The sequence below is a fragment of the Urocitellus parryii genome, chromosome 11, assembly GCF_045843805.1.
Source record: "Urocitellus parryii isolate mUroPar1 chromosome 11, mUroPar1.hap1, whole genome shotgun sequence".
Lineage (NCBI taxonomy): Eukaryota > Metazoa > Chordata > Mammalia > Rodentia > Sciuridae > Urocitellus > Urocitellus parryii.
The window spans coordinates 99,795,521-99,867,609 of NC_135541.1; the positions used below are offsets into that span (position 1 = coordinate 99,795,521).

A 72,089-nucleotide genomic window follows, 5' to 3' on the forward strand; every position below is an offset into this window, starting at 1 on the left:
GTCACTACTAACTGCTACCTAATACTCCCTGCCAAGGTTCAAGACCCTAAATCATATCTGGGACAAGGGTGACTAATACCTACTTTCTGCTGATAAGGGTAGGTATCTCCCATACTTGCTGACAGTGAAATGCTCTTGATTATGAGTTAAGCTCTATCCAGGGGGCCTCAATATCTGAAATAGAGGAAATCATTTAGAGGCAAATGCCCTATGAGAAAAACAACAAGATACAACTATCACCATAAAATTGATATACCAAGAGACAGAGAAATATTAGATACATTGAGCTGTTCCAAAAACCAGAAATTTCCTCCACCAAAAAGTGCTAGAAAACCCCTAACTAAAAATTTCTCTCCATGGCAAGGGTGTTGAGGACAGAGCATCTTTTGGGGAATGCAAATCTGGTTTTTAATGGTAGGGGTTACCAGAGACTGAAGTCAGGGGAAACTCACCACTAAGCAACATCCCCAACCATTTTTATATTTTATTCAAAGACAGGGTCTTCCTGAATTGCTTGGGGCCTTGCTACTTTGCTGAGGCTGGCTTTGTACTTACAATCTTCCTGCCTGAGCTTCCACAGCCACTGGGGTTCAGGCATGTGCTTCACTTTCCAGTGGCTTCTTCTGCCACATACAGGGCAAGAAGTCTTTGGAAGCCTGCCCTTAATTGGGCAGATTTTCTTCTAGTTCCCTCACTTTCTGTAATGATGACAGACACCTACAGAGACTCAAGGCTTCTGTGGGGAAGAAAAGAGGGTGGGCATGAAGAGCTGCAGTCAATAATTGTATTGGTCTCTTGGCCCTCTTTTCTCCTTTCTTAGGACCCTTCATGTTTCCTCCTGGTTTGATCATAAAAGACCTGCATGGCTAACTTTAAGGGAAGTCCCAGGGTCTGCTACCAATTTTGTAATTTCTAAAATCTGGGGCAAATTGAAGAATAAATTTATCTTTTAAAATAAGTTGCCTTTCAAGAGATGCAGGATCTAAGAATGTATATTTTACTAAGCCTTCCTTCAATATTTCTACAAAAGTTCTGGGATTTCACCCCAACCCCTGATCAATTGATACCAATGTCATAGAATAGGTTTCATCCTATTATTTTTAAGTGCTGCCTTGAGACAAGTGATCAGGTGATCTCTGTATCACCTTCAGAGTGATTCATCATAACTCCAATTAGGATGCTCAGTTTGAACAGCAGAAGGGAACACAAGGTATAAAGTGTTAGGAAAATATAAATCATCCTCCAAACCTTAGCAAACTGAGGTCTCAGTTAGAGTTTGACTCAAAATTATTGTTATATCTCTCCAGATTACCTCAAGGCCTGAGTTTGAATCCCTCTATATATTTATCAGGGTCATCAGCAAATCTTCCTAAATCCTGTTGGGCCTGTTTTAGATCTTGCATAGATAAAGGTACCTGCATTCTTACCAGTCAGTATTCTCCATTTTCCTCTTGTAATGTGTATAAACTGGTAGTAGGATAAGTAGGGACAGACTCATGATGAGGGAAACCAGGTTGTGGGAATGGGGGTGGGTACAGAAAAGAGTGGGAAAATTTGATATTGACAGATGAATGTTAGGTACATTGTTGAGAGGAAGGAAGGTGTGGTTTGGGGGTCCCTAGGCCAGTAATGTTTTGACTCATTGCTAGAAAGGCCTCATCAGAATAGGATGGGCATGATATTGAAAAGTGGGTGAGGGGAGCAAGAGTTTTTGTGTCACTCTATTGGAAACATATATAGTCCAAAAATAACATCAGGATTACTGACATAGAAAAGAGCAAGAATCATTATATTCCTTGGCTTTCCTTTGAAATAATAAATGTGAGGGGACATGGGGTCCATGCAAAGGCACTATAGAATAAGGACCATAACTATCACTTTGGTGAAGAAAAGATACCAACTGAGAATATATTTCTTAGCTATGAGGGATCTTCAACTAGTGCCCCATGAGAAGATTTGTAAGTAGATAAAGGTGGTTAACTCATTGCCCTCAAGATTCTGGAAGTAACCTATAAAAATTGTGGTGTGATGCCCATTACTGAAGAGAGACAGGGGGACACCATAAGGCAACAGCCATAACAGTGGAGCCTCATTGCCGCTCTGATGGCCTTGCTCAAAAGAATGCCACAAAAAGCAAGAGAAAGTGTACATCTATATGTCATCAGGAAAAAAAAGTCACTGTTATAAAGAAGGAAAAAAAGATGAATAGTGACAACATAAATGACATTAGACAAAGCATGGGTGTGACATATGGAAGAGGTTTCAGCAGAGGAAAGTGTAGACAGAGAAACTAAAGCAAACTGTAAGATATCAGAGGCTAAGATAGACATAATCTCAACAAAAGCTGGGAGAGGAATAAGGTGAAGTTTAAATTCCTTCCTGTAGATGGCTGTCAATCTGATTCAAGGCACTTGATTAGATATCGCGGGAGAGTGGGGAGTTGAAACTCCAAACCTCAGGTCTTGTGTACCAAAGAAAGAAAATTTGAAGGCAGAAACCAAAGATAATGCAAGATAACTTTTTCTTAAAGTAAAAATAAAGTAAGGCTCAAACAAAGAGCATTCTCCAAACAATGGTTCACTCCCAGCAGAGAACAATGAAGGAAAGAGTGCTGTCTCCAAATTCATTGGTATTTTATGGTTTCCCTGAGAACTGGGTCCACATTCACCACTTTTTGACAATCAGGTGTTCAACTTCTTCATGTCAAGGGGTAGAGTTTTTACTTAGTTGTTCTCCAGAACTGTCATATTGGTCATCATATTAAGTGGGGGGCTTCATTTACAAGTAAATACTATGTTACTGTGAGTATTGGGGTCAATGACCAGAAAGAACTTAACTTTTTTCTCCTGTAATGCTAAGAAAATGTCTCTTCTGAAATTTATTGAGACACTTGTGAGCATAAATTCTAGCTTCACAATGACCCCAAATGATCCTGACAAGAGTTAGTAATAGCCCCATTAATCTTTCTTGGTGTATGTCTTAATTGACTCTCTTTGTTCTGATTATTTGTGTACCTGTTGTTTTTCTGCATTATCTGTCTACCCACTTGCCTTAAAAGTAATTTAAAGAAAGCCTTAAGAGCAACATAAAGAAAACCCATGACATTGGCTGTTATTTGTCTTGGAGCTGGCAGGCCACATGGCAGATGAACAAAACCCCCCTGCCTTCCACAAAGAAAATGAAGGAAAGCAGGTAGAGGGTGGGGGTCAGTCACAGAGCTACCTTTGTTAGGATGTTCCTCCTAACACTGTGCAGCAACCAGGCTTCCTAAAACTTGGTGAAGTTCTTCACTGATCTTCAACAGCCCCATGGGCAGATTGGACACAGGTCCTCACAGAGAAGAAATTAAAGCAGAGTACAGCTGTCCAAGTGGCCCAAACATAAGCACAAAAAGGGTTGGAATTCAGGTCCCACCACCCTTGTTCAGGGCTCATATCTATTGGGTGGCAAAGAGCCAGGCACACATGGGCACTGGCCTGGGCAGGCACCAAGATGTGGTTTCACCAGACTGAGGTTCTCATGGACTTGGTGTTTGGTGCAAAACTTTAATTCAACTGCTAGCTCTATAAACAGGAAAGCATATTTCTAATCAATAAAATTTTCCCTTTTTGACAATATTATGGTACAAAATTCTGATATCTTTTTCAGATTTAAAAATGTAATAATAAAATATAATATATAACAGCATAATATTTAAAACAACACAAAATGCAAGCATGGCTTTAGATTTCTCACAAAACATATTTTCCCCCAGAGTAAATTTTTATTCAAATATATCATTTATATATCTTTATGGGGTATATAATGGCAACTCAATAGACGTATACAAGTTTTATCATGCAACTTTGATATTACATCCAGGAAGTCCCTATAATGAAACCTGAAATTAGTTTCATTGTGATGAATTACTTTTCCTAGAATTCATACTGTGACAGAGTCTGAAAGACTGTCTCTTCAGGCCCTTCAAGAATTAGGACATTCTAGCATTTCAAGCAGGCATTGATGCAGGAAAGATGAGTCTGGACACCTGAGGAATTTGGAGGAAGCAGATTTATTCAAGCTGCAGCAACCCAGAGGGACTAACACCAAACAAGCTCTGGACCCCAGGTCTGGAAATTCTCTAACATTGCAGTGGGTGGTTACACAGAATAATGTTTAATATAACTTAACTTTGTTTCACATTCATAGGTTGGACAGAGGTTTCACAATTTTTTACACAGAAAACAGAAATTTTCGCACATCAAAAAACTTGATTGGAGACTATTATTTTTTAGGATGTAGATGAGCACAATACCTTTATTTTTATGTGGTGCTGAGAATTGAACAAGGGGCCTCACATGTGCGAGGCAAGTGCTCTATCACTGAGCCACAACCCCAGCCCTGCAGGCCTAACTCTTACAAGAAAGAGAAACCTGGCCTTTACAACAAAAAGGAGCTCAAAGCACAATGAGTGCTCTGGAAATTTTGTTGACTTCTTAAAATAATCTCTTCTTGATTAGGAGAGAGACTTGTGTGTTACAATTAAGGTGGGAGTCTTTTGGAAACTACAGCATTACCCCCTTTGATGCTCATTATTTAATACTCTAAGTCAAAGGGCATTATTATCTTCTTGGCTTAAAGCTTTATATAATGTAATATCATAGTTGTTGTTTCTCTTTTTTTAAAAAGAAAACCTGCTTCTATTGTAGAACCACTAGTTTTAATGAAAAGAGGAAACAAACATGGAAGCAATACACAAGTTCATAGCACAATCCATGCTATGTCAATTAAGCTTTGAATCCACCAAGAAAAGGAAACCATCCTCCAAATAGTGAGCTTGGATCTCAACTGCAATGCCCTTTCAGGATTGAACTGGTACATGTGTGTGTTTTCTGATATTATTAACTATGTGTTTGATTGTTATCAGTCCTAGAGTCAAGACAAAACAAAGGACTCTGTATATGACAGAAGTAAGGGGTGGCAATGACAGTATAAAAGCTGTCTTAAAGAGTGAAACAGTCCATTTTCCTTTGGGTTAGTATATCTTTCACCTTGTACATCCAACCCAGAGTGGCTGAAGCAGGGATGATGTTTCCTCAAGCTTTGGGCACATTCAGGCTAGTCAGCTTCCAGAGTGACTTGAGCAGGGCTGGTGTCCTTCGGATCTTTGAGTTTCTCTGGTGTTTCCTTCTTCCTGATGCTCAGCTTAAGGGGTACAAATTAAGGAGGGAAAGCTGCAAAAGAATGTACTTAAGAATAAGAGATTTTATTTTCAGGAGGTTCCAAAGCAGGCTAAAAGGGACAAAGTATTACATAATGTATATCTCTGCATATGTACATACACACATTGACATATTTGGTGACACTCTAAAAATTAGAGTAAGGGATTGTAGATAGTGCTCTATGTGGGGGTGTGACAAGAGGTGGGGGATATCCCAGGAGGCTTGAACTATGTAGATTTAACTCAATGTAACTTTAAACAAATTTGAAAACAGCCTATAATTTCACAAGCCTGACCCAACATTGGCTTATGATCTTCCATATATTATTATTTCATCTAAAAAATGAAGTAAATTCAACCGCCTGCTCACAGGTCAGTTGCCTTCCAAAGGTGCACCTCTAAGTGGGTTGACTTTAATCTCAGAATATATTTATGCATGGAAATCATGTCAAATGCCTTCCTGGCTCCCAAAGTTTAGGTACTGCTCAACAGCTTAATTTGACCCCTGGCTTATCCTCCTCACCAACTTTACTTTACCAGATACAAACCCAAGGTTGTACCTAGTTCTGCACCCTGGCCAAGGTCACCCAGTTAAGAGGGATTTAAATCCAGCTCTACCCAATCTGAAGTCTTTACTTCTCCTCACACTACCACTTAGCCAGACAAACTTGCTTACTTATATTTTTCCTTTCTTGATAATCTCTTGGAAGAAGCCAGTGTTAGGCTAAATTTGGTAGATCTAGGAGGGTATTTTCCCAATAGGCTATTTTTCCTACAAGTCCAGGTATGGCCAATCTGGCTGTCCCCAGCCTGCTGCAATGTACTGGGGCCTCACACCACTGCCCAGAGACCCTGTGCCCAGATGACCCTATGTCCAGGACACAGAGTCTCCTCAGGGAAGAGTGGAGGAGTAGGAGAAGGAGACACCATGGAAAGTTCAGGAGAAAGGACCAGAAGGTTCTTCCAGGGCTAGACTCCCAGAGCAGCCAAAGATCCCTCTCTATCTTGCCCTACAGGATCAGGTCTAGACCTGGCCAGCAGCTCCCAGGCTCTAACCCCACCCTCTCACCAGTGAGCTGGACCCACCTAGTCCCACCCACTGCCTCCTGTGAGGACTGCAGCCTTTATTTAGAGTGCTCACTTGTTTATTTAGATGAGTTCCCTGAGTTAGAGCCACAACTCCTCAAGGGTCCTGAGGACTGGTGTCTGGTCCTGGGGTGACAAAAGGCAGGCAGCATGCAGTGGAACTTGGTGAGGTGACTGTAATGGAGAATGATCAGTTTCCCAGCTCTTATACATCTTGAGCAGAGAAGCATCCTTGGGGTCAATTCACTGCAATGGCACCATCATGAAATGGTGGCATATGGTGGCAAGAGCAGCATCCATCTGTTTTGGGCACAGGGCATCAGGCGTCAAAAGTCAGGAGTTGAGTATTGGTGTGAGGTGAGGGCGACTGTGGCGTTGTCAGCATGCAGCTGTGATTTGGGAGTTCCTTGCTTCCTACTCATGGTGGCCGTGACAGTGGAAGAATCCAGAAACAGTGGTTGTAACAACAGATGCATCCAGCCATGAGTGTTTTCATCTGCCATAGTGACAAGGGTCTGGCTGCAGTTGCAATGAAGTTGGCCCCAGTACTGAGTGTCACTGTCTAGTATCCATGTTAAAGTCTGGTGGCAGCAGGGTGGAGCTCCAGAGTCTGGCAGGGGCGGGAGCAACATACAGCAGCATCAGGGGTCCAGCCTCAGTATAGAGGTCGGGCACCAGGTGTGGGGTAAAGTACAATTACATTGGGGCCTTGGTGGGCAGTGTTGGAGTCCATCTGGAGTTTGGAAGTTTCAGTGCTGCATAATGGTAGTGGCACCATAAGAGTTCAGAAGCAGGGGCAGCAACAACAGGCAGTGTCCAGCAGTGAGAAGCTTCATCGTGCAGAAGTAACTGGGTGAAGTGAAGGTGGCATCCATTGGCCATGTGGGGAGTCTAGTTGGCTGCAGCGAAGAGCTCCAGACTGGCATGGCAGCAAGGGCATGGGATAGTGGGTGTCAGAGTGATAAGGTAACCAGTAGCTGGGATGTCCTCTGTGGTGGAGGCTCCAGGCCCTGGTCTTGCGCCTGGTCGACTGGCCTGCTCAGGAAGAAGATTGCAGGAGGCAGTGGTACCCAGGCAGCTGCCCAGGACCTTATGCTTCCCACAGCTGCCATGTCTTGCTCTAGCCATGAGCCCACTGTGTGTCTGCTCACCCCATCGCCTGATATAGCCTCTCTACTGATTAACTAGACTGTCTGCTAGGTTGTGGCAGTCTTGGGAGAAAACCTCACCATCCCCAGCCACTTCCTGCGTGGACTGTGGGTGCAGAAAGCAGAGGTCCTAGGACATCTTCACCCCCAAAGTGCATTTCTTTCGCTGGGAGTGGCAGAAGACCAAGGCAGAGAACTCGTTGCGCTTAGACTCCCACTTCCACCTATGTGCTCCACCCTTGTCCCACCCCAGGGATGCATTTGGAGGGTGAGGATTTTCTAGGCCCCCCCACTCCCACCTCTGCACTCTGCTACCACAGCCCAGGGGAGATATAGCTGGGGAGGGTGGGTGCCTTCTCCCAAGGCTGCCCCAGCTGGCAGCAGGCCTACTCATCCCTCAGAGGCTGCAACTCAGGGTGGGGCAGGGTGAACTCAAGGATTAGGTGAGCAGCCTGGTAAACTCAAGGCCAATGCCAGGCATTGCTGAAATGGGCAGCATGAGGTCCTCAGCAGGTGTCTGGGAACCACCGGCTCCTGCGCCCTGCTTTGTGGGCAGGCAGGCCCTACCAGGAGCAATACCAGTTGCCTGGAGGAGCCACTGCAGAGGCCATCACAGCCTCCAGTCACCCTCTGACTCTGAGGCCTGCTGTCCCAAGCTGTCACCATCACCGCTAACAGAGCTCCACAGTGAAGCCATTGGAGTCCCCACAGGGCCACCAGTGATGCCTCAGCCACCATCACTGCACTGGGACCAGACTCCTGCCACTGCCAGAGGATGACAATGCAACTCTCTGGATGCCTGGCTTGACGTTGCCACCTACAGACTCCTCAGTTGCCTTTGCCACCACTGCCATAGCTGAACTTCAGACACCAATACCTCCACAGATTCCAAACGCCAAGGCTTCACTGCCCAGGCTCCTGCCCATGGCTGTCCTCCAAGCCTGAGGCCAATTCTCCATCCTGCTACTGATACATCTGGGCTCCTCAAACTGCCTTAAGACACCTAGGCTTGCTATTTGACATTCTCCCCACAGATGGATGCCCCTGCTACAGGATTCTGACACTGCTCCTGGTCACTGGCAACGTCCGACGGAAATCCTGCTGTGGAACGCGGAGTTTGGCTTCTATATGCTTCAGTCCTAGAAACCAGACTTCTTTCACTAGATTCCTTTCTAGGTGCCACCTATACCTCCAGGCTTGGGAAGGGTCCAGCACATGCCCTTCCATGCCTGCTTCCTGTTCATATCTGTCAGGGGAATTAACCATTGATTGGGTTAAAGCTCTCAGAACTGAATCATTTCACTGATAATTCTTGTATTGGCTCACCCAGGAGCTTCTGGGGACACATACTACCTAAAGCACAACACATCTTCATCGAATAGCTTAGCAAGACCTTGTAGATGACTTGCAAGAGCTTCTACATCGGCACTTGTTTCTTTGCCTTGCACTTTTATTTTATGGAGAGGGGCTTCTTGGCAAAAACATAATGGACCAAACTCTGGCACCTTCAGAATTCTTGTGCAGCTTTCTCACTTCTCTTGTCAGTATAACAATCTAAAGTGATGGCCTTATCTGGATTTGGCTTCATCTTCATAGAACGTGGGGTGTTCTTCTTTTATTCAGAATATAAAAAGTTTTTCCAGATCAGGAATAAGGCATTTTTTGCCTCTAGTCATTTACATATGCCTTGGAGCTGCACTTTAAATTCCTTCTTGAACATTTCCTTTGCATTCTCAGTGTGACAAAGTAGTGTAAGATGTACAGCTTTTTATTTGAAGTGAAAAACGTAAGACTCTTCTTTTTATTTAAACAGTACAGACCATTAATGAGTCATTAACGGTTCTAACTTCAATATTGTGTCTTGAAGAATAAGAGGATGGTGAGCCATGATCTGTGGAGCAATAAGAATGTACATATTAAGGTTTTTATCTTATATGAGTGGGATTTGTAGTGCCACATGACAGTTAAAATAGTTCATAGTATGAGTTATCATGGCCTAAAATTTTCAACACTCATTAGTCAGTCACTTCTGCTCCATAACTGGGGCATCTATCTCACCTCCTTCTGGATGGCCTGTTTGTATCCTCTCTCACAGCACCTATGAGTTCTATATGGGCTCCATCAACAGCTACGCAGTACTGGTGGTGGCACAGCCTGGTGAATGGATTAAGCACTTTTAGGTCAACATAAAAGAATGCCACTAAAAATACTTACAATGCCATAAGAATTAGCATCACAAAAAATAAAATAGAAAAGGCGAAAGATTTATGCGATCTGAAGAGAAATAAAATAGATGGTGCGGCCAATTTGGAAAGCACTATGGAGATTCCTTGGAATGCTGGGAATGGAACCACCATTTGACCCAGCTATTCCCCTTCTCAGTCTATTCCCTAAAGACCTAAAAAGAGCATACTACAGGGACACTGCTACATCGATGTTCATAGCAGCACAATTCACAATAGCAAGACTGTGGAACCAACCCAGATGCCCTTCAATAGATGAATGGATTAAAAAAATGTGGCATTTATACACAATGGAATATTACTCTGCATTAAAAAATGACAAAAATCATAGAATTTGCAGGGAAATGGATGGCATTAGAGCAGATTATGCTAAGTGAAGCAAACCAATCCCTGAAAAACAAATGCCAAATGTCTTCTTTGATATAAGGAGAGTAACCAAGAACAGAGTAGGGACGAAGAGCATGAGAAGAAGATTAACACTGAACAGGGATGAGAGGTGGGAGGGAAAGGGAGAGAGAAGGGAAATTGCATGGAAATGGAAGGAGACCCTCACGGTTATACAAAATTACATACAAGAGGAAGTGAGGGGAAAGGGAAAAAATACAAAGAGGGGAAATGAATTACAATAGGGGGGTAGAGAGAGAGGAGGGGAGGCGAGAGGAGGGGAGGGAGGATAGTAGAGGATAGGAAAGGCAGCAGAATACAACAGACACTAGTATGGCAATATGTAAATCAATGGATGTGTAACCAATGTGATTCTGCAATCTGTATACGGGGTAAGAATGGGAGTTCATAACCCACTTGAATCAAAGTGTGAAGTATGATATATCAAGAACTATGTAATGTTTTGAACAACCAGCAATAAAAATTTAAAAAATAAAATAAAATAGATAATCTCAGGGGGGAGGGAAAGGATAGCTGTGCTGGGGGTTCTGGCACTGGGTAATGCTCAGGGGCTCACATGTTGGAGATGCCTTTGAAAAGTTTAGAACTAGGGAAGTGAGGATACATTCTAGGAGATGTGGAGGGCTATGGCCTAATAGTTTCTTGACCTCCTGCCTCTATTGTTTTGGACCCTGAATTTATATTGCTGCCAGGAAAGGTGGTTCTCTTTCAGAGGATGGGATGGCAGCTTGGAGCACCATATGTACCATACATATATACCAAGTGGAAGATAATGTTCAATATCCACTGACTTGCTTATTGGCAGCTAAGCTTCCTCCTCTTCTTGAAGGTTCAGTGGCCACTGGTGGCTCCATATCTTCCTGTGTGGTTAATGCTGGTGTAGGACCAACCTCTGATTTTGAGGGCTATTTCTCCTCCTTCACAGGGAATGTGATGATATGCTCCCCCAAATGTAAGCAAGTAAGTTGGGCCACAGCTGCTGGAGGCTATTGTATCACTTGATATGGTGCTAGAGCTGCAGGAGAAAACACCCAACATGACTGACTTTCCTTGGGCCTTTCCCAATTCACACTAGAACACTGCCTCTGAGAATAGTCCTGGCCCTCCTCCACAATTCGCCATCTTTCCAGACTAGGTTCCACCAGCTGAAGGATGTCAGAGTTGTGTGTCTTGGGAACATATGACAGATCCCAGGGGCACCAGCTGAGATTCCTCTGCACACACCTTCAGTCATCCACCCCAGACCCCATCATCAGAGAGCTCAGACTTACAGGATCTGTGTTCTTCAGCTGGGGAAGCACATGGAAGTTCCCCTCTGATTCAGGCATAATGATCAACAGGAAGGTCCTGAGAAGCTTCAGGTTGTCCAAGTCTTGGGACCTCAAAAATATTCTGGATAGAGGTACAGCTGCATTTTGATGATGGAGCAGAGGGTGCTGTGGAATGTGGAGTGAAACAGGGAGTCATGATGGACAGGGCCTCTCTTTTAACTGGAACCACCCAAGGTCCCTGCATCATGGGTTCCCAAAGAGTAGCCGGGCAAGTCCATGCACCAGATCAAAAGGGCAACCTGTGAGGCACATGTGTGGGTAAGGGGCTCCCCACACTTGCTGTCCGGTCTCTGTACAGAAAAGTAGTGGCAACCTGGGTTTGGATTGGCTGTGTTGGAAAGGGATCCACACAGGGCTTGGCTCTGAGGCCCCAACCACTACTCTGTTCCTTTGGTGCCCAGAATCCAATGCAGAACAATATGTTCTTTCTACAGGGTAAACCCCAGTGTTGAGTCCTCTGTGGGAAATCACACAGGGTGGAAATTGGGATTTGCCCAGCCATCATTTATAAGAGCTTCCCATGAAACAGGAGCCCTCCTGACTGGCCCAAAGAACACTCCCTTCTTTCCTTGAAGCTACTCCTCACAAACATCTGGCTGCAGGTTTCTATACCTAGAGATGGTGAGGAGGCTGACACCTCTAACATCCTGTGCCCCTCATCTGCCAAGATGGCTGGTGGGCTTGACTAACTTCCTGACAATCCTGGAACTCCAGGAGGACTAGAAGTTTTGTCTGCATTGATTCCTAAATAATAGGCCAAATGATGGCCCATGGTGGTGCTACACATACATTTGAGTGATGACTGAGCCAAACCACCTACTGCCTAGCTATTCAGGGCCAGAACCCTATTCGTTTCTCCCCAGGTGTCCCTATTCTGGCTACATGCAGGTTGGAATGCTCCCAGATGCAATCCACAGACTTCTTCCTAAATGTGGAAATTGTTTTTCCTGAAGCCTCAGAGTAGCGAGGCCTGAGGCAGAGAACTTTCTCACAGGGAGGGGATATGCCCACAGGGTAAGGCCAGAGCTATAGGCTGCCTAGAGTTACACAGAACCAGACCTGAGGCAGACACTCTTGGGGCTCATCCTACTCGGTTTTCTAAACATCCAGGCAGGATGCTCCTCTGAAAACACTACTTTCCCCAGAGCTGACTGAGTTCCCAGAATTCCCAGCACCAAGCAGGAGATGGCCATGTGCCAGGGCTTGGAAGCAATACACATCTTTTACACAGCAGCTCCAGCACCTTCTGAGGAATGTCCAAATTTTGGGAGGAATGCAGTACCTTTCAAGAATTGAAGACAGTAGCTGCTGCATAGTAAGTGTGCATACATTTGTTTTAGTAGCACCACCTACCACTGTGTTTCTGGCCCATGCTCATGGATATTGTTTCTTCAACTCTTCATGGTAACTCAATGTGATGGGTATATCCCCCCTCTAGAGGTGAGAAAACTGAGTCATGGTCAGATGAAATGACTTGCCACAGAATACTAGCTACAAGTGCCAGGGGGGGGATACAAATCCAGGCTGTCCCACACCAAGTCTGGAAGAGAGTACCGTTATTCACTCATTCAACAAACCCCTATGGGTGCCTCCTGGAAGTGAGTGCTTCCTGTGTAAGCCCAAAGATTCATAGCACCCATGCAATGTAGGTGTCACTTTTACCATTCCCAAGTTTCCAATAAGGCTGCTGACCTAGAAAGGCAAGGCCCATCAGGCCTGTGAAGAGACTGCTGCACTTTGCATCAGTGAAGCTCCACATGGATTCAGGTTGCTCTGTCCTGATGGCTAACGTACCTGCTTCCTCAGATCACAGCCAGTAAACATCATGGTCATGGCCAAAGATGGGTTCATGTCATTCTACAACTGTCCATTCCCACAGAATGTGCATCATCAAGAGGAAAGATTAAGGTTAGCTCCAGACTGTAGGTGACAATGATGTGGGTTTCTGAACTGGAACAAATGTGCCTCTCTGGTGGGTAGTGATGGTGACAGAGGCAGAGGCTGAGGCTGGGCAGGGATGGGAGCATTTGGGAAATCTCTGTTCTTCCCTTCAATTTTGAGCTTAAAAATTCTCTAAAAAGTTATCAAGTAAAAAACAAGAGGAGGAAGAAGTGTGCTTTGTCACTCTGCACTGGGAGAGGCTGAGGGCAGGCAACCAGAGCTTGGGGCAAACAGACCCAGCACCTCCTTCCCAACCTGCCTCTCTCCAAGCTCAGCACAGCATGGTCTTCAGGAGGCTTTGGGGTCTTTATAGAGAAGCTGTCTGATGGTGACAGCTCAGAAACCCTGCCTGACACCTCCTCAGAAGGCCTTAGGGGAGACTCAGATTTAGGGTGGCCCACCTCTCCCTCTTTGTCACTGGGCTGTTCCTACTTATCTCTATTCCACCCCTGCCCCCTTCGGAGGCTGCCAGCTGCTTGCTGCCTGAGCACATTTGAGCTGCCCTTCCCACTTCTTGGCCCAGCAGCTCCTGTCCATCAATAAGCTCTCAGCGCTCATGACACTTCCTCTGAGAAGCCCATTCTGACTGCCACCTAGGAACACCCTGACCCTCTGTCTCCTCTGTTTCCTCAACCATTTCTGAATTCATCCTATTTCTTCATCAGTTTACTTGTCCTTGCTCAGTCTCTCCTTCTAGACTGTGGGCTCCAAGAGGGTGGGGTCCTTCCTTGTGCTCACTGTTGTCTCCACAGCTCCCCCGGGATTGGAAAGGAGGGCTTGGAAGCTGTGGAAAAGTCATAGGGTGAGGATATAATGAGAAGTGGGTCAGCTGCAACCTGAGGGAGGGCCCTCACCATACGCTGCCATCCTGGCCCCCTGATCTTGGCCTGCCAGCCTTCAGATCTGTGAGAAATCAGTTTCTGATGTTTCAAAGCCACACAGTTGATGGTCATAGTTACAACTGCCTCCACTGATTAAGACCTGGGCAATCGGAGCCAGGCTTGGGTACTGCACTCTGGACACTTGGAGGTACCCAGGAAAGCTGAGGATGCTCTCTCCATGCAGCCAGTTGGTGTCTGTTTGTACAATATCAGGGTCTGCTCACATGATCCAGTGGACACCCGGCAAATAGTAAGCCTGCAGGCAGCACTTAAGACCAAAGACAGGCACAGGGGCAAAATCAGCCACCTCTACTGCAAGGGGCTGTGTTCTAAATGCAGCTGCTCTCACCCCTTCAGTGGGGACATCTGTGGCTTGCCTGCTTGGCTTTCATCTCCCTGTCTCATCATTTACCCTTGAATATTTTGGGTGACTCTTTCTTTCTCTCACACAATGATTCAGCCCCTCCAGGCTTCACCACTGAGATCAATCCATCCCACCATGATGGGCAGATAGAACCATGACCCAGGCTAGCCCATGACTTTCACTATCATCATTAGGACACTGTCTTTTCCTCCAATGCCAAACTAGAAGATTGTGTCTTTAAAGCTGCTTGGCAACATGCCACCACCCCCAGAGACAGGGTGGGCAAAGAAGGCAGTGTCAGGAGATGCAGAGAGGCAGTGTCCTGATGATGACACTGCAACCTCTGGATAAAGCTATGCCTGAATCTGTTGTGTTCAGCCCACAATTCCCAAACATGTGAACCAAAGCAATCCACTTGTCAGCCTTTCTTTCTTCTGTAAACTTATGCTTGTTTACTTATTGATCTAGCTAACATTGTTAAGGTTTATCCAATTTGAAAGGTGGACCGCTTTGCTGCTTCATAGCTGTCTGGCCTTGGCTCAAGTCCTTAAACCCTCAGAGCTTCAACTTCCTTGCTAATAAAGAGGAGTTGCTACTTTCACCTACACAAGAGGAAGTCAGCCTTGTAGATTATATGAGACAAGGCAAAGCACTTAGGATCGATGTGTGATGAACTGAAGATTCTATAATTCTAGTCTACTAATTAAGCATAATTGACTGAAGAATAACTACAGGGAATGCTTTCAAAGACCCAAGTATCACTGAGTGTCTGACTCCTAGGGCCTCAGCTATCTGATTTTTCAATGTGGCCTTGGTATGGCAGCAACTGTTGCATTCCATAGAACACCCACAATCTGAGCTCCTAAAATATCAGGAACAGAAAAAGCATAAAAATATGAATCTTCCATCTTCTCATATCACTAAAAGAAAAACACAGTGACCCATCTGAATTTCCAACTCTGAAACCCCTCACCCAAGGGCTCAGGACAACTCCATGGCAGGATCAGGAGGCTCCCCCCAAAGAGCTTGTCCCTTTGGACATCAAGAAATACCCCTTGCATTCAACATATAGCACAGCTCTGGGGCCTGCAGCACCCCTACCATGGGCTTATCCAGGTGATCAAGCTCATGCTCTGAGAGCATCTGCAAAGTCATCTGTAAGCAGAGGGCAGAAACTGACCCCCTGCAGCTGAGTCCATCTTGCTCCCACTGGAGTGAGTGAAGCAGTCCTTCCTGCATACAGATGGCACCACGAGAACAGGTCAGCAACACTGCTGCACAAGGGAAAAGAGACTGTCATTCCAGACGTTCAGGTGCTACTAAATGGGCAGGACCACAATTTGAACCCAGGACTGTCTGATTCCAAACTCTGGCCTTTTGCCAACTCCAACTCACACTCCCTGCATAGGTCACAACCACCTGTGGGCTGTTGGTTGCAGCTGCAGAGCAATGTAAAGCATGGTTTGCAGCCAGATCCCTGGATGAACCACTCACTAGCTCTGTGACCTTAGGCAAGATACCTGCCATGTCCTTGTCCCAGTTTTCTAATGCACCAGTGAAGGTGTGTTGTTCACTCCACAGAGCATGGGGGTGGTTAAATGAGATTGTCTATTGAACAGCTAGGTATCATATGGTAATTTTTTGTTTTGTTTGTTTGTTTTTATGCCTTTATTTACTCAGGATGTCTTTAACTGAATCCTGGGCTTCCTGGAGGGGAGCAAGCCTTATCAGCTGCTGTTTATTATATCTTAAGTACAGCCTTGGCTAATTCCAGGGAGGACTGGTCACAGAGCGTCGTGCCAGCTGGTGGCTAGAACCTAGGGCTCACCAGAGGTGGTGGTCAGCTCTAGAACCTTCTGTGCTTAGAAAGCAGGAGCAGGGGGATGTGAGCAGGGACTTTTTAGGAATCACATGGTTGTTAGGGACAGAGGCCTGGGAACAAGGCTCAGGCCGTGTCCTGTTGCATCAGGTGCCTGAAGCCTTAGCAATTTTGCAGGCCCCTGGGGGTGACAAAAGTGCCCTTTCCTACTTGTTAACCCATGACAACATCCTCCCCCAAGCTACTACAGCACCTCATGAGGCTTCTGCAGGGAGACCCAACAGCATGGCACAGGAGACACAAGCAAACAAGAAAGCCAGGCCCCTCTTGCCACTCTCACTATTGGTAACCAGGAAGATCAAGGCTGCCAGACACCCAGCACTATGCAAAGCTCCCAGGAGCTGTGCTGCCAGAGTCCTGAAACAGCCTCAAAACTCATCATATGGGTGGGACTGCATTATTCATGAGAAGTTCTGCCCCCATGAGCCTACACACAGGCTCAACTGAGTCAATCCTACAGGACTCAAGGGACCCAGAAATGTCCTTCTTGGAAGTTCTGTGCCCATTCAATGAACAAGGATTCTGCCAGCCCTACTCTGAATGCTGAAAAGTGGAGGCTGAGCCTAAGGTTCCCAGCCCAGAGGCAAAATTCTGCAAAGAATAGGCCGAAGTTTCCTCTTTGGCCTGACACCCTAGTGACCTTGCTTCCTTCCTACTGGTCCCTGATACTTCCATGTTCCTCGTCTGGTCCAAACTCCCCCAGGGCTCCCATCTTACCCAGGGTAAGGGCCAAACACCTCAGCAGCCACGAGACTCTGCAAGGTGGACCCTGTTCTTTCTCTGACCTCATCATCACTCTCCTTCATTCGCTCTGGTTTCATTGGCCACCTTGCTACTCTGTCTTTCCAGCTCAAGATCTCGCAGGTGTTGATAATTCTGCCAGGAACACCCTTCCTGAACAAGTGTATGTCCTCCCTTCCTTCAACGCTCTGCTCAATCATTATCCCCTCAGCGAGGCCAAGCTGACCACCACCTCTGGTGAGCCCTTTCCCTGTCTTTCTGACCTTTATTTCTGCCATGGAACTTACTATTTATCTACCTGTCCTCAGACTGGATTGTGCTCTCAATGAAAGCATGTAAGTAATTGCTCAATTTGCATCTGCACGGGGAGAGGAGCCTCAGTGGTGATCAGTTCGTCTACCACATGATGCCACCCCTAACACACACACACACACACACACACACACACACACACACACACAGAGACCAGGCTGACCCAAAATGTCTACACCATGCAAGATCTCGAGCTGACATCTCAAAAGATGCAAACATGGCTGCAAAGGGGTGCCAGGCTGAGCAATGGTGGGGGTGTGACAAGAGAAGGGCAAATCTCACACACACATACACACACACACACACACACACAAATCATAGCCTTATTTATTCATATATACTCATGCATTACACTAAACAAACTCACAAAAACAGTTCACACCGATTCACATGCAATGTCTGGAAACACACTTGGACATCTGCAGACAGATGCACATACATTCTCTTACTCACACACTGCAGCCCAAAATTCCACACATATGCACACCACACACACACATACACACACATACACACACACACACACACACACACACACACAGAGCCATGTGTGTACCCATGCACACTCAGCCCAGACCTGCAGATGCCATCCTTAGCCCCGCCACTCTAAATGTTCCCTACCTCTACAGGGACCTCAGAGGTGACTAGCTATAAATCCAGAGGCTGGACTAATCTCCACCATGGCCCAAGGGACAGTAAATGGGCAGCAGAGAAGCAGAAGTCTGTTTGTACTTCTCCTGTGTAAGGTGGTTAAGATGATGGGACGCTGCCTGCCAATGGAGCATTCCACAGACCTGAGACCCCCAAGAAGTGGCCTCTGTCTCCTGGTGGTGGTGGCTCTGGGTACTGCGAATGTGTGCGTGCAGGAGGGAGTCGTTTTGTCCCCAAACTGAACCTCTTCTTTGCTGAATGCTGGGCCCTCTTTGGCAGGCCCAATCAACATGGTCCTCCCCAAACAGTCCTACCTGTCCCCAGGAGCTTGTCTCTCCTTTAAGGCCCCCTCACTGAGACCCACACAACTGTTCCTGCACAACAGGGGGTCCCAACCAGACACCTCAAGGTATGCCCCCAACCTGGAGGATCTTCACACTGCATCCACCCCTGCACACAGCTTAAAGACACCACAGGTACCTCATACCTCCAGCCCCAGAACCCTAAACACATGGGTTACCCCTCCAGCCCTCCAGAGGTAGATGCTCATCCTGGGTGAGCCTCCCTACCATGTGGCAGCTCCTGTCACCAGGGAGCACCCCTCCAAGAACCATTGGCCCCCACCCAAGTTGGCTGTGCCTTCCCAGATGTGCGGCCTGCACCTACCTTCTTCCTCAAGGTCAGCAGCAGCTTCAATACTCTGCAGCAGCTTCTGCCTTATGCCAGGTCTTCATCTCTAGGGGACAAGCCGGTGGGCATGGGTGACCACATGGTAGGAGCATCCAGGGCTGTCCACTCCCCAGCCCACCTTGACCTTCCTTACCTGAGGGAGCAGCAGCCATGGCTCTCACAGCGTCCTCTGAGCAGAAAGGGATGGGGGACCCTTGGGAATATGTGCCTGGTAAGGGCAGTGTGTTTGGTGCTACAACTCAGGTGGGCATGGGTAGAGCCAGGGACTGCCAAGTTCTGAACTCAAGGTCAGGTGCCTCCCGCTACAGTTGGACCCTTCACTAGGAGGGCACCATCACCTAAGATCAGCTTGGAAAGTGTTGGGAAATTTTCCTGGAGACCAAAGCCTTCCTCAGGATCTGAGGATCTCCTCACCTGATCCACGCTGCCCTCACATGGACTCATACCAGCATCACAGAGCAATGGTACAGTAGCTTAACCACAAGAGGCCTCTGCTTCCTGCGGTGTCACTTCAGCGCCCTCTACTGAGGAAGCATGCACTGTGTAAATGGGAAATGGTGCAAAAGCCAGGCTATGGTGGAGGAGCAAACACTGAAGGAAGGAAGGAAATAAAATCGGAGCCAACATTAATGAACTTGACAACAAACATAACAACACTAAGGACCAATGAAACAGTTGTTTCTTTAAAAAGGTAAACAAGATTGAAAAGCCCCCATGCTAAAATAACCAAGAAAAAAAGCAGAGAAAAGCCAAGTTTATAAAATTAGAGATTAAAAAGGTGAAATCACCATAGATATCACAGAAATCCAGCGGATCATTAGACACTATTTTGAAAACTTGTACTCCAATACATTGGAAAACCTAGGAGAAATGAATACATTTCTAGATAAATAGGATCTCCCAAAACTGAATCCAGATCAAAAGAAAACCCAAACATACCAATGACTTGTAATGAGATGGAAGGCTTTTCATTACTGTCTCTAAAAAAGAAAAACTCAGGGCTGGATGGACTCCCAGCTGAGGTCTACCAAAAATCTTTGAAGAAGAAGTGATGCCAAAACTCCCCAAATTACTCCATGAAATACAAAGGGATGGAACACATTCCAAATTTATAAAGCCAGCATTGCACACATACCCAAACCAGATAAGGACACATCAAGGAAAAAAAAAACCTACACATCAACATCCCCAAAGAACTTAGATGCACAAATATTGGATGTACATTTTCTCTGATATGCAAAAAATAAAGAACAAAAAGGAAAAGGAATGTGGGAAAGATGAGTAGAGAAAAGGGACCAAGCGGTAGGGGTAGGGGAACTGAGCCATATTGCATCAGTAAAAATATGGGGAAAATGATACAGATTTCCAGGAAGTCTTGATACTAACCCCAACAACTGAGACAACCAGTCATTAAGGCAATGGAACAGCTCTCAAAAACTGAGAGGTATCTCATTTCACATAAAGCCACTGTTTCCTTGTTTTGGGGGGTGGGGAGAGAGGAGACTTGTCAATTAACCTACCCTTTAATATAGAAAAAATGCCACAAGATATTTGTTTGATGACATCGGAGGAAGCCCTAAAAGAAACTCCAACACAAGTCTTCACAGGTGTCAGCTTTCTGAGGCAGGCAACATGGCTCTCAGTAAATTAAGTGTCCTGGTAGAAATGTGAAGTGATCCAAATCAAGCTAAAGGAGAGCTGGAATCCTAGAGGTGATGACCCAACCAAGAGCTGCTCCTGGATACTACATTCCCCCACCCCCACTTTGGGTAGTAGTTATGACCGTTTAATTTTTTCTCATGAAATTTATAAAATAGGTGCAGAATAACCATCTTAGTGTGTTCTACTGTGATTGGGTTTTTTGTTCACACAGAAAACACTCTACTACCATCCCAATTCCAGAAAGTGGGAAGATGTACTCAGGGGGCACTCTTCCTCTGTCAAAGCAGAATGACACCAATGCCTCAAGAATATGTTACACCCTTGAATTAATTTTTCCCTAGGTTCAAAAAAAAAGTGAGTTTTCTTTTCTTGTTCTTCCTGGCCCAGGTGTTCTGATGCCAGGCCTGCACTCTCTTTTAAGATGTTTGTGATGGTGATTGGCCCAAGACTCACAAACTGCACAAAGGATCAAAACGAAGAGGCCACTTCAGAAAGGGAAAAGTGTGGGCAGTGGGGCCCCTAGTGGATGTGACAGATGATTCAGACCCTTCAAGACCAAGGAAGTGGGTGACAGGTGGCAGCTCGTACAGCAAGTGTGAGTCTTCCCTTTGCACTTACAGTGGGGGCAAGAGATCAGGGGCCAGCATCCCTTCAACTCAAGAAATATTTTGAATAGGCCAGAAAAGGGGATGCTTTATTTTGCAAGAATGCATCTATAGGCCAAGCCACACCGTCTCCTTTGGGGTGATGGTTGCATTCCACATCTTTAGGGAGCCCAATCTACTCGGTGGAGAGTCCCACATAAGTCATGTAGGGCACCAATACATGAGGTGGATCTCTCACCCATTCAGCTTCTCCTGCCAGTAGCCATCTGGCTCCATTACCTACTCCATTGCCTTTGTCTGGAGTGGTGTTGAATCCTTCTCTTTCTAGAAGAGACATATTTTCTCTTCTCAGCCTTGATTTTTAACATCTCAGGACTCTCCTGGTTAGAAGGAGGAAGGAGGCATTTTTGGTTGAACATGGCAGCATTCCCCCCTGATCTGAGTCAGTTAGGAGACTGCTGCCAGGTACTTTGAATGGCTGCCTGAATTTTCCAAGTTAGTCAGTGTCCAGCAGAGGGAGCTCTCTGAAGTCCCAGCCATCTACCTGATGATGGAGATCAGAAACTGAAAGCCCAATCGGTAAGCAGGTGGAAAGGAATCTGACCTGGATTGAGGGAGGGATAGAGAAGGTCAAGAGGAACAGTAAATGAACACATGAAAGCTTGGTATGTTCCATCTGGGGCTTGTCTCCTGAACAGACATGTGAGATTTGTAGAGGGGTTGTCAGCTAACCAGGGACTGTGGATTCCCAGGACGAGCAGGACAATCATCTTCTGGTGGTGTCCTTCCTCTTCAGATGTGGTGAAGGAGGGTTAGAAATGTGTGAGTGCGTGGTTAGGAGAAATTCATGAGGGCCTGTCCACTTATCCATGAGTTGCACTTCTGATCTCTGGCTTTTCTATGTCTTAAGGAGGATTGAGTCTCCTGCCTAGAATGTATGAGAAGGGTCCTGAGGAGAGGGTGTTGTCCTAGAAAAAGGAAATTCCTGCATGGAGGTCAGAATTAGTTTCGGCAGCTGTAAAGAATATTGAGTGTTGTGTTCATATTTTCAAAATGGAGAATGCATTCTTCTTAGTGAGGTCTGAATGATCTCATAAGGGTTCAACTACAGCCCCATTCTGGGGACAGACAGGATGTGGAGCTGGGCAGTAGGTAATATCATTTCCCCTATCAATCTAGTTTCCTGACATAATTAGTCTTCAGTTATTTTGTGACACACACCATGGAATTGACTGCGTTCTTTGCCTTGCTCATCCATTGAAGGAATTTCACAGACACAAATAGTGAAAGTGTGAGGGCAAAGTGTCAGATTATACAAAAACAATATAAAGAAAGCAGAACTCCTGCATGGGTGGGGTCCCAAGAGAGGGTTGCCAATGAGTGGCAATTGTCTCAGGTTTTATAAGGATCTAAGGGTTAAGAAAATAAGCCTCCAGCCCACTCTTGGTAAGGCATTCAGGGACAATGTGCACTTCATGTGCCATTTCTTCCCCTCATGTTAAGGTCACTGTGTTGAAGTTTATCCCTTTTTAACAGATGTCTCACCCTTTGTTTGAAGCTCAGCCTTGCATCTGTGGTCTTTGTATTCTGTTCCACTGTCGTCTTTCTGTTAGGAGAAACTTGACCTTTGTGAGTGCAAGTCTCCTATCTGCCTACCCAGCTCTTTCCCTACCCACGTTTTAGGGTGTGAGTCATATTTTGTGTGTTCCATGTTGATTGAGACTTCAGGCATCATATAGTCTCTAAAGAACTCCTCAAGATTTGCTCAACTGGTGAATTACTTTGGAGACAAAGGTGAGAACATAATTACATTGAACGAGTCACCTATACTCTCCCTGGGTAAGCTGTCTCCCAATAGTCACCTTCAAGGTACTTCTGAGCCACTTTCCATTCAATTTTCTACCAGTCTTGGACATTTAGGTGAAGTTCATTGCCAATATTCAAAACAATATGGCCCTCAAATTGGGCCCACTATTTTGGGCAGCTCTTTCATTTTCAGTCTCTTTTGGACACAGAATTGGCATCTGAGTCACATCTTTTTTCTGTAATAAGCATTCCAATTCCTCAGAAGAGCTGTCTGGATAATTGCATACACATATCTGTTCCAAAATGAGATTTTAAGGGACAAAACCCATGTCCATCAGTGCTCAAGAAAACCTCTTCTAGTGGTAGGCACTTCCCTACCAACTACAGGAGGAAGTAGAGAGGCATGACCCAAAGACCCTTCTGTCTACATCACACCACAGGAACACCAGAGGCTCCCCACTCTCTTAACAAACAGAGAACTCCACTCCTTCACACTGTGGAACTCAATGCCCAGGGTCAGTCCTCACTAGTCACAGCTAGAGATGCAACAAGGAATAGAGGCAATGGAGTGCCTCTGGAGTGAAACTCAACACCACACACCAAACCATCCTTAGCCAACTGCACCAGGAGAAGGCAGATGATAAGAATGGATCCAAAACAAATGTGAGACTCAACTGGGCATGGCAGTGCCTGCCTTTAATCCCAGAAGATGGGAGGCTGAGGTAGGAGGATTGAAATTTCAAATCCAGCCTCTGTAACATAGTGATGACCTATTCAAATTAGTGATAGCTTCTCTCAAAATGAAAATGAAGAAAAGTGGCTGGCTCAGTGCTTAAGCTCCTCTGTGTTCCATCCTAGATTAAAAATATATAAATAAATAAATAAATAGCAGAGACACATCCATCTCATCTGCAGGGCAAATTTAGCACAAATACAAGAAATTTCACAATACAAGGAAACCTGACACCTCCTACATTCTATAACTTTCTTGGCACTGATGCCAAATATTTGAACTTGCCAGACAAACTATGCAAAACATTAATCTTTTAAAAATATCAATGGAATCTGAGAGAATTCAGCTGAAAGATTGAAGGGGTTTAAGGCAGAATATGAACCCAGAGAGAGAATGTTTGAAAAAGGATCAGACTTAAACAATGAGTCACAATGGCCACCAGAAAGAACTTTGATTTGAAACCCTCACTGAATTGGACAATTTTTGTTGCTGGACAGGAAAGTGGGCAAAAACATTCAGGCTTTTTGAGATATGATCCTGTCCTTCCCTCTACTCTCTGCTCTGTCCTCCTCTCTGTTCTATCTGTTCTCCTGATCCAGTCTTCCTTGCTAGGAAAATCCCAAACTCCTTCCCATTGTTCTTCAACCTCTCTTTCCACATCCTCAGAACCACCCGAGCTGCTCTCAGCCCTACCTTACCTGTCTTCCCCCTCCCAATACACACCAATCTGTACCTGCCACCCCTCTTACCCCTCCACCCCTCCTCCTGCCACCACAGCTCCTCCTCCCTCGCTCCATACAACTCCCTCTTCTCCTGCAGCCAAGGCTCCTCTGCCCACCTCTTCTACTGACACAACCTTTCCCCTCCCCCTCCATCCCTCTCACCCCCCTCCTTCATCCTCTCCTGAAGCCATGATTACCTCCACCCACTCACCCCTCTTTTTTCCTCTCAGTGCCCACACCCACTCCCACCAGACCCTCTTACCAGATAACCCAAAGTTCTTTGTCCCTTCAGGGAAGTGGCTCATGCTGAAGGGATTGTCCAAGTACATGTCCCATTCTCACTTCAAGATCTTTCCCAGATTGAAGAGCACCTTGGGTCCTTCTCTGCTGACATTTCTACTTATATTTCAAAATGCCAATACCTCTCCCAGACTTATGATCTTATCTGGCATGACATCTCTGTTGTTCTGTCCTCCATCCTTACCCCCATGAGTGAGCCCGCATCTAGCAGACTCAGTCAACCTATGATATCAGAAAAAAGCTCAAACAAGCTGAGGAGGGCCCTCAGAACCCTATCCAATATCTGGTGAAAATTGCCTTTAAAGTTTATAATGTCCGGGATGAGTCAGCTGAACTAGCTAGGTAGGCTCAATTACAGAAAAAGGTAACACTTCAAACCCAGGCCTTACCAGAGCCCTGAGGCCTACAGCTCAAGCAAGAGCTCCATGGAGGTTCCATCATTCCTCTACACCAGGTACTTGCTTCAAATGTGGATGCAAAGGTCACTGAAATCACCAATGCCCAAAGCCACACCCTCCTTCCAGGCCATGCCCTATCTGTAAGCACACAGAACATTTGAAGAGTGATTGCCCCATGGTTGGCCCTTCCTTGTTGCCTCTACATCGGAGTATGACCAGCTAGGTGGTATTTTCTCTTAAACTATTGGGGGTTCACAGAAGACTAAACAAGCCCAGACTTGAGGACCTCCATTACACTCACGGAGCCCAGGATAACAGTTCAGGTAGTTGTTAAGTCCACAACCATCCTTGTGGACACAGGGGCTACCTATCCGGTCTTGCCTGCCCACTCTGGGCCTGTGTTTTCTTCCAAGGACTCAGTTATGGAGTTGAAGGCAAACCCTCCTCCCCAAACTGAACTGCTCAGCTGACGTGTGCCCTGAAGGGACACCCATTCACAAACTCTTTTCTAGTCATTCCATCCTGTCCAATTCCTCTCCTAGGCAGAGATGTTCTCAAATTACTAAGAGCCACGGTCCAAAATACATCCAGAGAATACTACCACCCATGTCCTTCTGCCTCTAATCTTTACCTCTCTAATAACCAGACAGTATCTACTGTGCCATCGTCCCCTGATCTAGTCGATCTCCAGGATTGGGACATCTTCAAGCCGGTCATAGCCTCCCACCACAAGCCAGTACATATTTAGCTGAAACTGCAAACTAAACTTCCTTTATGTCCCCATTTTCACATCTCCAAAACCTATAGGGAGCAATTTAAACCCATTATAGACTGCTTACTTGCCCAGGGTCCCCGCTTTCCTACTGACTCCCCCTGCAACACTCCCATATTGCCAGGATGCAAACCCTCAGGAGCCTATCACTTAGTCCAGAATCTTTGCCTAATGAATGAGACAGTTATTCCCATCCACCTGGTGGTTCCCAACCCTGACACTCTTCTTTCTCATGTTCCCCCCTTTGAGCACTCACTTTATGTCCTGGATCTTAAAGATGCCTTCTTTATACTGTCCCTCCATCCTGACTCTTATTAGCTCTTTGCATTCACATGGGAAGGTAGCATCAGCTGACATGGACAGTCCTACCCCAAGGCTTCAGGGACAGTCTCTATCTCTTTGGGCAAGGCTTGGCATGGGATCTAACTGCTTGTGACTTAGGGGGCAGCACACTCTTACAATAAGTGAATGACCTTCTATGCGGTTCATCATTCAAGGCCTGTGAACTCACACTGCTCAGCCCCTCAATTTCCTGGGGTCCCTGCACTATTGGGCCTCTCCAGCCAAAGCCCAGCTTACTACCTCTTCAGTTCATTATTTAGGTACACTTCTCACTTCAACCTCTAAAAGCCTCACATCAGACAGAATTCAAGCTCTCCATGACCTACAACCACCCAAAACAGTGGAATACATCCTCTCTTTCCTGGGTCTGGCAGACTTTTTCAGGCATTGGGTTCCCCACTTTGCACTTCTTACCAACCCCTTATACAAGGCCACTAAGGAGACCCCTCATTGGACCCTCACCTCACCTAAGCCAGTAGCCAATTCCTTTTAAAAGCTCAGGAATGCTCTTACATATTCTTACACACTCTCTCTCTCTCTTCCTAACCCTAAACACCCTTTCCACCTTGTCATGGATGAAAGACAGGGTATCACCACTGGCCTGCTCGCTCAGCCAACTGCACCCTCCTATAAGCCAATGGGATACTTCTTCAAGCAGCTTCACTCTATGGTTCATGATGACTACCGAGAAATGTTATAAAATTTTATGTTCTCCTGAGAAGTCAACTTAAATATATCTCTAAAAGACAACAAAGAGAGCCTAACTTATTTAAAGTTTAAAAATGTTTTGCCTCTTTCCCTTAAGAGGAAATTAAAGGCTCTCTTACCTTGTCTGTTTCATGTTTCATATATAATGATAAATTATGTTCACTAGTTAATATTAATTTAAAAATTATGTATTTTTTTTATAAAATAATATTCAAGTAAAAAATTAAGATTAGTTTCAAAATCAAAACATCTTGCCTAAGATTGAGCAAGTGGCCACCACACCTAAGTTAAAATTCTTTCATATCATTCCAAGTTAAGACAATTATTCAAGTTTATTTAAAATTAAATTCAGAAGATAGGCTTTTGTTATAAAGATTACTCTATTCCTAAAGTAAACAAAAACACTATATATAAATAAGTAAATGTTTCAAATTATAAAAATTATATTCCTTAATTTATAACTATTATAAAATTAAATCTTTTACTCTTATTAGTTTTATATTGTATTATCCTTACAAGTTTTAAAACTATTATCTCATAAAGCCTTATGCAAGTACAAATTTTAATGTAACAACTGAAGGTAATTTATAATAATAAGGTGATTACTTATAAGAAAAACAAGTTGTAATTCTATATTTTAGTATCCATACTGGCCCCAGTTTATACTTTTATTGCTTAGCCCAGTAGTAGAGACAAAGGAAAATCATAAGACTCATAAAAACAAACAAAACAACAAAAATCTAGACCTCTTTTTGCTGTGGTGCCCTCTTTAGTTCGACAGCATGGACTTTAACAACCCTCCCTTGCACCACAGGTCCCTCTTGCTAATTTTCCTGGCCAAGTAAAAATATGTATTGTCACTTCTTGCTGTTTAAATATTTGTACAGTGCTGGGCCATTCTCTAAAGCTAATGGTGGTCCAGTTTATATCAACTTTTTTCTACAATTTTGAAAATAAAAAGGGGGAAACAAAATCCCATATAACCCCACTAAATCTCACAATTATTTTGAAAAGTTTCAAGATTGTGATATTAAAAGTCTCACTCCTGCTGAGTGACACATGGAGCTTCACTGGGGTGGATGCCCTGGCCAAATTGAGTGCCCTCACAGGTCTTCAAGGGCTATAGCATGCCAGACTCACCATCCTATGGTGGAGGTGATAGGATGCCCAGTGGCCCCATGGAGTGGAGGCAGGGCCAGCTGAGGCGCAGCTGAGGGCAGTGGAGGACTGTTGGGATCTAGGCAGTGTCAGTCCTTAAAGAAGTTAGCATCATCCTATCCTGGGTAGGGGGGCTGAAGGTGTTAAAGCCCAAGTGTGTTCTTAGCGCTTTATCGCGCTTCTTGTTTCTCCATGTGGGCTGATGACCATGGCTCCAAAAGCAGAGATCAGATGTGGGAGCCAGTCTGGGCTCCCAGGGCTCAGAGATGGATTATGGGTGGACGTCAAAGTAGAGGTTGATTTTGAGGATGTGGTGCTGGTTCCCCCAGGACAGCTTAAGCCTTTCTGTGTGGGCAGGCTTTGGGGGATGGCAGTAACTGTGGCCACACCAGAGGTTGCTTTCCCTGGGGTGTGCCTTGCTTTCTGTCCCTTGGTCCCCATGGTGGTGCTCTGGCTAGGGGCACTGGAGGTGTTTTGTTCTAACTGTGCCCCATGTTGCTGCCGGTTGCTTGGGGTACCTCCTCTTTTGGAGGAGATACACAAGGCCTCAAAAGCTATAATGAGTTCAGGGAGCATGTCATGGCTACCAGATCCTCTCGATGTCATTGGGACCAAAGGGTAACTAGAGGTATCCTTACTGGCTGTACTGCTTGTCCCACAAGGTGAGCTTAGGTGTTTCTGGGTGGGCAGGCTTTGAGGGATGGCAGTCAGGGTAGGAACATGAGTGTTTCCTTGCCCCTTTGTTCCCTTTTCTGTGTGTTTCCCCAGTGCCACGGTGGTACTGTGGCTAGGGGCACTGGAGGTGTTCTGTACCAACTGTGCCTCATGTTGCTGCCTGTTGCTTGGGGTACTTCCTCTTTGGGAGGAGATACACAAGGCCCCAAAAGCTGTAATGAGTTCAGGGAGCAAGTCTTGGCTCCCTGATCCTCTTGATGTCATTTGGACCAAAGAGAAACTAAAGATACCCTTTGTAGTGCTTGTCTCCTGAGGTGAGTTTTGGTGTTTCTGGGTGAGCAGGCTTTGAGGGATGGCACTCAGGGTAGAAGTTCTACTGTTTTCTTGCCCCTTTTTAACCTCTTTTGTGTTTTTCCTGGGTGCCATGGTGGTACTCTGGCTAGGGGCACTGGAGGTTTTCCGTTCCAACCTTGCCCCATGTTGCCGCCTGTTGCTTGGGGATTCTCCTCTTTGGGAGGAGCTACACCAGGCCCCAAAGGCTGACATGAGGTCAGAAAGCAAGTCTGGGCTCTCTGATCTCCTTGATGTCACAGGGGCCTTAGGGAGACTAGAGAAGCCCTTTTCAGTGGTAGTACTTGTCCCCTGAGGTGAGCTTAGGTGTTTCTGGGTGGGCAGGCTTTGAGGGATGGCACTTGGGGTAGGAACTCCACTCTTTCCTTGCTCTTTTTTACCCTCTTCTGTGTGCTTTCTGGGTGCCATGGTGGTGCTCTGGCTAGGGGCACTGGAGAGGTTCTGTTCCAAACTTGCTCCATGTTGCTGCCTGGTGCTTGGGGTTTCTCCTCTTTGGGAGGAGCTACACCAGGCCCCAAAGGCTGACATGAGGTCAGAAAGCAAGTCTGGGCTCTCTGATCTCCTTGATGTCCCAGGGACTGAAGGCAAACTATAGACACCCTTTTCAGTGGGAGTGCTTGTCCCCTGAGGTAAGCTTTGATGTTTCTGGGTGGGCAGGCTTTGAGGGATGGCACTTGGGGTAGGAACTCCACTCTTTCCTTGCCCTTTTTTACCCTTTTTTGTGTGTGTTCTGGGTGCCATGGTGGTGCTCTGGCTAGGGGCACTGGAGGTGTCATTTCCCAAACTTGCCCCATGGTGCTCTCTAGTTTTGGGGGTTTCTCTACTTTCTGAGCTTGAAATTTGCTTGCGTGATGTCCGACCCAAGGACAAGTCTCTCCTCCCATCTGCCTTTGAGGTCACTGAATGTGTCTGGGTGCTGCCACTTGGACCCACAGTGGAGTTTCTATGATTGTCAGACCCAAGGTCTAAGTAGTTTAGGCTGCCCACGGTTGTTGGGCCCACAGTCAAGGGTGGCATCGGAGCTGCCCCTGGACCTGGAGCTCCTACGTGTCCATGCTGATGACAGCTGACAAAGCTAGGGGCTCCAGGCTGGATCCCACCAGGAACCCCAGAACTGGGTGGGACGGTGGCTCCAGGGGTGAGAGGCTGCTTCCCCTGTGGAATGTGTCCTCGCACCCTTGGAGCTGGAGAGCTGGAGCTTGCTGCAGGTGAGGGCCTGTGAGTACAGTAGGGCTTTGGGCCCTGGTGAGAGGGCCGCAAGCTCCTACCCAAGGTGGAGGTAGGCACCAGATGTGGGGGCTGTGAAGGCAGAGTGCTGTTCAAGGGTGTGACCCCAAAGGGGGCCACTGGCTGTGCAGCCAAGCCTGCCAATGTGCTGAGAGAGGGCCTGGGAGGAAGGGCCAAAGCAGCAATTGGCAGGCTGGGAGAGAGCAGTCCTGTCACATTGGTGATGGGAGGATGGCTCTGGGAAGAGACAGCAGAGCTGACCCACACTGGGGTGTGGGCCACCATGGTTGTGCTGCTGGGGGATGGGGAAAGGTCTGGCTGAGGCCCACTGATGCCAGAGGCCTGGCCTCTCCCTGTGGAGAGGGGACCCCCCCATGGGCTTGTGGGGCCATGGCACAGCTGTTCCCAATGGCCTGGGTCTCACCCATCAGAAGACCGTTGATGCGCTGCAGAGCTTTCTTCTTCTCCCTGTATAGGTCCTCAGCAGTCACTGCACAGACCAGTAACAGAGGTGGTGGCAGCTTCAGAGGTTCCCCTTGGCGGCATTGCAGGAGAGGAAACTTGCGTTTCCGTGGCCTACTGGTGTCTCCCGTGGGTGAGGACTTCTTCTTGGGAAATGGGTGTCCTGCCCTGCCTTCTGCCACCTTCTCACCCTGGGCCTTCTTTGGGGGAATCCCTGGGGATGAAGAACATCCCAGGGGCAGCTCCCCGTTGGATGGGTCTGGAGCCCTCCTCTTCAGGGCTCGGAGACCTTGCGTGGAGCTGTAGGAGCTGCTGATGGGGTTTCTTTTGGGGCAGGAGCTCATGCAGATGGCCCGGGAGCTCTCAGCTCTGTCTTGGGAGCTCTAGATGCAGAGGTTACTCCACAGAGGCCTAGGCCTGGGCACAAAGGCAGCCACACAGCTATGGGTCCCCAGGGGCCTAAAAGCAGATGCTCCTCCAGTGACCTGAGGGCGCCCCCTCTGATGTTCTCTGTCTACAGGGCGCTCTGCTTGCTCAGCCACCACTTGGCCACTGTCTCCAGGGGCTGTGATCACAGTCCTCCCTGGGCAGGGTTCTTGGGCTGCTGGAAGCTGGCAAGGAGCCACTTCCTGCCCCTGCACCCTACAAGGCGGCTGTCTGAGTCTGCGGCCTGGGATGCAGGAATTCATGAAATCTGCAGTTGACAGCAGCGTCCTCCTCAGGAGACCTGGCATGCCGAGGGAGGAGGCAATAGCCAAGTCTCCCAGGAAAGATCGCAGGGTCCGCAGGACCCTGGAAAAGCACCGAGCAGGCACATTTCGCAACCGCTGAGGAGCAGTTGCAGGATGGCGGCAAGATGACCTGTGAGTGGTGCCACCAGCCCAGGGAGCCCTTAGTGGCCAACCAGTATAGGGATGTCGGCGCGGCCCATGACCGGGCTTCTGGTGGGACCCTTCTGGCAGGTCTCTGCCCCTCAGCGCCGGGGGCAGGGGTGAGGGACAACACTTGCTGTGAGAAGTCTCCATGGCAGTCTTAGCGAAGGCGCTAGTGGGTACGTAGATCGCAGAAGGCCTTCTTCCGCTGCTCACGCAGCTTCAGGCGAAATGGCTGTCAGACCTGTTGCCAGGGCCCAGCTGAGGAAGGAATGATTGGAGAACACGCGAGCACGTGAGGAAAACCGTTAATACTGGACAAGAGGCAGGCTTGCGCCAGGAACGGACGCGCGCGTGCAAATTCCGCGTGCCTGTGCAAAGTCTGCATGCACGTGCAAAGTCCAGGTGCTTGCACCAGATGCGGAAGAAATAGGCAAGGGAACTGCGTGCCTGGTGCTTGCGTGGGTCCGGGGGGACTGTTGAGTGCTGACACTGGGATGTGATTCAGATCCCGCTGGTCCACCTCCTGACCCAGTGAGGTTTCCGGATCATCTCGGAAGGGTTGTAGATGCTGGGTTTGAGGGGCAGCAGCTATGGCAAGGCCAGGGATCTCTCCCCTCAGACTGGTGCAACGACCCTGCCCCTCCCCAGAGGCAGCCAGGATGGCAGCACAGATGGGCTGAACTCCAATGGACGTGGGGGGGGGGAGGCAGTCAGAGGGCTGAGCAGGCTCTTGCTGCGGGTTGAGGGTAGCTCTTGGGGCGTGGAGCACGTGCGGACTAGGGTGATGAGCAGGTGTTTGGCTGGCAGTACCTGCACCTCTGGTACAGGGACAGGTCAGTGTCTCCTCAGGAGTGCTCTTCTCTGAAAAGGCGGGAAGTGGCATGGCCCCAATAGAAGCGCCCCCCATACCTCCAAGCTTGGAGCAGGGGGTAGCCTCCCTGGGCCTCTGAAGGGGAAAGCAATGTCATTAGATAGGCGGTGCACCAGCAGGGGAGCAAGTGGTGGTGGCATCTCCAGGATCTCGCTTGCTGGGGCTGGGCAAGGACACCTTGTCCTCCCTTGAAGGTGTGAGCTAGTGTTTGTATCTAGCCTTGCTCTGGTGAGGGTGGGCGGGGCTTAGTTTGACAGCCAGGAGCTCTTGCAATGGCAGGAATCCCTCAGCCCATGCCCTGCCCCTGAGCTGTCAGAGTTCTGTCTGCTGTCCTGCCTGGGCCTGGCCAGTCAGAAGGGGAACTGCTGGGGGGCAAGTTTCTTGGCTGAGCAGCATTTGCAGGTGGTTGCAGCTTTGGGATCATGGCCTGTGTGTCTTCCTGCACTTCCTCCGGGAACAGTGGAGGGAACAGCTGCTGAGAGTGCATTTAAGGCATCCCCCAGAGTCTGGCTGAGGGGTTCAGCAGGGCAGGCTGGGAGAGAATGCTACCCTCTGTGCACAGTCCTTTCTCTTTCTGTGGAAACCAGAAAAACCTAGCTGTGTGCTCACAAAATCGAGTTTTATTCATATTTGGGTTGCTTTCTTTGAATTTTGGTTATCAAGATTCTCCCATTTTTTGATTTATTTTTTTTAGTTGTCAACAGGCCTTTATTCATTTCTGTGCAGTGCTGAGAATTGAACCCAGTGCCTCCCACGTGCTAGGCAAGCACTCTGCAACTGAGCCACAACCCCAGCTCTCCAATTTTTTGACTGTCTTCATTGCTTAGCTGTTCTGGGGACAATACTAGGCCTCCTAGTGTTCCTACAGTGTAAGATATGTTACCTTTCACCAGTCCAATCCAACACAGACACCTACAGACCCAGAGATCCACTCAGCGTTCACTCTTTGAAGGTTCCAGTTGTCATGGGTCTTGGCTTTTCCTGGATGGAAGGGCACCCTGCCAGGGTTAGCTGTGAGGTTTCAAGCTCAAGCTTCCCATAACCCACTAAGCAGCCCTGCATGCTCCTCCATGCTCAGCTATTAAGAACTGTCCCTCCTCCTCACTGGTGGAGTTCTGGGCTTGCTTCTGAACTGGGCAAAATATCAGTGAGTGGGGACCTGGAGGAGTTAGGTTGGAGGGAGCCTCACCTGGGACTGTTGTCCCAAGTGGGTGCTCCTTGGGCCCCTTGCATTGCCCATGGCCTTTTCTGGGTCCACTGGACCTTCAGTAATCAGTGAAGGCCACTGGGTGAGGTTGTGGCAGTGCTCATCTCTCCTGGTGGGATAATTCCTGGCATGGTATCCTTCTGAACCCAGTTCCAGATGCTGCCCAGTAGGCTGCACTGGGAATCAGGGTCCTGGAAGTAATGGAATCACCTGATGGGCCAGTGCAGCACAGACTTGCAGTGGGTGACAAAGTTGGAGTTGGGTTGCCAAGAACATGGTCCTGGGGCTCAGTCTATAGGTCCTTCCTCATGCCACACAGCTGAATTGGCACTTATCTTGAACTTTCCTCTGGAGTGGCCAGAACCAGAAGCTCCTCCACTTCCCGAGTGCCATGAAATCATAGTGCTTTTGAGAAAATGGCTGGAAGATGGGTTTATGTCCCCCACCATAGGCCTCCCCACAGGCTTACAGGCTGGGAAATTCTCAGTTTCCTCTTTCTGTCACCATTTCCTGCTGCATAAGGAGGAAAAATGGACACCCTCCTAGATCTTGCCTGCCTCTGGAGTCAGGGTACTGACTGCATTGATGGACAGGGTGACCAAATGTGGGCCACACCTGAGTGGTCCTGGGGTCTGAGGTTGGCCAAACTCTTTATTTTCTACTAACAAAGTTAAACACAGTCTTTATTTCTTGTTTTACTTCTTATTAAATCAGCAATTCATGCTTGGGGTAGATCAGATAGAAACTACAGATTGCTAAGATTCCTTGGAATGTGGCCTTGGGTTTGAGTCTATGAATAGTGTTGTGTACAAGTGTTGTTCAGTCATTTAAAAGGAATACACATTGTGGTGGTCGCAAACATACACCTGTAGGATGAACTTGCGAATATACTAAGCCACATGAAGGCCTCACTGTGGTTTGTCAAGATCATCCTGATTCACAAGGACCCATCTTTCCCTCGCCTTAGAGGGAACAGAACCCAAGTCCTGGAAACTGCCTTTAAGACTCCAGATTTGTTTTGGAGAGGGTAAAATAAAAACACCAATGTTGGAGAGGACTATGATGAGTTTTATTTAAAAATTGATTTTTAAATGTGGAATCAGAATAAAGTAATACATGTATAATATAAGCATATATCATTGTTTCTAAATTATCATGTTAAATTTTATAAATATGTATTAGATCTCCTAAAAAGTTGATATCATCAGGAAAAACTCCATTTTTATCCTCTTCCTGGGAAATATTTTCTATTCCCACACTGATATTTTTTCTTAAACTTGGTTTCAGTTTTTATTTTGACACATGTGTTTGTATATTTATTTTTTTAAATCGAGGATTACTTGCATATATCATCTAATCACCTTTATTTAATTCAGTGTAATCATACACACACACACACACACACACACACACGCATGCACGCACACACATTGATCAGGTGTTATTACCATCCTTTTTCTTTATGAGGCAGCAGAAGCACAGAGAAGATACAGAATATGCCCAAGACTCCACAGTGCATTCCCTACTGAATGTTTGTGTCTACTCCAAATTTATATGTTGAAGCCCTAATACCAATGTGATGGCATGAGAAGTGGGGCCATTTGGAGGTAATCATATTTTGATAGGCCAGGGGGGCATGTCTCCCAAGATGAGATTAGTGTTCTCAGAATTTGAAAAAGAGACCAGGGCTCACTTGCTCTCCACCAGGTGAGAATACAGTGAGAAGCAGCCAGATATGAGCAAAAAGGGGGCTCTTTCCAAGAATTCAATCTATCAGTACCTTGACCATGAACTTCCCAACCTCCAAAATGGGGAGAAATAAATGTTTCTTAAACTTAGAATATTTTGTTGTAGCAGCTAAAACTGACTAGGACAGTCAGTGAAAGGACTTTGTGAATATTCAATGAAATAATGTATGCAAAGTGGTCTATGAATATAAACTATTGCATTATCACCTCCATCATCATTACCATTTTTCCTAGCCAAATGGCATAGGAGCTATTTTTCACACCTAATTCAATTCCAAAAGAAGCCACTGATATTTCTCCAGCAGAAAGAGGTTATGACTGCTCCAGATGAGTTATTACCTAGATTTTCAGGTTGTTTGTGGCCATTTTATGGATCTACATAGACCTTTGGCTGCTCTGTAAATGAGTTTTCTGGCCCATCATGAGATTTATACCCCTGTGCCATCAATACCATTCCCTTTTAAGGTGTCCATTTATGACCAGTCATTTACATCTTGAGCCATTCTGAAATCCATGTGATTTTTCTCTTCCTCAGAGGTCTATAAAAACATGAATGACAGGTGATGTCACTGAACAACAAAGATGGGAGAGGACAGCTTGAAGAGCCTGGAAAGGAGCCAGGCAATTAGAGAAAAAATAACACTAAGAGTGGAGGCGGCCAACCTCTGTCCAGAGGGCTCTGGGAAGAGCCAGCCTGATTTCCTTCTGGGACCTGCTCAGGATGGATTGTGGGTAAGATTTTGGTAAGATAAGGTAAGCCATGAACTGTGTAGAAGTAGGATGCATTGGGGGTGATGATGGAACTAGACTTGTATTTCTGCTTTACAAAATATCTCTGAATAATTAGGTAGAATTCCCTGAGATTCAGTTTTCTCATGCAGCAAATGAGCCTAGTAAATGAACCTTCTCCACAATGATAAGGTGAAGATGTCATGAGGTTATATTTGCAAAGCAGTTACAAACTATGGAACCAAACTAGGTGCTGTTCAAGAGATGAATTAATAAAGATAATGTAATACATATACATAATGGAATATTACTCATCCTTGAAGAATGAAATTATGGCATTTATTAGTAAATAAATGAAGCTAGAGAATATTATGCTAAGCGAAATAAGCCAATCCCAAAGAACAAAATGCCTAATGTTTTTCTGTGATATGTGGAGGCTAATGCACAATAAGGAAGTGGAGCTAGGAAAAAAAAAAGACATACTTTGGATTAGACAAAGGAGAATGAAAGGGGAGAGGGGTATGAAGGGAGGAAGAAGAGCAGAATGAATTGCAAATTATTACTCTCTGTGCATATATTGTAAAGGTGACATTGCAATAAATTACTGAGTTGATTTTAAAGCAGGAGATGGAAACTTTATTCACCAGCGGATAGTACAGATCCACCATCCAAGGGATAGGTAGGCTGCAAGTCTATACCCTTCAACCCCCACCCAGGGTGTGAGTACACCTTTTGTAGTCCAAAACCACATTAAAGAATAAGTGGCTGTTTGTATAATTCAAAACCACAAACAAATGTCATGAAATCTAAAATCATAAGCAGAATGAAAAACACATTTTTAGTGACAACACAAAGTAATTTTAAATTCTTTTTATTTATCAATTTAGGAAAACACTTTTAATGTTTAAATATGTTACCCTATAAAATTTAGGAGTCAAGAGTACTTGATGTTATATTTAGCAGTTAACATTTTAACTTTGTAAGCCAATTAAATGTCTCTAACAAATTCTATATATGTTAAATAAAATTCACTAATTTTTAAAATCAAAAATATCAGAGAAGTGCACTGAACAGTATCAGTTTTTTTTTTCAGTTGAGGAAAAATCCTAGAAACAATGGATATTAGATATTTTATAGACATTCACATTTTTTCAACAACTGTTTGATGACCTAGAAACAAAACTGCATTGGTAACTTTAAAAACAATGTTACTACTTCTTGTTGTTGTTTGTTCACCCAGCATGGACAAAAACGTCATGTACATGGTATAGAATGGTTACTAATATCTAGATAATCAATCTTTGACAGAACACACTGTCCAAAAAAAATGGGAACCAAAAAGAAAACACTTCTACATTGTATAAGAATTGCCATTTTGTGTTGCCAAACATGCTATGCTAAGCAACTGTTGATGGATAGAGGTGGAGATTTCCCTGGGAGAAGCATTTCTTACATGATGTGGAGTCTCAGGGCAAAATGGAGTCTGATTGGTTATTATCCATATAGCATGGCCCATTACAATATAATTACATGACCAGAATAATTCTATAGCATGTGCAACCAGAAGAATGAGAATTTGTACTCCATTTACGTATGATGTGTCAAAATGCATTCCACTTTCACATATAACTAATTAGAACAAATAAAAGTAAATGTTCTTGGGCACACTAAAAACAAGCAACAACAACAACAACAAAATAACAACTAAAGATATTTTCACAGGATATTTAAGTGACCATGGACTCTATATGCTGTGCCTATGGGCCAGAAGGATTACTTAACCCTCCTTCTAGAGAATCCACTGTCCTGTCTGTACAGGAAGGGGAGGCTTGGTATGCAAGTTGCTAGAGAGATTTTATCTACAGCTGTTAAGCCAAGGGCTGCAAGAAGTGTCTAATCCTGCAGAATTAGTAGAATCACTGAAAATTGAGTAAAAACTTACTGCCAGTGTCTATTCTCTACACCAGTCACTGGTATACACTGTGGTCCATCAGAGTGCCATGTGTGGCACTGATAGCATTTTATGTTATTGGTAGACTTCTTTATTTTCTAACTTTTGAAATAATATATATAAAATCACTAAATCAAGAGAGTTAAAATTCTTATTACCTAATGTATTACCTATAATGAAAATGACAAAATCAGAAGGTGTCTCTGATTAATTAAACCTTAGTAAGAACCATTAAAACAGCAGTAGCAGCAATGTACATGCAAGGGCACATCCAAAACAAATGGCTACTTAAACAGGTCGTGTTTTAACTCCAGATTTGCAAGCCTGATGTTTTAATTTTGAGGTCTGGAAGGAAAAAAATCAAATTTTGGCCTCCTCATGATTGATTCTACTTCAGATAGGCCAACTCTTTCGTCAGGTTCTCAGTCAGCATCTCCAGTTCAGCTCTGACTAGGGTCAGCCCATCTGGCACCTTTTGCAGGACATTGATGTCAGCCAGGTCATTCTTCTATCTGAAATGTAGTTTAGAAATGCAATACACTGATTTGGACAAGGACACTGTCATCTTCAGGGCTATCTGATGCACAAATCTATGTGACTCTTTTCAAATAGCAGCACTGTAGTGTGTGATATGCGTTCTTGCTTTTGTAACTCCCTTCCTTCTCTCCATGCCTTCCTTTTTTCAGTATCACGATTAATTTTTTAGTTGGAAGGAAGGAAAGAGAAAAATCATGAGATGATGCTTTTTTACCAGCAATGAATCCCACTAGCACTGTGCATCCCAGGAAGGGATTCCACTTTGGCTAGCTGTTGTGGCCTTAAAAATAGGAGCCCCTATATTTGTGCAGTTTCTAATGGTGTCCTAAAAGCAATTGAAAATTAAATAATATTCTTTTGCTGAATTTTCTTCATGATTTATTCAATTTAAAACATTGGTACTTCTTCATTATATTTTTCCAAGATTTTATAGGTTAAAGGCCATCATCATTGCAACTTCCTGTGTGAAAATTCTGTAATCCAAAAAGTTTGTATTCCTTATGTCAGGAAGTATGAGATATGGAGGAGGAGATGAAAATATAAAAACAAGTGGCTGGATAAAATTTCAGTTGTATGTGCATCAGGAAAACAATTTTTGCACTTAACCCCTTATCAGATACATTATTAGTTCATTTGAATGCATTGAAAATTAAAGTTTAGGGCATTGGTAGAGTTATGTTGAATTGTAAGTCATTAAAACTATAGTGATCCATAGACTTAAGAGTAAGCAACTTATTTTAACAATGTGTAATGTGAATTGTGTTTGAGTCTAAATACTTTTTGGAGTGATCATCCTATTTCCATTTATCCAAACACCAAATATAAGGAGAATGTCAACTTCAGAAGATTCAAAATATGTACTATCAATGGAGGCAGGAAAATAGGGAATAAGAGGACATGGAAGGAAAGGTAAATTATCACCTGTCTATTCCACTCACTTCATTCTGAATCCCATGCAGGCTATTTTGCCTTTCCAATCTGCAAGATGAGCAAGGCATTGCCAATCCTGGCAGAAAGGATCTGGCAAAATAAAGGAAGTCATAGATAACAAAATTCTAATATGCAAGTAGTTTACAAATGTATTTTTGACACAAAATTTAAGTGGTAATGTTAAATGCTGTTTCACTAAGAATTACAAAAAAAAGAAATAGGGGGAAAAAAAGAAGTGGTGTTAAAACTATAAGCCAACGATGCAAAGCAAGGGATTATGGTAAAGCCCTACTTTCATTGTGGGTTCTGAAAACAACCCTTTAAGATAAGTAGTATTATTCTCATTTTATAGAAGAAACTGAGATTCAGAGAATTCACCCAGTTAACATTTGGCAGAAGGAGAGTTCAAAGTCCTGGCTGCATGATGCAAATGGCAGTAACTGAAGAGGCTGTGTACAATCCTAGGTAAGACTTTATTATACTTTAGCTTTTTCAATTAGTCCTTTCCTGCATGCTACTCTATTGGTCAATGTTTCTACCCTTCCTTAATGTTACTTCATTTCTTCCCTTCTATTGATATGTTTTATTTCCTATTGTGGTTTCACACAACTGAATTATGGAACTAAAATGTTAAGTCTAAATTTATCCATCACCTCTTTTTTTCCCAGTAACTGAACAACCTTAAAATGTTTTAATTCTCTAAACTTTTACTGTGTAAATGTTATTATAGTATTATAGATCTATCTTTCTGAGTTTTCTTTGAACACACACATATCAATTTTTTTTTAGAGAGAGAGAATTTTTTTAACATTTATTTATTTTTTCTTAGTTCTCGGCGGGCACAGCATCTTCGTTTGTATGTGGTGCTGAGGATCGAACCCGGGCCACACGCACGCTAGGCGAGCGCGCTACCGCTTGAGCCACATCCCCAGCCCCTACACATATCAATTTTAAAATAGGACTTTACCTTGTTTTAACATACCCTAGCAGTTACTCATTCCTTATGAAATCAAGGCTTTCAGTGTATGCCCTATGTATTCATGTAAGCATGTTTGTAATTCAGACACCCTTGATGATAGCTTAGCTGGGAATCAAATTCTACTTTGCTTACTTTGGCACAGTTTAAGGATACAATAGAATTTATTCTGGTTTCTACTACTGGTATTGAATAATAAATAATACATTTATGATTTGTTTTTATAAACATATCATTCTTCCAATTGTTGTAAATTTTCTTGTTCCTAGTATTCTTTTTTTAAATGTCTTTTAAAAAATATTTTTAGACACTGATGGACCTTTATTTTATTCATTTTATTTACATGTGGTGCTGAGGATCGAACCAAGTGCCTCACACATGCTAGGCAAGCGTTCTACCACTGAGCCACAACCCCAGCCCCCTAGTATTCTTAAATCTATAATATGCCTAAGTGAAGAATTATTTTCATTGATCTTAGTTAAATTATGATTTTCAAACATCTCAGAGTCTGTTTTTGATTATTATTCCCAACCACATTTTTTCTAAGGAAAATTCTATTTGATATACAGCAAGATCTTATTTTGTCCTATAATTTGCTGAACATTTACTTTCTTCCCTTCCATATCTTTATGGCTCTCAACTAAACCATGGATATTTTCATGTATTTTCTAATTAAACATGTTCTTTGGGTTTAAACTGCTCTTTGGTACTTCCTCCAATTTTCCTTTATTTTTGTGAAGTTTACCATTGTTAAATATCAAAATCTAAATTGACCTTTTAATTCAACATTCTTAGTTTCTTTTATTATGACTTTTATTCCATTAATAATTTTCCCCTTTAAGCATACTTTACTATGGAATGTTTACACCATTTCATTCTGTAAAATTTTTGAATGTCTGATCCTGATGTCATTTGCCTGCTGATTCTCACTCATGGTGGATTATTTCCTTACATTAAAAAATTATAAGTAACTGCTCTGATATATTCATGGATATTAGAGCTGACAGTGTAAGAATAACTCTGTATTTTGTGGCTTATCCAATGTTCATATTACTTTATAATGCATCATTTGTCCATGCTTTTAAGGATAAGTGGCGTAAGAGAATCTTTTTTTATATTGTCCCTTTTAAAAACAGTAAATCATTTTTAAAAACAGAAAACCTCTTCAGGCTATTCAATAATTAAACATTTTGATAGGGCATAATTCATATTTGATTTGTGTTGACTCCAACCTGGCAACAAACACATAACTTGCTACTTTCATATTCACACTTGAAGGGGCTTTAGGGGCACACTAAAATTAACCTTGATTTAGTCACAGACACAAATATTTGATTAAGAAACTTAATCACAATTTCTAAATCCAAATGAACAGTTCCTGGTCAAGGGTGAGAAACATATAGATCAAATTAATTGTCAAGGATCAGAAAATTCTTCTAAGTTGAAGTTATTGGAATTAAGTGATTTTGCCAAGGTGAACTGAGAATGTTATAGATTCAGATGCAAAACTAAAACCATCATACTATTGCTAACTGGTTATCACCATGTCAATCACAGTTCCTGGAGATGGATATCTGTGGGCTCTCTCTCACCCAGTGAGGAGGTCCATGGTACAGGGTAGAGGAGTGTGTGGCTGTACAGTCGCTAATAAAGACCTTCAGAGACCAAGCAGGAAGCGGGTCTGATTTTATTGCACAGTTACCATGTATATAAACTTAGGCAATAGCTAAGCAGACTATAGGCAGCCACCAGTACAATTTCTGTCCAACTGTCCTGGCATCGACAATCAAGGAGGGGCCATGGACCAAGTGCTGGTACTGAAACATGTGGCCTCATGCCTAGGGCTGTGCCTATGGGGTGAATGGTATGCTACTCACACGCCTAGCACAGAGGAGTGCTTTGCCTCTCAGACACCCTTAAGGTATGCCATGTATGCAGTACTCCATGCACTTATCCTCACAGATTTCCATGTTCATGATCGTTTTTAACAACAACAAAAAAGCTGGTGTGTGTTTGTTTTTTTTCACCACAATGAAAGTTAGCTTGATAATTTAAAAATTAGGATGTTTACTCAATCACCTTAGAATCATTCAGGGTGCTAGAACATCAAATACTTAGAAAGTATTTAAAAGCCTGTGGCCAGTAGCCACATACCCATACAGCACCGTTTACAGTCTTAGTTGCATTTACACAAGTAGGGCAATAAAAAGGGAGGAGTCTCTTCTGAGGCACCCATATCCTAGGTGAAGGGACCCTTCCTCTCAACATCAAGACCACTCCTGCTATCCCTGCTGGGCAGCAGGCTCCACAAACAGATGAGGTCAAGGAGACAGCTGGGATGGAGCCCCAGCCCAGAGACTTAAAAAACTCCAGGATCAAAGGAGTGATACCTGCAAACCATGGACACTGTGTTCTTGAATATCTGTGAATCTCTAAGGCTGAGGAGCACTCCACACAGCACTCTATGAAATAAAATAGGAAAAATTAGATACAAGTCAACTGGTTTTGATTTCTTAATTGTAGCAATAATTGATCTTTCCAAGGACCTTCAAATAAAGATTACTTATAAGGAGCACATCTCTTTGTTAACTGTTATTCCTACATAGTCTTAATGCATCAGCCCTAACTTTATAGATAGATAGAGAGATAGATAGATAGTTACAGATATAGATATATAGATATATAGATATAGTTATAGACATAGATATAGATAGATAGATAATAGATATAGATATATGTAGATACATATGTATATGTATTATATATTTATATTATACATATATTATAGACAAACACACATATATATGCACATCTCAACAAGTAATATAGATGTAGAAAATAAGTATAATTGCTATTAACATTTTTTCAAGAGAGAAAATTATTAATCAATTTTTAATTGATTTAGGCTTCCTATATTGTTTATTCAATAACTAAATACTGGGTTTCATCCCTAATATCAAAATCTTATATAAATACAATGTACGTGTACATACACAAATCCACACATAATTTCTGTTGGATGGATATACTCATTTGTTTATCTGTATATTAGTTGATAAACAGAAGTTTAATTGCTTTGAAAGCAAAGGAAAAACACAGGGGACTCTTGTCCCAGAGGCTGTGATTCTGCACATCAGGGGGAACAGAGGGTTTTTAATGATGTGATTTCAGGTGTGCCCGATCTTCTTCACTTGTTAATCTGGGATATAATCATTTTTTTAAGTCTTCTGCTGCCATACCTAACTCTGAATTTCTTCACTCCCATGGTGGGTGTGTGCTCAAGAATAGATAACTGGATGGGGACAAAAAGTAATCCTGTTTCCCCCCAGGTTGGGGATGGGGAGAAGGGGATAAAAAAAAGCTGTCAATTTTATTTTTTTTATTGGTTGTTCACAACATTACAAAGCTCTTGACATATCATATTTCATACATTAGATTCAAGTGGGTTATGAACTCCCATTTTTACCCCAAATACAGATTGCAGAATCACATCGGTTACACATCCACATTTTTACATAATGCCATATTAGTAACTGTTGTATTCTGCTACCTTTCCTATCCTCTACTATCCCCCCTCCCCTCCCCTCCCATCTTCTCTCTCTACCACATCTACTGTAATTCATTTCTCTCCTTGTTTATTATCCCATTCCCCTCACAACCTCTTATATGTAATTTTGTATAACAATGAAGGTCTCCCTCCATTTCCATGCAATTTCCCTTTTCTCTCCCTTTCCCTCCCACCTCATGTCTCTGTTTAATGTTATTCTTCCTCCTCTTCCTCCCTGCTCTGTTCTTAGTTACTCTCATTATATCAAAGAAGACATTTGGTATTTGTTTTTAGGGATTGGCTAGCTTTACTAAGCATAATCTGCTCTAGTGCCATCCATTTCCCTGCAAATTCCATGATTTTGTCATTTTTTAGTGCTGCGTAATACTTCATGGTGTATAAATGCCACATTTTTTTATCCATTCATCTATTGAAGGGCATCTGGGTTAGTTCCACAGTCTAGCAATTGTGAATTGTGCTGCTATGAACATCGATGTGGCTTCAACACACCTCTCTCACCATTGGACAGATCCTCTAAACAAAAGTTGAATAAAGAAACTATAGAACTCAATATCACAATCAATAACCTAGACTTAACTGACATATATAGAATATATCAACCATCATCAAGTGGATATACTTTTTTCTCAGCAGCACATGGATCCTTCTCAAAAATAGACCATATATTATGCCATAGGGCAACCCTCAGTAAATATAAAGGGGTGGAGATAATACCATGCATTTTATCTGATCATAATGGAATGAAACTGGAAATCAATGATAAAAGAAGGAAGGAAAAATCCTACATCACATGGAAAATGAACAATTTTCAATGATCAATGGGTTACAGAAGACATAAAGAAGGAAATCAAAAAATTCTCAGAGATAAATGAAAATACAGACACAACTTATCAGAATCTATGGGACACAATGAAAAATGCCAATTTTAAAATAAGACTCTGTGGCAGATCATCATGCTGGGGTTTTTCGGGTTAATTTTTTTTAATTTAATTTATACTTAACTGAACTTTAGTTGTTCATGATGGGCAGGTGGTGTTATTTCAAAGGGCATCACTTTTATACCAGTTCAAATAGAGCAACTTTCTAAAAATAATATATTAAATCTGTAGGACACTATGTTTTCCACTTTATACAAATTTATAGTTGTTGAAATCATTTTTATTCCTGTCACTGGGACCAATTTGTTTCAAATTCATCTGCTTCAGAGTTCTAGAAACTGGGAAGTCAACTGAAAGGACTATTTGTCTCAGAGTAGGGGAGTTGACCACCTGGGAGGATAAGGAGGTGTTCAGTGTGGTGGAAATGTGGTAAGCGACACTCCTGAGTGAGGGAGCAAAAAGTCCAGAGGGGGAATAAGCAGGGTCTGTGGGAATCTGGCATGCCCAGGGCAGAAAGGTATAAGACAGGTGGGAAGGGAGATGGAGCTGGAAAGAGAAGCAGGATCACATGGGGGGAGGTCCCATGGGAACTGATGATGCCAAAAAAAACACTTCTTGAAGAAACAAAACAGAGATGGTAGGAGCCAAAGGAGGAGGTTTGGACCACTTGGTTCTTCTGAGATGTTTTGTTCCCTGACAACTAGGTAAGATATTTATAGAGGGTAGGGCTGTCCAATGCTCACTGTCCTCCCTGCCCCACTCCCCACTGGAAAATGGCTCCCTAACAACTGAAAACACAAGTAGAAGCCCCTGAGGGTGTAAGGGCCCTTTCCTGGAGGCTGCCCTGTGAGTTCATCACACAAAGTTGGGGACAAACGATTCTATGGTGGACCAGTCTTTCATGGAAGACAATATGCTCATGAGATGTCACAAGATGGAGTCCTTTATTCCATCAACCACTCTACAAGCACCAGCCATAGCATCCTGAGGCTCAGAACCCAAAGACCTCATCTTTAGAGAACATTGGGACTGGGGCCTTCTGGGGACTCCCAGTGGTGGGCAGAGTAGTAGGTGGGTTCACTCTTTCAAGAGCTATAGGCCTGGTAACCAGAGTGAACCTTATGGATTTGCAAAAGGAGGATCTGGGCCTTCCAGGCCATAAGTACACCCAGACTTTGAGTGTGGAGGACAAACTTTCAGGGAAGACCCTTTGCATGCATGGGGTGGTGGCTGTCTGAATGCAGTGCTATTAGTTAAGAGACAGACTCCTCTAGGAAACTAAGGACTCCTCGAAGGCAGAGACCATGTTCTGCCCAAGCAGAAAAGATACAATTGAGGTCCTTGCCCTTCATGAGGCTTCTCAGTCTGAAGGACTGCATGGGGCCTGGACTAGAGCCAGAAGGCCTGACTTGAGTCTGGGAAGGTCATGGCCCCTCTACACCTAGTGTTCCTTATCTGTAAAAGGCTAATGGGGTCTCTTATGTGCCCTGCAAATATAGCTTTGACTGAATCAGGAAATTATTATGCATGTCTTCGAGAAGGGTGGGAAGGAATGAGAGGAAGAATGAGCCAAATCCAGGAGAGGAATGAGAAACTGTTCAGGTCCCAATCTGGAGCTGTCAGTCAGCTTGCCTCTTTCTTTTTTTTCCTGCCTCAGTGTGGGTCCCATGGTTCTTCAGATTGTTGGGGCTCTGCACCATGATAACTGGTGGCTGCATCCTCTTACTACACTGGAGGAAGAACCTGCAGAGGAGGCAGCGTGCCCAGCAGTGGGTGGAGGTGATGAGAGCTGCCACCTTCAGTTACAGCCCACTGCTGTACTGGGTCAACAGACGATGCAGACATGGCATGACTGCAGCGATCAGAATAGGCCCTCCTCAGGCTGTTGCCAATATTGACATTCAACTCCAAATTCCGGATCTTCCATCAGAGCCGCACCTCCATGAAGACAGGCGTCATGCCTTCAGAGGCAGCAGCCCCCAGGCAGAAGCCCCCGTTCCCCTGCAGCCTGCTCTGGTGGTCCCACAGCAGCCCTCACCTAACGGGATGCCAGAGTGACAGACCCCATCCCCCTTCCCAATTGTCTTTTGGGAGATCCCCTCTGCCCCAACCCTCTGCAGCCTGAACTTTTCTCCCATACTGGAGCATTCTGCCTCCTACCCCTTTCTTGAGGGTCCTGAAAGCCATGTCCACTTCTATTCCCTTTCCACACTGACCCAATGGGTGAACTGACCCAATGTGTAGACTTTTGCTTGAGGATTGTAGCCTCCTCTCACTGAAAGTGAGAGTTTCAGGTGCCAGGTATTAGAAAAAGGAGTCAATGTCAAGTATGTGATCTTGACACACAGGTAAGAGACCATTTAGAAGTTAATTAGTAAAGTTTTTGAAATTTCAGAGTCATTTGCATCTAATTTGCCAGGAGAAAGGCAATGTCCTTCCCCAAGTGTGATGGTGGCACAAGTCTCACCAATACAATGAGAACTGGAGGCTGGCTCTGAAGAGACACATTGAGCCAATATTTGTGGATGAGCAAAATTCCCTCCAACAAGTATTCAATGTGTTCAAGACCCTGGGCTAGGTCCCCAAAGGCACTGCTGTTTTGCAGGATGGGAAGTAAACTTGCCACAAGAGTAACAGTGCCTGAGGGTACACAGCCATGCCAGTCCACAGTGACTATGCCACTTACCAAACAAGTCATCATGAGGTCAGTGAATCTCACCACATTATGTTCTGACTTGGTGATACCTATGATGTATCAATTCTTAGCTGATTGTTTCTCTACATTATTTCTAACAGAACAACACTGCAAAATGGCTATTATGATTTTTCTTTTACTGATGAGACAGATTCCAAGGGCATATGCTATTTTCTTCTTTTTTGTTATTTTCTCTGAGCCTCTTCTCCCATTTACATCTGCCTGGCATTACACTTTCTGGTCTTTCCACCCCATGGTATCCCTTCCCTAATCATGTCTTCTTAAAACATCCTTGGTGAATGGATGCTTCACTGTGTATGGATTGTCATCAGCTTGGTCTACAGATTTGCTTACTGAAAGGGCTGGTGGTAACCACCTAATATTACATGGAGTAACACATCCAAAGCATGTATCTTAAGATATCCATGACTACACGAAAGTTGTATGTAAGTGGGTTTTTAGAGATGTCCCTTCCTGAGATTGTTACAGAAAGACATGAAAGCCTGTGCTCTCCCATAAGGTAGCTATGAATCTTTATGCATGTAATAGATTTTGGAGAGTCCCACACCATTGCTGCTACTGAGAAATTGTGGAAATAGATCATGTAGGTATGACCAGTCCATTCTACTAGTGTCAGGTAACCTAGTGGAGACTCAGGTGAGGTCTGACTTCCACCTTAAATCTTCTTTGATTTCTGTTTTTGGCAGAAGAAAGATGGTCCAAATTTAGGTATCCAAGCTAGGAGAGACAGTGCAGCTCATCAGTGCTCTCACAATCAAACCTGAGAGCAACAGGTCTCCAGAGACTGCAGACAAAGGTGAGCACTGGGCTGGCTTCTGAATATTTCACAAAGACTTCATCAGTTTGCTTGCTCCCACATAGGGAGTGGGAAAGGTGTTTCAGCAGCACTGATGGAACCAAGTGAGGGTTGCCTAAGCACAACAAGATGAGGCTGATGAACTTTGCTTCCTTTTAGAAACATAAGACAACATAATGGGTAAAGATCTGAAAAGACAACTGACAAGAAAGATATGAGATGGCAAAGAAGCAAAGAAATGATTCTTAGCATCACCTGTCATGAGGAAAGCACAAACTAAGACCCCAAAGTGCACTGCACACCTTCTAAGCTGCTAAGGTCTTTACTAAGTGTACTATCAACCATGAGGATGATGAGCAGCCACAGGTACTCTTGTGCATTGCTGGTAGAGCACACAACAGCTCACCACTATCAAAAAACTGACTATTTTCCCCAAAATTAGACATGGTGTCACCACCATGTTCCTAAAAATATAGACAACTGCCTCAAAAATGTATATCTAGGTCACAGCATGAAATTACATACAGTAGTTCTATTCACAATGCCCAGTACCTTAAGCAATCAGGATGCACTTCAATGGGTGAACAAACAGCATAACTGCTATGAATCCATGCCATGGAGGCCCTGGTGTCTCTGAGCTCCCCCAGGTCTCTACTCTAGTCTGGACTCTGAACTGCCCTGACCTTTGCACACCTCACAGAGGGAAAAGTGAATTCTGAGTAGAAACACCTGTATATGCAGCTGATAAACTCAGGCTCAGTATGCAGTTGTTGCCTATGGAAAGAGATTTAAAAGTTTTGGATGTGGATGGTAAACTCAGAAAAATGCAAGCACAACAACCCAGGCCTGCATCTTTGTCCATAGGAGCTTCCTGGGGAACAACAGACAAACATGGAGGCAACTCCAGGATCCCCACAGAACCACATCTAGGGGAGAACCTGGAGGTGACTGCCATTAGGGCCTCTGTGACCCACCTCTGATTAGCTTAGAGGACATTATGCTACAGCTTCATACCCCCATCCCAACTTTTAATTTCATCTCTTTCCACAGGTTGCAAATGCATCCTGAGTTTGGATTCTGTTGATTGATTAGCTTGTTTAGTGTTGCAGAGAGAGCTGTGCCACTACCTAGTCCTAATGCACAACCTCTGAAATTCACTGTTCTAGTTATTCAACATACATTTGCATATTTTAGCTAAAATAGAGCCCATCATCCCATGTTTTGATCGAAAAGGATGGTGCTATGGTTTGAATATTTTCCACCCATATTTTATGTCCCCAAAGCCCTGGAGCCCAGAAAGTCCAAGGCTGAACAAACCACCCCTTATATTCTCTTTCAGCTCCCCTCTTGCCATCCACACTTTGGAACAGACAAAATATCTCTTTTAATCTCAGCAGGGAGAGTCCCTCAGGAATGTACAGTAGATGATACTCCACTTGGTCATGGTGTCTCACCTATGCCCACTGGGCCCAGCTGGCCCTTCAAGGGAGTGAGCACAGAACAAGCTGGGAGCCACACCCATAAGAGTGGTGCAAGACAAAGTCAGATGGGTGGAAGGGAAGGGGGCTGGCTGTCAGTATACTGAGAGTAGACACCTTTCCCCATAGGGGCTGAGCACAGAGACTAAGGAGAGAACTCCTGCCTCCATCCAGATGACCTCTGGACACTGCACAGTTACCCCTTCCCAGGAGGTCCTTTCCTACCTAGTCAAGGGTCAGCTGCAGGCACTTTAGTCCATTTTCCTCAAAATGGACATGATGAAGTCAGATGATGAAGTTCCAGGGTTCTGGAAATTTCAGGACAGAACCCACTGCCTGTCCAGCATAGGAAGCAAAAGGACCTTGAGGTCATCACTCAGTCCCTGTCTCTAATTGACCAGCTCCTCACAGGCTTCACCCTACTAAAACTCTAGACCCTCCCATCTTCAGGAAAGGCCACAGGCTGAGGCTGGGATGAGCCCAGGGTTCTGAATGTTTCCTGAAAGGGCTGAGAGCTGCCACACCCTATAGCAGCCTAAAACACAGTAGTCACTCCCTCTGCCCTGACTCTGGGAGAGACTTCCTGGTGGGGTCACAGGGGCCCAGTGCAGCTGTGGAAAGCAGGCAGAGAGCTTTCCCCCAACTCCACACACCCTGCTGAACTCAGGGAACCTTGGAGGCCAGGACTAGTGCCCTCCTCTTCCTCCAGGCTTGAGGATTACCTGGGGCATGCCAGGACATAGGTGAGAAGTGTGATGGCCTCCCAGAGGCTGGACTCTGAGGCTCCTTGTAGGGTGTTGACACAGTTCTGGGTCAGCTGTGGTCTCAGAAAACAGGTTTAGCACTCACTCCAGGGCAAGTAGAGATCCTGTCTCCAAATAGTCACATTCTGAGCTACTGAGTTAGGATTTCAACATATGCACTGTGAGCCTGGAGTTAGCCCATCACACAGATTGGGCTCATTCCTCTCCAAACACTGGGCCACTGTGAGAAGTTACATGATCCAAGCCATGTGAAAACTGCTTAATCTATATCAAAATGGTAAGGCCATTTTGAATTATGCCAATACTGTGAGAAGATTTTAATCAATACCAATCCAATAAGGCAAATTGAATCTATACCAAACCAGTAAGGCCACTTTAATCAATACAAATCTGGTAAGGCAACTTTAATCTATAATTGAATCTATAATCCTGTGAGGACTTTTTACTCAACACCAGTCCTGGGAGGATAATCCCATTGACAGGAGTCCTTTCATCAAGACAATGTGGGGAGGACATTTCCCCTGTACGTGGTTGAACTGTTCTGCTCTAACTTCTCAGGATAATACCAACATATGTCCAATTACTATGTGATAATTAGGAATAAAATTACTTTTATAAGTTAAATAAAAAAACTCAGGATGTTAAGAAAAAGACAAACTTGGGATGGGGTAGTGGCTCAGTGGTAGAGCGCTTGCCTAGCATGCATGAGGCACTGGGTTCGATCATCAACATCACATTTAAAAAAAAGTTAAATAAACAAAATAAATGTATTGTGTCCATCTGCAACTAAAGATCTGGGAAGGAAAAACAGACTTAAGGGAAAACAATCCTCCCCAAAATAGGAAAGAGAATCTCAGATAGCAGCAGTGGACTTGACTGCTGCCACCCTCTGAAAACTAAGTCAGAGTTACCTGTCTTCTACACTGTCAGCAGCTACACAGATGGTCCCTAAGCAAAGGAGACAGGACTGCCCACACCCTGGCTAGCTCATAGCTGGCAAGGTTGCTGTGCTTAGCCAGGCCTGCCTATGAAACCTCCTCTCCAAGCATTTTTTTTCCTGGTCCAAAGGGCAGGCTGGGTGGGGCTCCTTTCACAGGGAGTACTCAGGGACCCCATATTCTAATGCAATGGTTGTGCTTTGCAAAGAGTGGGTCTCTCTGATTTGCTATAGTCCACAATGTGGAATAATCCTCCTCCTCCTCCTCCTCCTCCTCCTCCTCCTCCTCCTCCTCCTCCTCCTCCTCCTCCTCTTTCTCCTCCTTCACTCCTCCTCCTTTTTTATCTTCTTTCACTTTCTCTTACTGTTCCTCCTCCTTCTCTTCTGTTCCTTCTATCCTATGACTTTTTACCTTTCTTTCCTCCTCTTCCTTGTCTTCTTCCCCTGCCTCCTCCTTTCCCTCCACCTCATTCATTTTCTCTTACAAGTGAAATAAGAGGAAGAATCCATTGTGCTTTATTTCTATGACTGTGGACACCAGACATTACCCTGGGATTTCTTCTGCCAGTTCACCTCTTTTTTGACCTCTTGTTGCTTCCCTAAGGAGCTGTGCCAGGAACACTAATGAAACTGGCATTGAGAAGTTCTGAAGGTCAGGAGCTACATGGGTTGTTAGAATGTGCTGGATCTTAGTGCAGGATCCTGGAGAGAGACCCCTGGTCTATGGTGGCTGCTTTCATTAAAGCTCTGATTACCTTACTTCATCCTCACACCCCAACCCCCAAGATGATAATTCAAGGAGAAGAAAAGGAAATGGAGAAGCACAGACTTAGGCACCCTGGTAATCCATAAATGTCCACTTCTAATAATTCTGAAGTTTGAGCTGAAATTCAGGGGCCTTTGAAGCTTCTCCATTCCTTCAGGGCTTCTTGGTCGAAAGATCAAAGGATGGCACTGTAATCCTGCAGCTTCTTTTAGTCATGCTCCTAGAATCCCAACATACCTTTTATCTCTGTTCCAGTCTTGGGAAAAGGTAGAGCCCCTAAGAAATTGTCCTGCCCTGGGTGGGCTAATCTCTGGATCCCCTCCCCAGTTTTCAGTTCCACATTAATATTTCTGGTATGTTTTGGGATCAAATTATGCTAAATCCAAGGAGGCACTTTACCATCTTCAAGTACTTTACCATCTTCAGGTTCACATATTGAAATGTAAACACTGTCATCAGGTAGCCCTGTGTCCCAGACATAGTATCTCTGAAATTCCAAGTCCTGCATGGTTGGGGGAAGGGTGAGATAAAACTTCTGCAAGGACCGTGTTGGAGGTCTTGTTCACAGTTGGGAGTTTCCTGAAGGTCTGGAGTCAGGGTCTCCTTGTTCATAGTGATGTAGGCCTGTACTAGTCTGACTGGGGACTTTTAGGTTCTCAACATTCCTACCTGTGGTCTCTTTCTCAACTGTTCTAAACTAGGGATTGAGAAGCTATAATGGAGGGAACTCAGTTTGGAAGTGTTGAGAAGTTTGGAGAGTTCTGCTTCTGATAGGTAGGAACCATAAAGAACCCATACATTCGGTCTTTAAACTGTTGTCTGAGAGCCTGTCCTTCTTCCCCAGGATGATTCAATGGAAAGGGAGCTCCCGGATCTGCGAGCCCAAGTATCTAAACAGGAAAAGCTCCTTGAGAGCACGGCTGAGCGTCTGAGGACTGCCAACCAGCAGGAGAACATGGAGCAGTTCATTGTCAGCCAGCGTAGGTGCCCCTGAGCTGTGGAGCAGCAGAGAAATGGGGTGGTCTTGCAGATGCCCCACTTGTGCTGCAGATGAACAGTGACCACAGAGGCACTGGAATGTTGGGAGGGGAGAGTCTGATGCACTGGGCCCAAACCTCCTGTGCCATGAGATATTGTGGGTGCAGAGGGAGGGGAGGAAGGGGTCAGCAAGTGGCCATGATAGAGGGGTGAGAAGAAAATGCTCTAGAAATGCATGCCCAGCAAGTAGGGTCCAGTTAGTAATTCCTGCTTGCGGGGGGGGCTCTTTTGTTGTTTCAGTGAGTGACCCTGACCTCCTTTGACCTTCAAGGAGATATCTGGTCCACTACACAGGTCTTACCTCCTGCATAGCCTCCTCCTAAGATTCCATCCCTTCACCCTCCTGCCCCCTCAGCTCCCTCCTCTGCCCTTGCTCTCCCCTTGTCACCATCTCTCCTCTTTAGCCCAATTTTCTCTCCTTGATGTCAGTCAAGCAAGGAGCCAGGAGAAATGCAGTTCAGTTGGTCCTTGAGGGAAGAAACTTTCAAAGTCTGTCTGTGAGTTAGTTGTTTACCAAGAGATCTTGAGGCCATTTATGCATTCTGGACTTTCCTGAACTACTTTATGAAAACCAAATAAGGCATAACATTATAAATTGACTTTAATGCACAAAATTAGGTTAAGAACAGCAGTTTTGTTTTGACATCTCATTTTCTTTAAAAAAATAAAGGTAGATCCACTTGGTCTCCTTGATATAAAAGAAAAGTTAATAAAAACTGAACATTAAGGGAAAATTTTTAAAAATATATATACCAGATATCCTCTACATTTACATAAATGCTGTGCTAATAATTCCCTAGAAATCTTTTGAAGAAAAACTTGATGCGTTTTTTTTTTAAATCAGAAATTAAACCTTTAAACTTAGATGGTAAACATCAGAGCAGTTGAGCCTTCTAGGAATGTTCCTATATTGTACCCTGAGAGCCTTGATAGCCATAGTGTGATCAAGGATGGGCCAAGTTTTAGGGCGCTCTTGTTTTCTAATTCCCTTTGGTTCTTCTCTGAGGATTGCTTTCTTTCCTGAGCCTCTTTAGCACAACTCTTAGAGGATTACCCTGTACAGCCTCCTCCTGTCCCTGCCAAGTTAACCCTGCAGCCTCCAGTTCCTGCTGGCTCCCTGCAGTGTGCAGGCCACCCTCTCTTCTTCCTGATGTCTGGTCTCTAAGTCCATGCTTGTCATTAACTGGTTGTATGACTTTGGCTGGCCCCTTTGTCTCTGTGAGCTACTACCCCTCTTCTGCTAAAGGTGAGCCTAGACTCAGATGATCTCTGAGGTCCCTGCCAATTTGACTTCTTCTTAAGAAAACTTTAAAAAAACTGAGACACACACTTAACAGGGGAACTTTCCCCAATATGTCCTCTTCAATACAGGCTGTTTCTACATGTGCATGTTTCATGCTTCATCCTTCTTTCCCTGGAAGATGACAAAGGCCTTTGTTTCCCTTCAGACCACATAACTTGTAGCATGAACTGTTTAATAAAAGGAAAGTAGTAGGATCTGGCCATACGGCATGCAGTAGGGCTGTGGCTGGGGCACTAGGGATTTGGGTGCACAGGGAGGCTTATCCTCTAAGCTGGAACCTGGAATCTTCTCCAGACCCAGTGCATCCACTTGGCTCACCCTCTTAACCACCTCCCACCATGTTTCTGCCTTCCTGCATGCTTTGCCCTTATTCCAGCCTCTGGGTTTCATCAGCAGTGTCTGACAGTTCCATCTGAAAAGGATTCTTTTATGTTTGCTTGCAGGTGAAATCCTTAAGGGCCCTGCTGTGTGTTCCAGCCTTAAGATCCTTGCCTTCCAGGAGCCACACAAGAATCAAAGCCACCACAGGTCCCTTACACATGAGGAAGCCTAGGCCTACCCGCTTCCCCACATCTGAACAACTGTCTATCTGCTAAGGAGCATCTGGGCCATATTCCTTCAAAGCTGGTGCAGGTCTGAAGAGGTGATCAGAGATGTCTCCTACTAGCCTAGGCAGAAAGGCAGAATGACTCCCTGGAAGTGATGGAACACCAGTAGTCAAATAGCACCAGGCCCAGCTCTAGGCAAAGTGCACCTAAGAGTGCATAGTAAACCCTGTGACACTGCTTCTGAGCTGCCTCAGTGGCACAGCATCTGCCACAGCACAGTTCTCACCTCAGCAGCTCTCCTCAGAAGATCAGCTTGGGGGAAATGGTTGCCTCCTACACAGGGGTCATGTGGTCCCAATGTGGAGCTCCTTGGCAGTTCTAGAAGCACCCTAGTGAGCAGCAGGGCACTTCTGGACAGTGTCAGTGGAACTCATCTAGCACCTTTCACAGATCCACACCTCACCAGGTAGCAACTCTTGGCCAAGCCAGGCTGGACTTTGCCCTGCACCATCAGGTCTGACCTCTTAGAGTCCATGTGGGGAAGAAAATTGATGACTTGCTAAGAGGTCCTCTCATTTATAGCCTAGCACAATCTGCTTCCTTTATTAACTCATTCTCCAAATTTTACTGCCCCCCTCCTCCACATTAAGTATGCTGTGCCATTTTGCTAACCTAACATCCCTCAGGGGAATATGAGACTGATGTCCACACCACGCCTATGCAAAGTCTTGCATAGGGCAGCCTCTACTTGTTTCTTAGTGGTGTGGGCCAGGCCCCAATTTTACTGAAGCCTTCTTTGTGTCTTCAGGGTGTTCCTAGGATGTGAGTAGGTGTGTATAAATGTAAGATAGAGATTTATTTATGTTGCTGTAGCCATACGTTGAAGACCAACATACTCAGTAACAGTCTTTCGGTGGCTTTTTTTTTAAAGCAAAATTTGTATAAATAGTTTCTTTTTGTTGGCTTTGTTTCCCATTTCTACACCAGTCCCTAGAACAAGTGTTAAGAATAGAAAGTAAAATAAGTCAAACCCAAAAAACCAAAGACTGGATCTTTTCTATGATAAGTGGATGCTGATCCATAAAGTGGGGTGGGGGATGAAGGAACTTTGGATTGGGCAGAGGGGAGGGAGGGAAGGAGGGGAAGGATGATGGACTGAGACAGACTTTAATACCCTATATACCGTATGACTACACTACTGGTTTGACTCTGCACCATGTTCATCCAGAGGAAGGAGTAGTTGTGTACAATACTGTTATGAATAACTAATTAGAACAAATTTAAAAATTAAAATTAAAAAGACATACATTTTTAAAGAATAGAAAAAAACTGTCATGAAGAAATTCATTAGCTAATTCTGAAGTTTAAAAAAATATAATTTTCCCTCTTTGCCATTGTGCAAAAATCTCTAAGGTAAGACAGAGTAATTCTTAAATTTGATGTGCCTTTACAGTTTTCACAGGGAAGGGCATATTTTACTAGTTCTGCAGCATTGAAACTCAGGAGTCAGGATGGCAATAGAGAATTAGGTTTCTTTCCATCCTGGGTTTGAGCAAGGTGGACAACATTTTCTTTGACAAGTCTACATCTTTGGTGACTGAGAGGCTTGGAAAGCTTTTAGGAAAACAGAGAGCACAGTGGGGGAAAAAGGCAGGAAATATCCAAGTGTGTATTTAGCTAGACTGCATTAATCAGAAACCTTTCTCAGTGCATGCTCCCCTTTGCAGTGCCCATGAGGGCCAGGCAGTCCATCAGCCTCCACCCTCAACATAAAGAAGATCAAAATTAAAAAGAATTTGAAGATTTTCATTTCAAAGGGGGTCTGTTTCACAGTCAGCCGTGGGGGCTGTGGGACTGACTCCCTGGGCAGCAAAATCAAGTGCATTAGTGGGTGTGGGACTGTAATCTAGGATTTGCATTTTTATGTAAGTATCCCAGGTGATACTGCTGCAGACACAGTTTAACACACTGATGATTCTGATACAGGTGGGCTGCAAACCACAGTTTAACCTATATTGTGCATGTCATTGAGTCACAGCAATAAATTTATTTATCAACCTTAATTTAAAATCATCATTCCATAAAGTTTGAAATAAAAATCTTAAAATAATATTTCAGAAAATTCTTGTGTCCTTTCACCTTCCAGAATTAAAATAAAGCTATTATTCTACAATTATTTCCTAGAAGTAGTTAAAAATGAACACAGTGACAAAACAAAAACTGTATTCATTATCAACGAAGCCACCACCATTAGCAGCAGCAATAACAAAAGACCCTTCAATAGACCTCCTTGGATAGAGACATGGCCACTCCCTGTGAGGAGATGTGAAGTCAACCTGTGCTTTATACTCAGGGGTTTTGAGTATTTGCATGAGTGATTTTGGCTTTGAAATACAGAGAAATTTGCTGGCAGAATTAGCAGGTTGGAAACTCCTCAGACCCATTACTGAATTTAAAGGTAAAACAGTCAATGGTAAGAACATTTGGCCTGAGGTTATTGCAGCAGCCTGAAAATTTCCTCCTTTATCTCTGTGCTTCAGGGGCTGGTAGCCTTGATAAAATAATCAGTGATCACAGGACAACTCAAATATTTATACTTAGTAAGTCAGCTTACTATGTAGCAACTTTACAATGGCAACAACACATATTACCTCTTGTAAGCCTGAGAACTAGTGGATACAGTCCCCAACTCCTTTTAGAGAAAACTTTTGAAAGCTATTGTATTACCCATTTTATGGATTATAGAAAAACAGCTGTTTGAATTAATAAGTTTTTAAAAAGATGACAGCAAAATGTCCTTCAGGCAGATTCTCCAGTATATAATTTTTATAAGTATATTCTTATATTCTTTTTTGTATGTGGCAGAAACAGAACTCATTCTGTAAAAAAGAAAAAGGGGGAAACCTTTAGATTGTCTTCCAATTTTCTCTAATTCAAATAAAATCCATGGCACTCAAAGGCATTTGCTGTGGTGATGGGAAAGGAGCTTCTCAAGCTCATACGTTTGTGTCTCTGAGAGATGCTCAAATCAGAATATCTGTGGTAGCCATTAAAATGCATCACTGGCATCTGCCGCTTCAGGAAGCCTAGGTGGCCAGCAACCCCAGCTGCTATGCTCTAAATCCGGGACTTGCTGGCATGATCTCAGGCTCTGTACTATCCCATGAGGAAAGCTTCTACCTTTCCCTCCCAATAGAACACCACAGATGAATTATGAGGATGTAGAAACTGTTTTCCTGATGAAACTCAGACTTTTCTTTTTCCACAGTCTGTTTCACTTCTGCATATTAACTTGTTTTATACAAAAAACAATAATAAATCTTTAAACTCCCATGAATCTGACTTGTGATGAATCCTACTGCATGATACAAAGACCCTTTTGTTTGTTAATTCTAAAGCATGTAAACCCCTCTTCCACAGGATGAATCCTGGTACTGATAACCAGGCCTTAGAATAAGATCTAGGCTGGACTAGCTCTCCTAAAGCTTAAACCAAACTATGATATATCCCACAGGGGAGATGGGTTTTTGGTTGAGTCTTGCCAAATTAAAAGGCCCTGGGAAATACTTCAGGATTTACAAGGATTCCCCCTAATGGAGCATAAACCACGTCTGCACAAGTCCAGAGTAATCAGTAAGTTAACCATCCACTGGAGTAAATCAATCGGGTTAGCTAAATTGACAACCACAGAGAAATAAGTAGTGCCACTAAGGACTATGCACTCCTTTTCAAATACACATAGAGCATTCATTAAGATAGAACATCAAATAAATGGAACATGAAAGAAATATAAAGGATGTATGAGCATTTCTGTTTTGGACACATGCAACACTTCGCTAGCTATTTTGAAAAATATAAATACCTACTGTAAGCTATAGTCTCTTTAACATGCTAGATAACATTAGATCCACTCCCCCTCTTCTCTTCCTACTGTATTCTGCTCATTGCATGCACTCTATCCTCTCTAACCTTCTTGGCTGCTATGATCTGTATCTGCTCTCTACTTCTAGATCAACTTTTTTAACGTACACGTGTGTGAGAATAACCAGTATTTGTCTTTCCGTTCCTATTTCATGAAATATCCTGTTCCCATGGACGTTGCTGCAAATGGCAGTTTTTCATTCTTTTTATGGCTGAAAAATATTATCTTGTATATGTACACCACATTTTCAGAATCCATTCATAATAGATGGGCACATAAGGGTTTTTTTGCATATTTTGACTTCTGTGACTACTTCCACAATAAATATGGGTGTGCTGGTATCTCTTTGATATATACAGAGTAGTGAGATGGATGGATCATATGATAGTGCTATTTTCAGGTTTTAAAAATATTCTATATTATTCTCCATAATGACTGACTTATTTATATTCCCATCAACACTGTAAAGTTGCTCTTTCTCTACATCCTCACCAATATTATTTTTTGTCTTGCAATACCTTGTTCTTTCTACTACAGCACAAATTCCAGGTTGTTGTTGTTGTTGTTTATTTGTTTGGTTTTTGGTACCAGGGATTTAACTCAGAGGCACTTGGCCAGCGAGCCACATCCCCAGCCCTATTTTGTATTTTATTTAGAGTCAGGGTCTCATTGAGTTGCTTAGCAGAAGTTGTCTTTGAACTCATGATCGTCCTGCTTCAGCCTCCTAAGCCATTGAGATTACAGGCATGCACCTGGGTTTTTGTCTGTCCCCTTCTTACTGAAGTGAGACTATCCCTCATTGTAATTTTGATATCCATTTCCCTAATATTAGTAATGCTGAGCATTTTGGCATATAGTCAGTGACCATTACCCACCAAAAAGAATAGTATATCTTTTTTTTTTGAGAAATATCAGATCTTTTACCCATTTCAAATCAGAGTATTTGTTTTATTTTATGTTGAAATTCTGAATTCTTTATGTATTCTGAATAGATAAATGAATAGTTTGAAAACATTTCCTCTACATCTGTAGAATGTTTACTCTGTTCTTTCCTCTGCTGTGCAGAAGCATTTTAGTATAATATCATTAGTCTATTTTTGCTTTTGTTGCCTGTGCTTTGGGGGGTCTTTCCAAAAGTGTCCCAGTGTCCTGAACTTTTTCCATTTTGTTTTCTTTCAGTCATTTCAAACTTTGCATTCTTTCTTTTTAGCATGTGATACAGTTTTAGTTGATTTCTTTTTCAGTGCTGGGAATATAACCCAGGCCTACATACGTTTTGGGTAAAAACTCTACTATTCAGCTACATCCTGAAATTTTAGTTGATTTTTTAATGTGGTGAGAGGTAGAAAGATTAATTATTTTGTGTATGTCTATTTAGGTTTTCCAGCACCATTTATAAAGGAAACTGTGATTTTTCCAAGGTATGTTCTTAGAATCTTTAAAAATTTAAGTGGCTAAAGATAAATATCTCAATTTTTAATTCCAAGTAAGAATTTAATTCTCAGTTAAATTCTCAGTTTCAATAGGCATGTGTCTGATTTTGTAGTAGTGCCATGTGTCTCTATTATTAAGCTTTGTTGTATATTTTGGAATCACATGTTTTAATGCTTTCTGCTTTGTCCCTTTCACCACTTCCTCAGGGTTCTAATGGCAATTCTGGCTTTTTGTGGGTCCCTATAAATTTTGTGATTGTTTTCTAGTTTTGTGATCAATGTCCATTGTTTGTTGCTAGATATTTGATTGGATCTGCACTGACATTATACAATACTAATGATTCCAATCCATACCATGGGATATCTTGAAAACCTGTGTGTGTGTGTGCATGCACGCACTTTCATCAGGCTTCTAAGATTTTCACTATTAGAGATCTTTCATCTCCTGGGTAAAATATATTCCCAAGCACTTTTGGGGGGATATTGCAAATGGATTATGTTTTAAATATCTTTTTCAGTCAGCCTATTATTGATGTATAAAAGAATGCTAGTTTTTATGTTAATTATGCATTCTGCAACTTTACTAAGTGTGTTTATCAGGTTCAGAGCTACTTGCTGATGTGTTCAGGTTTTTTTTCTACATATATGATCCACAAAGAGACATGATTTGACTTCCTCTTCTCCTATATGGATGTCCCCTATTCCTTTCTTTGGCCTGTTTTCCAGTACTATATTGAACAGGAGTGGTGAAAGGGGACATCCTTGTTTTCTTACAGCTCTTAGAGGAAGTGCTTTCAACTTTCCTCCATGATTTTGACAATGGGTTTGTCACATATAAGCCTGTGTTCTGTTGAGGTATGTTCCCACAATACTTAGCTGGTTGAGTTTATTTTTTTTAATAATCATGAAGGGGATATTAAATTTTATAGAGTGCTTCATTGCAACTGATAGAAATTTCAGATCCCAGAAGAAAAAGTTGAAACTCAGAATTCAAACATGTAACATGCCCATCCCCAAAATGAAGACAGTATTTTCTAAATACTAAAGAGAAATAATTTTCAACAAATACTAGATATACTCTGAGATATTCATGTATCAAGGCCATAGACAAGGAGAACTATGCCAAACTCTGAGCATACTGATTCCATCATGAGAATATGTTAAGGATAAATTCCAGTGAAAAATGAATAAGGACACTCAATTTTAAATATCTGATGAGCATTAACATATTCAGTTTTTTTAATCTAAAGCAAAACCAATGTGGAGATATGGTGGGAGAAATACATGTAACGGGAATATAGATGATCAGGTTGGAATAACAATACAAGGGACAGGTTCTGTGGATAGACATGAAATAAGTGAATAATGTCATACTGGCCATTACAGCTGAGATTGAATGATATGATGTAAGTATAAAACAAATATTAGGCATTTTTCAAGTAGAGGAGACTAAATATGTCAAAATGTTCTTAAGATAATGTGAAACATGAGCTATATGACCCTTCCTAAATACCAAATAACACACACAAACATAATGAAAAAAAAAACAGGTGCATAATCCTTCTATTATCACTATCTGTTTAGAAGGGTCTTCACAGTTCTCTCTAATAAAAATGATTTGTATTTTCAGGCAGAAAAGAATAGATGTCCTCAGAACAATGGGCTAAACAAAGGCTTCCAGCAGCCTCATGCCAGTCCTCACGGGCCCAGGAAGAAACTGGGCCAGCAAGGCCTACTGCACATTGCTGTGGGCCCAACGCTTTCCTCTCCTCTTTCCTTCCTCATTCTCACTTTTCTTAAACTATCTTCCATAAACCTCATCTTCATCTTCCTGAACTCATAGCACATCCAACTTTCTTCACTGGTACTTAGATTTATCCACTCTCCTCCTCATTGCCTTCGCTAATTGTGAAGTCCCCAAAACATCAATTGTCTCGCCAGTTTTATTTGATTGCTTTGTTTTGTTTGTAGATGGGATCTCACTTTGTTGCTAAGTTTGGCCTCAAACTCATAGGTTCAGGCCACCCTCCTGCCTCAGCCTACCAATTAGCTGGGTTGACAGCCATGTCCCACCTTCTCAGCTCCATTAGTGTTCTCGCTCAAAGTCTTCTTTTTATCATGTTATTATTCTGCTTGTGATAACTTTTTCAACTGTACACTAAATAATTCAAACTCCTCACCTTGTATTTGTATTCCCAATAACTAGCTCCCCTGGCTTACCCATCCCTTCACTTCCCTTCACTCCCTTATGCAAATCCTCCTCTGGAATCAGGATGACCCTTTCCTGACTCCAGAAAAGACAAAAAAAATGTCTTCCAGCAACCAGGTTTTGTCTACAAAGTGATGCTCTCAGCCTGGTATATCTTCCAGGTTTCCTCAAGTCTCAGTTTACACATCAGTAATCATCAGTCACAACTATCTTTTGGAACTGAGGTGTTTCCCAAAATAAACACCTATGTTAATGTAAAAGTGCTGGCAGAAGTGCTGACATCTATTCTTTTCTGTCTGGAAATATAAATCATTTTTATTAGGGAGAACTGATTGGATTGTGAGAGCTGCAACCTGAACAGTCCATCCTATTTTGAATGGGCTAAGTGGGACTGTAGGCAAGTGGTCAGGCTGGAAGAAGTGCTCACAGCAGGGGGTGGTTGCTCTAGAGGGTTCATATTCCCTTTGTCCTCTCCCTCTTTCTCTTTTCTTTCAGCTGCCATAAGGTGAACAGCATTCTTCCACCACAACCTCCCACCATGATATTCTGCCTCACTTTAAACCCAGAGTAATGGAGTTGGGTCATGTGTCTTCATGGTCTGAATCCCTGAAACCATGAGTTTAAATAAATTTAGCTGCTCTCTAAGTTGTCCTTTTCAGGTATTTTGGTCACAGCAACAAAGAGCAGAACAACAGTCACTGAAGATGCTTAGCAAGGTTTTGAAATAAATCCTATTGGGCTGAAGGGTAAACAGCTTAAACCAATATTCCTACTCTTTCAAAAACTTGACAAGCTCAGATAAAAGGATCTTAGTGTTGCAAGCATTGAAACGGGCTACTAACACAGGAGTCTTCTCAAATGTCTTCTGAAGCAAGTTATTCACAGCCAGTCATCCATCCCATCATTCAACAACTCTCAAGGCCAGGAAACCTCCTTGGATATAGCCAACCCATGATGTCCTGAACTCTTCCTTCACATGTTCTCCTTGTATATACCCATGATGCCATAAAACAAATCTATTCTCCTCCCGTTCCTTTAAATATTTGAAGTTGTATCCCAGCTCTCTATGATTTCTCAATCATTAATCTTGACTTCAATTCTGGCCAAATTTCTGGCCCACCATCATACACTGTTTATTAATAAAAGTGCCCACATCAACCAAGGCCCTGGGGAGTTGGTCCTCACATAAGGACATTCCCTTCAAAATATGGCCTACTCAGACCACAGGCCTTGCAGGCAGCTTTGTCTCAAGGGTGGCATCTCTTCCCTGTGGAATCACTCTCTATGCCCTCCCATGCAGGACTACCAAGCTATTCAGGTCCTCTTCCTGAATAGCAGGATATTTTAAATCAAGTTGAGAGTTTTGTCACATTTTCTGTTGTTTGCTTTTTGTTGCTTTTCCTCCCTGTAAATATTTTACAAGACTAACCTTAGCAGATACTCTGCTTTCCTGGGAGATGTGTGTCAAACTCCTGAAGTACTGACATGCTACTAATTAAGCAAGGGGAATGCCCTCAATAAAAGTTCAAGTGAGAGTTTGGGTTATATTTATGCTGTTACTCCTGGTTCTTTTTGTATACAGAGAGGATGGAATTGAACAGACTGTCCGGCAGCACTGCTGGGATTGAAGCTGTGGTCTGTACACAATATTTACATGTGAGTGTTGGTGACCATGCATAGGGTGGATCCTTATTCAATTAAGATGATCTTTTCATCATTAACAGCAAATATATCCTATTCTGGCTTTTTTATCAAGGTCCTGGCAAGAAATTGTCAAATCACACACATCTTCTGAGACATGTCTTCACACTTCTAATCCTCCTCATTGGATCCAGCCCACCCTGTGGGTTTTTCTGAGACACAGCCCCCAATTTTTAAAAAGGTTCCCAGAAAGTCAAACTCAAGGCTTCACTGGGACCCTGAGATAGAGCAGAAAGCCTAGATGCAAGTGTTGAGTCAAAGCCCTTCCAAAAACAGGATTGATTTTCCATAGAGACCCTCACTAATCTGCATTTCCTCCTGAAAACATTTGATAAGGTGCTGGCTCTGCTCATGGACAAAGTGCACTCACACTTTAATGTTTTAACATCTGTGTCATGGGCCATAGGACCTCTTTGTATCTGTCAGGTAACGTTATTGTTTAAGTTTCAAATTATCTCTTAATAATTCTTTGAAAAAATAAAGAAGTAAGATTGTTAGTTTTTAACAGGTCAGGATTCAGAACAGTATAGGCCTACCTTAACTTTGAAGTCAGGCAGACATTGGGCCCATATTCCCACCACATACCAGTTGGGGATTCTTGAAAAGATTTAGCGGCCTTGCTGAGTCTCAGTGTCCCAGCTCCTACAAAAAAGATACTACCAGATACACGAAAGGTTCTGTGGAGGATTTACTGGACTACAGTGGAGAGAGAACTCACATGGCACTCGCTGGTCATTGTGCACAACAGATGCATGTAAACATGGATTTCATTATAGCCTCATGAATTGCTGCAAATCTGAGAAAGGAATTTGACATCATTGCACCTAAGCAGAACTAGGATCAGGAAACATTGTGGTCACATTACAAAATGGTACCAAACAAAGGACTGAGGGACAAAATTTCTCATGGCTAATTTCCCAATAATATAGCGAAAGACATCGGAGTTTTGCTTTTCCTCCAAGTTGACTTACTGAGGAAGGAATCTTCAGAATTCCAAAGGTTTCTCTCTTAGGAAAATTTCAACACTATCCTGAATTAGTAGACAGGAGAACAGATTTTTTTTCTCCACATACTCTATAAAGCTACCATTCCATAAGGTCTTTGCTCAACAAGCAGACATTTCTGGAATTTATGAAGAGAATAGTTCTTATGGACCATATACTCGGTAAGGGCCTGCCTCATCATGTACACTGGTTGTTGATATTTCACATGAGAATAAAATTCTAAGACTCAATGCATAGTTGGAACTATGAATCCAGATGGGTAAAAACCATGGGTATTGCCCATTGATATATGGAGGAAAGTGAACTAGATTGTTTAATTGGAGGAAAGCTACCTCAGAGGAAGCAGAGAATCTGAGTTGGGACCCAGAAATCATAAGACCTCCAAATAATTGGGCAAATGATTTGCTAGCACATGTGGCTGTCCAGAGAAGAGTGGAGGGAGGGGTCAATAAAATGCAATTCAGCAGAATGCTGTGGGAGAGATGAGAAAATTTTAAAGACAGATGTTGATAGACCCCTGCTGGGCAGACAGGCTGTAATGATAACTGTGAGAATCTCATGAGCCCCTCCCTCCTAACTTCATCCTACCTGCAAAACTACAGCCTGCACAGTGAGGACCAGGCTCAAAGAGATCTAGACAGGTAGTAGGAAGAAGGCAAAGCTGGAGATTTCCAGTCCACTAAATATTCTCTAAAACAAAATGAGTCTCCTAGACCTATAGGCACATCTACCAGCTTACACTATAAAGAATTTGGAGGTTATTTGGGAGACCTGTTGGATTCACGTGCATTGATAGGGGTACTCACTGCTTCCAGCAGGGCTGACTCTAGGCTCACCTAATGGGAATTCTGTACTTCTGAGATCTTCTTGTGAGTCAGAAGAATCAGGATGACCAGAGGGCACATAATGTCATTTATCTGGCAGGAGTTTATTCTCTTTCTTCTCCTGCATTTCACTGCCCAGACTAGTGAGATCAGGAAAAACAACAGATGAAATCAAGATTGATTAGAATCCTAGCATCCCATCTGGTCATGGTCAGAACAACATGGAACCCTCCCTTCAAAAAGGAAGAAGAAAAGCATTCTGCACTGATGCCCATAGCTTGGGTGCCATGAGCATGGAGATAAGAAAGAAAGAAAGAAAAAATAGGCACAAGTACCCAGTGCACTGGGCAGATCACAAGCTGATGAGGAAGGAGGATTAAGTTCACCTACACAGTACAGTCACAAGAGGGAGCACACAATGAGAAGCATAGCAGGGGTCAAACTTGTGCATAACCAAAGTTGAATTTTACACTCACCTGCCCCAGTGAACCAGCCTCAGCACTGTGGAATGCTAGAGACCTTGTAACTTCTATATCTTTTTCTATCAATATTGTGACATGTTTCTTTTCTATCTGCTGTTCTTGCTATGACATACATATCAATGACCTTGGGCAATAGTCCAGAAAGAAGTTAACTCACTTCATTCTTATTTTAGTTCTTACAAATGAACAAATGACTTTTTAATGGGAAAAAAATCCCCAAGACTCCTTAGGTCCCTGTGGACAGACCCACTCTACAATTACAGTAAAGAAAATCAATTACCTGGACAAATGACTATGTCAAATTTTGGCTGAGTGAACTACATCATAGCAATCAGAAGCTTTTTTTACCTTTCATTATGGAATCTGCAGCTAATTTTGATCTCATGGTGTATATTTCAGGACACTCAAACCCCATTATATTGTCTTTGCTTATTATCCCTGATCTTTCTTTGTTACCTAAAATCCAGTAACTCTTGTTCTTCTTCATCATTCTCATCATCATTATATTCTGCAAACAAATTCAGAAATATATAGAAGTTGTTAAATAGCTATATTTTATTTTACACATTTCAATACAGTGGCCACCTGAGCATGAGGACATTCTATTATGTGTGCATGAATTTGGGATACACATACAGGATTCTACTGAATGATCTCATATGGTGACTTCAAAGAAATGGTCTGTGTTGATGTGCTAATCCTTCATGCAAAATGTCACTATTTGGCTGGATCATCATTATGGCAAGCTCTGAGTTAAATGAACAGAATCAAAATGCATTTTGGTCTTCTGAACACTAGATACTCGTCCAGGTTCTTCTGGATATCTGTAGTTATTTCTCTCTTCCTTCTACAAAACTCATTCCCAGGCTTGGTGGTTCTGTGTCCCCTCACCATCCTCAAATAGAAGCTATTCCCTGTTCCTTATGCCTTTACATACTGTAAGTTTTGCACTGATCTCCAAATTGGCTTTGGTGATATACTAGGGCCAATTTTTCTTTGGAATCTGTAATAGTACGAACCAAATTTCTACCACCTGATTCTACTCATTGTTTTTTAATTCTACTCTTTTAACTGAACCATCAATAAACACTTATGGATTACATTCCTTCTTAAAGTGAGTTTATCAATAACCTTCATTCAGTAGAGTTAAAAGAAACACCCTATTTGGTTTATTTTATACATGATGAAGCAAAAAATCAGGAAGGTATAAGTGAGCCACATCCCTACAGGTATAAAAGCCAATGCTCAGGAAGAACTTGGGAGACTGTCATTCCTAGCCCAGGCTCTCTGCACTTTAAGAATCTGACTCCTGTCCTATAGCACTGGTAGATGTTGCCTCTTGCTCCAGAGGCCATGAACCATCAGGGAGCACCAACACAGCAGAAATACTGTGACCTCCAGTATAGTATATTTCTCCTTAGTGCTCCAGCTAAGGCTGCTCATCTTGCAATGGCCTCAATTGACATGTGGAATCCAAGACAGCTGGTGAAATGTTACTGGTGGAGGTGTGGAGTGTCCTATGAGTCAGGGACATTGGAACATTTCAGTATGATCAAGGCCTGTGCCCCTCACCATAGTTAAGTTGGCAGAGAAGCCTCTCTGCCAGGCTGCAGCTCTCTGACAGTTGGTCTTGGAGGCCCTGGTGCTGGTGCTTGCCAGAGACCTCATGGCTGAGGAGGTTGGTCAGATGGTGAATGAGGGAGAAGGCAGCATCACTCCCTGCCTTCAACTGCTGGCGTAAACGAGTCAACCCTCGTGCCTGGGCTTGCACCAGGAAATAGTAATTCCTAACATGGAAGAGAAGACATTCTCAGAGTAGGAATGGCATAATGATATGTGATGAGGACTTTGAGAGAATTCTGTGAGAATAGCTCCCAAATGCCTTCCACTTGTGATTCTGGCTCATTTTGGTGTGAACTGTGACTTTTTCTTTTCTTGTTACATGTTGCATACAGCGGCCAAGTGACAACCTGCCCCTTAGATGTTTATAGACACCCAAAGGACTTCCGACTACTAGTGATGGGACAGGATAAGAATTTTTGTTTCATGCAGGCCTTTGCTTGCTATGCAATGCTTGCTGAAAGGCAAAGGTGACCCTGGCAGGAAACACCTGCCTCCCACTCTAGTTCTCAGCTACAGAGGAGAGAACCAGTCAACTCTGAAAGTGCTGGACGTTCCTGCTCCTAGTCAATGCACTTTTAATGAGACAGATGATACAAATGTCTCACAGAAAAGGGGGAGTGCAGACTGGTTGAGTAAAGGAAAGCTGGGACACTAGCAGATTTTCTCTACCCTTGGGTCATAAATGTGGCTATTTTGGCCTGTTTTGTGCTCCTTTAGGCCTGATCATTATCCTCCCCTGACAATCCATCACTCCCTGGTGGCCAGTGATTCTTTTTCTTCTTTATGTTGTTCTTCCTAATCTCCTACAATCAAATTTATACAAAACCCATTCAGGAATGAGGCAGTTCTACCTCATCCATTAGAAATGCATGGGCTTATCTTGTCACAGAGACATAAATTATTGATGAATGAGTTTAAAAGTTGTCATGTTTTTCTTTAAAGAAATGACCCCCCCCCCAGGGTGATTCTTATCCATGAAAGAAAGTGGCCTTTATTTAATGGATCTCCTCAGTAGCATACTACTTGTTTAATTGGGCAAAAAGAAAAATGTCTTTTGTTCCCCAAATTAACAGAAACGGAGGCATCTTTGAAAGATGAGGCTATTCCGACTGTACCCACATCCTGCCACATGGCTGCTTCCCAAGATCAGCAATTTACCTGCCACCATGATGCTCAGAGAAAACATCATGTTCACTCCTTCCTCTACAGAGATAAAATGGAACACTGTCCTGTGACTCTTTGTACTTATGGGGACACAGGATCCTTCAAGTCTGTTTCTGTCATTTGACCAGGGAAAATTCTCTCCTGGTAAGTATTCCAGTGTACCCTATACCTCATCCCCAGATTCCCACTATATGAAGTCCCTAAACCAAGCCTGGACAGTGACTTTATCCTACTAAAAGTACATTGAACATTCCCTAATCAAATGCTACAGCTACCATGCACAGTGCACACTTTTCAATACTTTTATAAGATGAGGAAACAGAAATCCAGAAAGGATAAATCACTGCTTTCCCACAATGAAATCAGCATGAGGATTCCTGGAATGTTTTGAATCTTAGACTGGGCTCTTTTCAATCTCACAAACTTCCACCTATCACACTCTCCTTCCTGCAATGATGCTGGGGGATGCTACCTACTGTCTCAATGCCACATTCCATCAGGGAGGATGATGAGAGATGGACACTTTGGCCTCTACCCAGTGCACTTATCCACTGTCTTCCCACTGAGGCAGTCTTCATCTTTCAAGCCTCAAAACAAAATGTTGATACCAGGAGAGCAGGTGCAAATATTGCTTTCATAGTGGAGTCCCATGTGAGCTGGGCACATTGGAGCATCTCTGTGTGAGCAGGGCCTCTTGGCACCTCACCTGGACTCAGCTTATCAGCAAGATGTTCTGCCAGCCTGAACCCCTCCCAGAGCTGTTCTTTAAGGCCCTGCCCCTGGTCACAGTCAGAGTCAGGCTGGGTGAGGAGATCCCCAAGATACCTTCGGATGTCAAGAGAGGCATCTCTCCCTTCCTGCACTTTCAGCTTTAAGTTGGCCAAGTCTCTTGCTTGTATTGTTAATGGAAAATTGAAATCCCTAAGGTAGGACACAAGGGGAAATTTATTATTAGAACTCAATGAAAGATAGGTCATTAGGGCAAGGACACAATTTTTATAAACAATATCCCTTTGAAGACTTCAAACAGAATCCTTGTACATTCTTCACAATTGACACTTATTTTCCCCTAACTAGTGTAACTCCTAGAGCTCCTTTTTAAGTCTTTTCCTAGAACACTGTGAAAAAAAATATAGAGACAGAGGTGTATGTGTACATATGTGTACATGTTTATGTGTGTGTGTGTGTGTGTGTGTGTGTGTGTGTGTAACTGCCTTCCTTGTTGTGAGGTCCCAAACAATGAAAATGACTCATATAAAAGGTTTGAATCTTACCCTGTCTTTTTATCATACATGAAGGATGGATGGGACCTGGGAGTATAAGAAATCCCCTGAGACTAACTTATACTCAATTTACAAGTACTAGAAGGAGAATATACAACCTTGCCAAGTGCTGATTGCAAGGTTGGTTGGGTGAGTGGAACTGGTAAATCAGTAGTTTAAGTTTAACTTTGCATCCTGAGTGCGGTCATATTTCTCTTTGTCTTTTCAGGGACCCTTTCTGTATTTTACCTTTCTTTCTCATTCATTTCACAAAATGGTAGTTTTTCTTCATCATCTTTGCCATTTTCATGACAATATGCAAATTCAAAAATGTCCTGTCAGACATTAAGGACTTCTGTGTCACCTTGTCCTATCTGGGCATGATGACATAAATATTTATGCATGGTTTTAGGGTACACTATGAGAACTGTTGAATAGTGTCCTCATTTAGCTTTAGGAAACGACCTGGTTTCTTTTTTGTAATCCTTCTGCAAAGACCATGTGCCATTTTTAACACAGGGTATGATAAGTACTGTTGGTGTGGGGAATGGATACACCAGAAGGAACACTCAAGGAAGTCTCAGCTGTGACTTCAGAAATGGACATAGAGTCCCATTCCATCAAATAGCAATAATACCTTCTCCCAATTAAAAAAAAACTATTTTTTATCCCAGTGATCAGGAATAACTTGAAGACTGGCTTCTAGAACACTTTTTTCAAGACTCATATCTGACTCCATCAGATATGATGGTGCTTCTTGGTAGATTTGAGATTAGATGGTGAGAATAAACTCATAGATGGAATCTATACACTGTCCAAATGGAAAGAGCTTTTGTCATAAGAGGGGACTAGAATACTTTTTATTAAAGGAGGCAGAGGCATCCAGGATCCAAGTCATGCCTTCAGGAATAATTCCAGGCATCTTCATAAGGGACCATGCAAATGGTATCTCCAATGACATAGTGAAGAGTACTAACAGTCACTAACACTCAAAGTACACTGAGTGTTTTTTCAGGATCAAAAATTAGCAACAACTTTGTAAGAAAGATCAGCTGG

General features: G+C 43.6%; 1 pseudogene; it reads left to right on the forward strand.

Annotated features, from left to right (window-relative positions):
• The first annotated feature begins 31,816 nt into the window (after positions 1-31,816).
• Positions 31,817-55,414, forward strand: LOC113176024 (testis-expressed protein 38-like; annotated as a pseudogene).
• Positions 55,415-72,089: the final 16,675 nt, after the last annotated feature.